Genomic DNA, 61,426 nt, shown 5'->3' on the forward strand with positions numbered 1-61,426 from the left:
TCAAATTTTGGAGTTAAGCCTCCTGCTTCTGGCTTTCAGTCCTTCTCTTACAGTAGCCTCAAGACTTCTCCCATCCATATAGCACAGATGATAAAACATCTAGGTTAATGGTGAAACAATTTCCCACAGCGAGGGACACCCAGAGAGGTTCACGGAGTTACATAGAGAAGAGAAGAGGGAGGAGGTAGATAGAGTTGACCAGGAGGAGAAGAGGGGGAGTCAAAAAGGAGAGAGCAATCTAGCCAGTAATCAATTCCCTAAGTGCTCTCCACAGCCCAGAAGACCCAGAGAGATTCAAGAGTTACACAGAGAAGAGACGAGGGAGAAAGGAGATAGATGTGACCTGGGGGAAAGATCAGTTGAGTCGCTCAGTCGTGTCCTGACTCTTTGCAACCCCATGGACTGCAGCACAGCAGGCCTCCCTGTTGGTCCAACACCAACTCCTGGAGTTTACTCAAACTCATGTCCACTGAGTTGGTGACGCCATCCAATGATCTCATCTTCTATCATCCCCTTCTCCTCCCACTTTCAATCTTTCCCAGCAACAAGGTCTTTTCAAATGAGTCAGTTCTTCACATCAGGTAGCCAAAGTATTGGAGTTTCAGCTTCAGCATCAGTCCTTCCAATGAATATTCAGGACTGATTCCCTTTAGAATTGACTGGTTGGATCTCCTTGCAGTCCAAGGGACTCTCAAGAGTCTTCTCCAAAACCACAGTTCAAAAGTATCAGTTCTTTGGCACTCAGCTTTCTTTATAGTCCAACTCACACATCCATATATGACTACTGGAAAAACCATAGCTTTGATTAGACGGACCTTTGTTGGCAAAGTAATGTCTCTGCTTTTGAGTATGCTATCTAGGTTGGTCATAACTTTCCTTCCAAGCAGTAGGCATCTTTTAATTTCATGGCTGCAGTCACCAGCTGCAGTGATTTTGGAGCCCTTAATAATAAATTCTGTCACTGTTTCCATTGTTTCCCCATCTATTTGCCATGAAGTGATGGGACCAGATGCCATGATCTTTGTTTTCTGAATGTTGAACTTTAAGCCAACATTTTCACTCTCCTCCTTCACTTTCATCAAGAGGCTTTTTAGTTCCTCTTCACTTTCTGCCATAAGGGTGGTGTCATCTGCATATCTGAGGTTATTGATATTTCTCCTGGGAATCTTGATTCCAGCTTGTGCTTCTTCCAGCCCAGCTTTTCTCATGATGTATTCTGCATATAAGTTAAATAAGCAGGGTGACAATATACAGCCTTGACATACTCCTCTCCCAGTCTGTTGTTCCTTGTCCAGTTCTAACTGTTGCTTCCTAATCTGCATATAGATTTCTCAAGAGGCAGGTCAGGTGACCTGGTATTCCCATCTCTTTAAGAATTTTCCACAGTTTGTTGTGATCCACACAACCAAGGGCTTTGACTAGTCAATAAAGCAGAAGTAGAAGGTTTTTTTTGGAACTCTCTTGTTTTTTTGATGATCCAACTGATGTTGGGGGAGAAAAGAGAGAATGAAAAGGGGAGACAGCAATCAAGCCAGTAATCAAATCCCTAAGTGAAAAATGGATACTTGAAGATTAGATTCTTAAAAATTCAAAATTGATAACAAATATCAAAAAGCAAAGATTAAAAATCTAGAATAGAGTTCAGACTCTCAAAAATACAATATGAAAAAACAAAATAAAGTCAGTCACAAAATTAATATATATATTTATAAAATTTGCTTTAAAAATAGAGTCTTTTTTGGCAAGGTAATAGTAGGGTATAAAAATGAAAATTGAAGGAGTAATAAAGAACTTAAATTAAAAAAAATTTTTTTAAGTGACAATAGTAAAAACATATCTAGGAATTTCTCTGGAGCTGTTGTGGGCAGTGTGGGGTCAGTTCAGTTTCAGATAGTTCCTTGTTCCAGCTTGTACTTGTTCTCAAGGTCTATAGGCCCCTCCAATGCTCAGTCAATATCAACTGATATTGATATTGTGCTTCCAGAGTAGTTCCCTCTTCTTTGTTTATTTTGGCTTCCTCTGTCTGCCAGTCTCTTCAGTGTCAAATTTCTGCCCTGACACAAGGAGGCTAGGTGGTCACTTATTTAGGTTCAGTTGTGTTGTGGGGAGGGAGGGACACTGCAAACAAATGTTGCTGGCATGTGTGGGGAGTGCTTGCAGTGTAGGGACCACACTGGGTTTGTTTGCCACATGCCAAGGTGGCGTGTGCTTCCCATGTCTCCACTGCTTAGGCTTCAGGGTGCTCTGCAAGGGCACTGTCCCAAGTGGGCCCCACATTTTGTGCCCTCCCCAGGTCAAAGCCGCTCAGGTCCTTGGGTACTCTGCAAGGGCTCAGACCCTGTTGGGGTGTGCATTTTGTGCCCTTCCCAGGTCTGAGCAGCTCAGGTGACTGGATGCTTGGCAAGCGCCCTGTCCCAGGTAGGCCACGTGTCTCAATCACCTCCCTGGTCCAGCCGCGTGGTTTCCCGAGTGCCCCATGAGAGCACTGTCTCAGGTGTGCCATGTGTCTCCTCTGGGGAGCTGGTCTCAGGCTGTGACACTCCTGGCACATGTCAACCGTCCAGGATCCCAGGAAGACATCGTTAGCAACTGGGAGCCTGCTCACAGTTTGGTGGAAGATGCTGTCTCTGGGGCCGAGATTGCAGCAGCCCTCATCTTCTGGCTCTGGCTTTCACAAGCCTCCCTCTCTGCCTCCAGCTGGGGAGGGGCCTATATGCAGCCAGCTAGCTCTCTTTTGGTATTCGCTCAATCCTTTGTTCTGTGAGCATGCCAGGGTGTGCGTTAGAGCATTTGTGGCAAAGTTTTTTTTTTTTTTTTTCTTCTCTCTGGCGATCCCATGATTTGGGTTGCTATCTCACGTTAGCGCCCTTGGATCATCCTTGGGGAATTCAGGCCCAGTTCTTACCCTAAGGTCCAATGATGCAACTCCTGCCTCCCTGGTGGGGGACTTGAGCCTCTGGGCTACTTCTCCGCTGGCAGTTGCGGTTAGGCATGTATTCTGTGGGGTTTTTTTTTTTTTTTTTTCCCTCCTGGTTATGTTGCCCTCTGAGATTCCAAAACTCCCCACAGACCCATCGAAGGGTTTCCTATTGTGGAAACTTCTCCTCCTTCACAACTTCCTCCCCAGGTTGCTGACTTTTGTTTCTTTTTTTTTTTTTTTTTTTTCTATTTTGTCCTACCTCCTTTTGAAGAGAATGGGTTGCCTTTCTGGGTGCCTGGTGTCCTCTGCCAGCATTGTTTTGTGGAAGTTGTTCAACATCCAAATGAGCTTTTGATGAATTTGTGGGAGAGAAAGTGGTCTCCTGTCCTATTCCTTCGCCATCTTGGGACCGCCCCGCGGTATTTTTCATGGGCCAACAGATTTGTGTGTGTGTTGTAAAATACAACAAGAAAACAGAAAATTGAAAACACTAAAGTTTAAGTTACATGGCTACAGAATATGTAATGTTAACCTCATTATTTTAAAATTTTTCTCAAGCTTGATCAGAATCATCTGGGGTTGTTAAAGCAGATTGCTTTCTATGTCAGCATATCTGACTTAGTTTGTCTTGGTTGGGTCCTAAAGTTTGCATTTCTAACAAGTTCCAGGTTATGCTAATTAACCTTATTGGGCCAGAGATTGCACTTTGAGAACCAACAATCTGAGAATGTTAATTCACGTTTATTGGCTTGAGCACCTGTAAGTGAATTAGGAAATCATTAAGTGAATTAGGAAACTCAGCAAAAAGGGCAATTTGAAGTGACTGGTAGAAAGATGATGAATTTGGCTTTTTCAAGTAAACAGAAGAAAACACCATCAAAATCAGATAGTCATTAATATATTTCAGTAATATGCAAATGAAGCTAATTCTTAACGGGACAGGTGAGAACTGGTGAAAGGTAAATTACGACATGCTGTTCTTTCACTATAGTAAGTGGTAAACAATACATTGGTGATGTGAGTCATCTAATCTTACATCAATTTCTAGTACAGAACATCCCCTGCAGGAGCAAACTGGCAACCCACTCCAGTATTCTTGCCTGGAAATAATCCCATGGACAGAGGAGTTTGGCAGGCTACAGTTAATGGGGTTACAACAAGTTGGACACGACTGAGTGACTAATCATCATCACAAGCCTGAGTACAGAACATGCAGGGAACACACTAATGTGAATAAGAGTGTCTGCCTAGGCTTACTTGTATCAGTTTCAATTTAGAAGTTAAAAATGAATGAGATTTTCCTATTTCTAGTGACATTTCCAAGCTTCCTGGTTCAGCCCTGTTCTTATGCACTGAAGTGTCCTTGGAAAAATGACCTCTGTGACACTACACATCACTTTATGAAATTCTCATTTAGGAAACATGGCAAATGACAGATGGTGGCAAATAAAGTGTAAATGACACCTCTGGTGTACATTTATTACTCAGAACATGCTAAGGAAAAAAAAAACTGGAGAAAGGGATGTGATTTTTTTTTTTTTAAATACCTTTAACACCACCCTTATTGGCAGAAAGTGGAGAGGAACTAAAAAGCCTCTTGATGAAAGCGAAAAGTGGAGAGTGAAAAAGTTGGTTTAAAGCTCAACATTCAGAAAACAAAGATCATGGCATCTGGTCCCATCACTTCATGGCAAATAGATGGGGAAACAGTGGAAACAGTGTCAGACTTTATTTTTGGGGGCTCCAAAATCACTGCAGATGGTGACTGCAGCCATGAAATTAAAAGACACTTACTCCTTGGAAGGAAAGTTATGACCAACCTAGATAGCATATTCAAAAGCAGAGACATTACTTTGCCAATAAAGGTCCGTCTAACCAAGGCTATGGTTTTTCCAGTGGTCATGTATGGATGTGAGAGCTGGACTGTGAAGAAAGCTGAGCACCGAAGAATTGATGCTTTTGAACTGAGGTTTTGGAGAAGACTCTTGAGAGTCCCTTGGACTGCATGGAGATCCAACCAGTCCATTCTGAAGGAGATCAGCCCTGGGATTTCTTTGGAGGGAATGATGCTGAAGCTGAAACTCCAGTACTTTGGCCACCTTATGCAACGAGTTGACTCATTGGAAAAGACTCTGATGCTGGGAGGGATTGGGGGCAGGAGGAGAAGGGGATGACAGGATGAGATGGCTGGATGGCATCACTGACTTGATGGACGTTGAGTCTGAGTGAACTCCGGGAGTTGGTGATGGACAGGGAGGCCTGGTGTGCTGCAATTCATGGGGTCGCAAAGAGTCGGACACGACTGAGCAACTGAACTGAACTGAACAATTAGTTGACTAGTCGTGGCTCCTTATAAACTCTAAACAATGGCAAGGGTCTAATTTTCCTCATACAAATCTTGATTCCAGATGATTCAAATTAATTATTTAGTATAGATTATCTTCCACATGATTCTCATATTACCAGAAGCTTAGGACTCTGAATTGAAAGATTCCAAACCCTTGGCAACTTTTCTATTAGAACTGTAAACACATATTTGTTCCAAGTTCATTCCTTTCCCTTGCTACAATCTGTATCACAGACAATTGATCTCTTCAAGGCTGTACCCTTTGCTCTGACATGGTTTGGAATTGTGTCACATCAGTAATCAGACTCCAATCATCCCAGCTCTTCGATGCTCTTGCTATTAGTGCATGTGCTCTTTGATCAAAACATTAATCAGTTCTCTCAATTCATCAGCCAACTCCTGACCTTCCTTCCTTCTTCTCTAGAGTCAGGATTCTGTGATGCATTATCTAGTCCCGTGGTACTCAAATGCTCTGTGGCCAGCAGCATGGGCATTGTCTGGGAGCTTGTTAGACATGCAGACTCTGAGGGCTCACCAGACTGGCATTTTAGAATCATCTTAACAAGATTCCTAATGATTCGTATGCAGATAAGGTGGGATTCCCTGGTGATTTAGACGGTAAAGAATCTGCCTGCAATGTAGGAGACCCAGGTTGGATCCCTGGATCTGGAAGGTCCCCTGGAGAAGAAAATGGCTACCTACTCCAGTATGCTTCCCTGGAGAATCCCATAGAGGAGCCTGGCAGGCTGCAGTCCATGGGGTCACAAAGATTTAGTGACTAAAAATAACAACTCTCTGAATTCAGTATTCCTAGTACTGAACTCAGTTATCTACAAATACAGATAGAAACCATAGGTCATAGGAGAAACTTGGACACGCTTGAAATTTGTGGAATAAGGGAAAGACTAGTTGGAAGGTGAACAGGAATATTTAAAAATATTTCCTTGTAATCAGTTGTCTCTTCCCCCATCTTCTTCACCAGACTGAGTTGTCAGGGTGGGGACGTGTCTCATGCACACAGAATCCTCCGCCAGACATCTTGCTTATAACATATATGCTTAATGAACTTGGGGAATAGAATGGTTTTAAAGCATTTCTCAGGTATGATTAAATAAAACGGCAGTCTGAAGCATATGAATTTTGCCAGCAGTTCAGATTATACCAGCAAGGGGGTGATGTTAATACCTGAATGCCAGATACTCAATCAAAATTAACCATCAACTTTCACTGTGAGCCGTTATCAGTCTTTCTCTGGTTACAGATACCTTTCTTAATACCCCAGCTCCATTAGAGAAGAGAAATTATGCAACTACTTTATAAACTATTTATCAAGAGTCCCGCTTTTCTCTGCATAATGACTAAGTGCCTTACAAATACTTTCTCTGCCGCTTACTTGTAGAGTGATAGAACATTTGCTGCAGATTTAATGTCACCATGGTTGTGATTTGCATGTGGATGAAAAGTTAACATAATGTAGAAATGTGAAATTAAACTGGTCGACTATGAGCAGCAGTCCTGTTAAGATCCATTCATCTATCCTCATTATTTCACCTCGTGGCTTACTGTGTTTGCTGCTTTCTTCCATTACTCACAAAATTGTCAAATAAGTCCCAGAAGATTCACTGGCACATGGCTTCTTCTGGAAAACAGTGTTTGCAAAGCTTACATAATGGGACCAATGAAGCCAACATGTGAAAAAGCCCAGTGTTCTCTTGCCTTGTTAACTGACCCTCGGCTTCAGAAGGAAGAGGGTGAATCTGGATAGGAAACAGAATGAGAAAGCAAATTATCAGGGGACTGACTTGTACTTTTTCTTACTTTAAATGATGCCTGTAAGAGTCGAAAATACATGAGACTTTATGACACAGTCCACAGTGGGAACTATCTTGGGGAAAAAGAAATGACACAAAACTGGTTATTCTATTCAGAGAGTATGGGAAGCAGGGGGTCAAAGGCTTTTTCGAATGCAAAGTGTAGGAAAAAATAAACCACTGTGGCTAAGTTGCAGGAGATGAATTACTTCTTCAAGTTTTGTTTGCTCATGAGATTACAACTGTGGTGCAACTGAAAGTGCTTATCATTGTTTTTCTTCTGGTAGGAAGATGAGCCAGGAAATGGTAAACCAGAGAACAAAGCTAGCTGCCTTACCAATTGAAATGTAATCTTGTGAAAAGGCAGGCGGAATGCTCCACACATAACTCTGGAGTCTCTGGGTGGCCTCTGCAAAGCACCATCCTCTCCACAGCCCTGTACCCACATCTCAAGATGGGGTGCCCTCATCTCTACCTTCATTTGATCAAAGGAGCAAAATAAAAATAACTAAATTTAGCCTTAGTAATATAAGTCATTCAAATGATAGACAAGGGGAATGAAGGGCATTTTAATCAGAGGTACAGGGAACAAAATGTAACTTGGGGTTGGAAAAAAGTATTTTATAATTTGGCAAATTCTGGTGTGCTAAGTGACACTAAATGGCTGAGTCATGAAAGGAAGTAGTACAGTCATGCCAGGTGACTGACCAGAACTCCTTTCCTACCTCTGTACACACATTTTATAATTATGCCTCATTTAATCTCCCCCTCCATTCAAAGTGCCCTTCAGAACTGGTCAGCAGGGAAATCAATTTCTAGAATGAGACTTTTATTAACCACAGGGTGGATTCTCATACGTATGGGATCGTTAATATACTGCCCTGCTTGAAGCCTAGTAGATTCTTCTTAATTCTATTAATGATCAGATTTTAAAATGTTTTCCTCTTTATATTCATAAAGTACTTCAAATCTTGTTTGACTCAACAATGAAGAAAAAGTCAGCAGCAAGTCCTAGGGAATGAGTATAAAGAAAAAGCCATCATTTACCACTGAAAGAAAATATTTCTTAAGTTTAAACCAAAGTAAACAAGAAGCAGATGACAATGTATGGTCGTAATAAAATTTTATTGAGAAGCAGTACGATAAATCCTTTATAGAACATAGAAATACATACAATTCCAGCCCTTTCCAATAAATGGCAATGTAACATTGGCGTAGGATTCCTGAATATCCCAAATGCTTTGTTTTGTACCTGTTGGAGAGAAGCAGTTCTTCTACAGCTTAACAACACAGAAGTGGGGTGCTCTGACCTATTTAGGGTGGGCAGCACTGGAGACAGAACTCGGCATGAATAAAGGAGGACTACAGATGAGTTCAAGTGGCTGAAAGAGTAGATGAATAAATGTTCACTCTTCTCATCGTGTATTTCAAACTCAGTCAAGAGAAGGCAAGGCATTATAAAATCAGACACAAATTAACTTGAGGACATAAGAGCAAAGCATATCTCTCAATTAAGTTATACAGGGACGCTGTAATAAAAGAGAGAAAATAGCCACTTTTACCAAAATCTCTGCCTACCATGAAGGCTTTTGATGCCAAGTAATTGGAACTGACATCAAAGATGAAAAGGGAGTCAAATGACTCTAAGGATTAAAGACTGACTTCTTGATGGGACCACAGATCAATAGGATTGATGTAAATAATTGATGTGACACTCACAGAAACACACGAGAGGATAAATGAGAGGATAAATGAATACTGCCTGACACAGTTTTAAGGTTTTACTACCTAGTTTTTACATAGAGATAAAAGATACTACTGAGTTTTCTGGAAAGCAATTTTGAGAAGTTTTTCATTTTGTTTTGCTTTTTTAACAAAGAGAAAAATATCTGAGGGAAAAATGATATAACAGAAACAGAACTGAAATGATGCCTCTTCCTTTCAAAACTAAGAAAACTAGTATAAAATTTCAGTTTCTTCCATGCTGTTAGGTTATTAGTCTGAGTTTTATACCCTTTGCCTGAGTTTAAAATCCTATCAAACTTTCTGCCTCATAAACATAAATAAAACAAACAATGGCACAAGTATAAAATCTTGCCTGTTTAATAACTGAAACTTAATGTCAATATTGATAAATTTGCTAATGGATGACAGTAGCTAAACTGCAATCGAAATACACATAAGAATCTTACTCAAAACGTTCTACTCCCTGCCTTGATGTCTTCCTGGAGTTAAACTAATTAAGATGTTTGGTGAAGCACTGTGATCACTGTCCTCTGGTTAGTAGAGAGTGTTTTTTGTTCTTTCTCCCTTGGTTAGTAAATACAGAAGCTGAAAGTGCAGGTACGTATAGTAAGACATGTAACTAAACCACACGGGCTCTGTTCTTTCAAGTTGGACACCCAGCCAAAGGCAAATTAGCTTTACGGTGAATGCTGACCCCTTTGATCTGAAATGCTCACGCTCAAGAGAAAGGCAAAGCTGGCACATAGCTTACCAGCAGCACTTCAAAATCTGAGAAGCACAAGGTTGTCCTGACTAACACAAGTCACAGAGTAAGCTAATCCTGGGAACTGAGCCAGTGGACTGTGTCTTAGATCCCACTGTCATTAGCCTTTAAAGGGTCAGGCAGTTTCCAACAATATTAGCTATTTTGGTGCTACATGGAAAATAATAGGGGATTTCTACTCACAGGAATCAACATACACTCAGTGGGAATTTGGTTCAAAGTTCCAGTTAAAAATAGCATATTTTTGTGACCCAGAGAGCTGTGAAATAGGCACATTTAAAATTCTTAGACCCTGTTTTTTAAAGTGGCGAAATGTTTCAAAATCAGTGGATATACACAGAAAAGACGAAACAAGCCTGGGAAAATCAGCAATGGAAGGAGGAGGAATGGGAGCTGATAAGTCAAAACATTGGTATGGAATTTAAAGCACCAGGAATTCTTCACCTACCATATAAATAACCGATCCTGAGGGCTCAGAAACTGATGAGTGTTAAAGCCTAGAGTATGCAGAGACAAAAGCTATTTGTTCTAAGAACGATCACTGGGTAATACTGTCTCAATAAACAGCATTTCTATCAAAAGCTTAGCGATTCTGCCATATAGCATCCTGTCCTCCCTCTTTAAACAAGTAGAATGCTCTACTATCTAGTGAAAAGACCAACATCTAGATAGATAGGAAGGAAAATATCTGATGGCTTGTACCAAGCAGGCAACACTTTACAAAGCACAGTCTTTGCAAGATAAGTAGAACACAAGTTAAAGTTTAGAAGGTCAGTCAGAAAGGGTGGACTCAAATCCTGGGTCATAATATATTCACACATAGAAATCTCATTTCCTGATCTTACTAATTCCAAAGAAGGAACACATTTATATTAAGTAATTCCAAAACGTATTAGCTTATCTGGAAAAAACAAACTTTTTGTTAGTTTATCTTGAAATAACCATCAAATCATAATTTTCATATAACGACCATCCCATTTTAGAAGTTTTTGATAAAGGCGTTGGATTATAGAGCCTGAATGCTCCCTAAAAGGGGCAAATTTGAAAGTATGTTTAGGTAAAGATTGTGAATTTGAAAAATGGTGCTTAGGTCCCTAGCCCAGTTGACAACTTTTCCAAATTTTGTCCCCTTTCATAATCAACCACTTAGAGAAAAGCAAAGTCATAAAACTGTTATTAAAATACTAAAGAGAAGAGGTGGAGGGCACTATCAAACAAGAAGCATGTCTTTATCTACATTTAGTTTCTTTTAAATATTTTTAGAACAGTAACAGATGATTATATTCATAAGCTTAAGTAAGAATACAATTGCCCCTAAGTTCTGAAATATATGCAAATATGCCCTCAAAATACTATACATATCACCTACCTTCCCTTTAGAAGAAACTGAAGTTACTTAAGATTTCCTTGGATACTTTAAAATAAAAGTCAATAACAAAAAGGAACTGAACTAAAGACATATTCTGAAAAAACAGTCAACTAAATTACATACAGAGCCTGACTCTATTGTTGCTTTAGCCAAGGTTTGATAAGAGAGGTTCATGCAGTGAGGCGCAGAGGGGGAGCTTTCCTTTTACAGTTCAAATGCGGGGAACCTGGCTTTTGTGGGCACTAGGAGGTCAGCCAAGAAATATATTGTTCCAGCCATTCCTGAAGGAAAAGAAAGAGTCAGAAGTTATTACACCAAAAGATGGTATTTTTTATAGAGTGGCTTCATTTTGCATCATAAACAACATGACAATGTAATTTATACGATTTGAATGAAGTAGGTGTCTGTTTTTATATGTTGCAGCTCATTAGAGGGGAACACTAGTAAGGTGCCCAGCCTCTTTATGCAGGTAGGAGACAGGAGGGGGAGTGGGGCCAGACTGGTTTAAGGCACGGCCCTACCATCTACCATATGTGAGCTCCTTCTTCATGGCCTGACTTCCCTGTTTGAGCCTCAGAGATCTCATCTATGACATGAGGATAATAATACATATTTCTGATGAGATGATTTATGATGACATCTACAAAATGCCTAGCATGTGCCTGGCTCCATAAACAGCAGTCATCATAATTACTACTATTGGATCCACAGTGGTCTGGGTGCTAATGGATTTTTAATACTGAACTATCATATTAGGAAATAAAGAAGTAGTTTAAGAAATAACTATAAAATTAACTTGATAAAATGCAACATATTACTAAGGAGAGAAGTGGATGCTGATATTATAAGTCAAATAAGTAATGTGTGGAAAATACCTTCAAAGAGGGAGAAGGGGGTGTCTGGTGTCCGGCATCCGTGTTCTCCATAATCTAAGCACCATTCAGCAAACTAAAAACGAGACCAAGTTAAATTATTGAAATGACTTCTTCTAGAGACTCCTAAAAGTTGACAGAGGTTGTCTCTAAGATTTACTCTGAAAAGTCAAAAACTATTCTCAAGGCAGGGAGAGGGTTTAATCCAGAGAAATGGATGGTCTAAAAAGAAACTACAAAGCATGGGAGGAATTTAATGAGCTTCTGAGTCACGTCTCCAGGGCTATCAAAGAAGAAAGGAACAAAACCACCTTACAGCTTCCAGCAAAACAACATCCCCCACCAATGCTGTTGAGTAGAATTATATCCTTTAAAAAAAACAAAAACAAACACCTAATTCAATTGAATGGTTTTTCTTAAACTGTGTCTGTTCTATAGACTTATGGTTTAAAAAAATAAATGAATTAAATCAGATTAACCAGAGCCATTTCTGCAAAGGTGTGCTGTGTTTGGCGGTCCTGAATCCTACCTTACAGGCCCTGTACAGGTACTTCGCATCCTGCGTGAGGCTGTACAGCGACAGGAAGGCGTAGGCATTCCCTGCAGTGCCGTGGCACAGCCCATACCCCTTCTTCAGCAAGCCGTACTGCCAGATCACGTCCGCACACTGATAGGCATCATTGAGATACCGTTCTTCTTTGAACACCTGCAGAGTCAAGGGACAGAGTTTAGTATAAGGGATATAAAAGACACTTCTATTGACCTTCCTTCCTGATAGGAGACAAAAGGAAATGGGAAAAGGGAGGAAGAGAAAGGGAGGTGGCTTAGTAAGAAAGGGTAAAGAATTCAGAGACACAGAGATATGTTATATTGGTGGGGAAAAATTACAATAATTTATTAGCAATTTTTGTTTTTAAATACATAACTGGACATGATCTCGTCTATATGATCTAAGTTTTATATGCATGTGTGTTTGTGTTGTTGCTGTTTTTTAGTTGCTAAGTCTTTTCAGACTCTCTGTGACCCCATGGACTGCAGCCCACCAGGATCCTCTGTCCATGGGATTTCCCACATAAGAATGCTGGAGTGGGTTGCCATTTCCTTTTGCAGGGGATCTTCCCAACCCAGGGATCAAACCCATGTCTCCTGCATTGGCAGGTGGATTCTTTATCATGGAGCCATGGTGTTTGTATAACTGAATGTTACTGGCGAAGTAGCCTTATTTACTTGCAACTTGCTATTATCCTTAGTCACTTTGCAAAGGATAAACACTATTTTCTCTGTAACAATGATGCTCTTCACTATTAGAAAGTTTCTTTATACCCTGAAGAAGAAACTGTTTATAAAATTGATTATAAACACTATACTTTGTCAGAAAAATAGAGATACATCTTTACAATCTTTGTGACCTCCTAACTCTTGATTAAAGATGTGAAAAATACATGTGTGTGTGTTTGTGTGTGTATTTTTTTCCCATGCCATATGTAGCTTGTGGGATCTTAGTTTCCCAACCAGGGACTGAACCCATATCCTCTGCAACAGGACACAGTCCCAACCACTGGACTGCCAGGGAATTCCTGAGAAATATTTTCTGAGTAGATATTTTTAATATCTCATTACAGTATAAAAGTAGAGCTAGACAGTTTAAAAAAATTTTTGTATTATATTTGACTTTCTGAAGGCAAAATCTGAGGGCTTATTCAGACCGTAAGATGCCAGAGACTATTTAGAGTCTATAAAACTGTCATTTGTAGAACACGTACCAATGAACATCAATATCTTGGTGTACTTCCATTTTTCCCCCCTCAAATAAAAACCTTTGCTTCTTTGATTATGGCTCTGTCATAAAATACTTTTTCAGAAGTGATACTTGCATTTTAAAAATTATGGTGAAATATATGTATGAAAGTTACCATTTTATAAAGTGGACAGTTCAATGGCATTAATTACATCCCCTGTGTTGTTTCAAGATGGTTTAAGAATAGGACGGGCAGACCACTTTCTCCCCCACAAATTCATCAAAAGATTGTGTGAATGCTGAGCAACTTCCACAAAACAACTTCTGAACACTGGCGGAGGACAACAGGCAGAAAGGCAGCCCATTCTCTTGGAAAGGAGGTAGGACAAAATATAAAAGACAAAAGGAGAGACAAAAGAGCTAGGGATGGAGACCTGTCCTGGGGAGGGAGTCGTGAGGGAGAAGTTTCCATACAGTAGGAAATGCTCTCACAGGTGGGTCCATGGGGAGTTTTGGAATCTCAGAAAGCAACATAACCGGGAGAAAAGAAAAAAACAAACAAATCACAGAAAACATGCCTAACTGCAACTGCGGAAAAGAACTAGCCCATGAAAGGCTCCAAGTGGAAGTGAAAGCGAAGTCGCTCAGCTGTGTCGGACTGTTTGCGACCTCGTGGACTGCAGCCCACCAGGATCCTTGTGGACTGTAGCCCACCAGGCTCCTCCGTCCATGGGATTCTCCAGGCCAGAATACTGGAGTGGGTTGCCATTTCCTTCTCCAGGGGATCTTCCCGACCCAGGGTTGAACCCAGGTCTCTCACATTGCAGGCAGACGCTTTAACATCTGAGCCACCAGGGAAGCCCAACCTAACCCCTAATGCACAGTCTGGCCTGCTCACAGAACAAAGGATTGAGGGAATACCAAAGTACAGCTAGCCCCCTGCACACTGGTCCCTCCCCGCCCAGAGGCAGAGAGGCAGGCTTGAGCCAGAGGCAAGGGCCTGCTGCAACCTCAGCCACAGAGATGGCATCTTCCACCAAACTGTGAGCAGGCTCCCAGCTGCTAACCAAATCTTCCTGAGATTCTGGATGGCTGACACCTGCCAGGAGGGTCACAGCCTGAGATCAGGTCTACAGAGGAGACATACAGCACATCTGAGATGGAGTTCTTGTGGCACACCTGGGAAACCAAGAGGCCGGGACCGGGGAGGTGATTAAGACGCATGGCCCACCTTGGACAGTGCACTCACCAAGAACCTGGTCATCTGAGCTGCCCAGATCTGGGAAAGGGCACAAAACGCAGGCCCAACCCACAGAGACTGAGCCAGAACTGTGTCTGAGTGTCTCCTGAGGAGGTATGTGGCCTGCTGCAGGGACAGGGGCTCTGGGTGCAGCAGACCTGGATATGGCAGAACTCTAGGAGGAGGTTGCCAGTAACCCCACCAAAGAACTACCAGAACTTACACAGGATTGCGGAAAGAGATTCTTGGACGGCACAAATAAAATCTTGTGCACACCAGGACCCAGGAGAAAGGAGCAGTGACCCCATAAGAAACTGACCCAGATATGCCCATGAGTGTCCAGGAGTCTCTGGCAGAGGTGTGGGTCGGTGGTGGCCTGTGGCAAGGTTGGGGGCACTGAGTGCAGCAGTGACTGCATCGGACCTTTTGAAGGAGGTCACCATTATCTTCAAAACCTCCACCATAGTTTGGCTTCAGGTCAAGCAACAGAGAGGGAACACAGCCCAGCCCACCAACAAAAGCCGGATTAAAGATTTACTGAACATGGCCCCACACATCAGGACAAGACCCAGTTTCCCCCACAGCCAGTCTCTCCCATCAGGAAGCTTCCATAAGCCTCTTATCCTTATCCATCAGAGGACAGACAGAATGAAAAGCACAATCACAGTAAACTAACCAATCTGATCACATGGACCACAGCCTGGTCTAGCTCAATGAAACTATGAGCCAGCCTGTAGGGCCACCCAAGATGGACGGGTCATGGTGGAGAGTTCTGACAAAGTGTGGTCCACTGAAGAAGGGAATGCAAACCACTTCAGTATTCTTGCCCTGAGAACCCCATGAATAGTATGAAAAGGCAAAAAGACAGGACAGTGATAGATGAACTCCCCAGGGCGGTAGATGCCCTATATGCTACTAGAGAAGAATGGAGAAATAACTCCAAAAACAATGAAGAAATGGAGCCAAAACAAACACAACACCCAGTTATGGATGTGAAGGGTGATGGAAGCAAGGTCCGAAGCTGTAAAGAGCAATGTTGCATAGGAACCTTGAATGTTACGTCTATGAATCAAGGCAAATTGGAAGTGGTCAAACAGGAGATGGCAAGAGTGAACATTGACATTTTAGGAATCAATGAACTAAAATGAACTGGAATGGGTGATTTAACTCAGATGACCATTATATCTACTACAGCGGGCAAGAATCCCTTAGAAGAAATGGAGTAGCCATCACAGTCAACAAAAAGAGTCCAGAATGCAGTACTTGTTTGTAATCTCAAAAACGAGAGAATGATCTCTGTTCATTTCCAAGGCAAACCATGCAATATAACAGTAATCCAAGTCTAGGCCCTGACCAATAATGCTGAAGAAGCTGAAGCTGAATGGTTCTATGAATACCTATTAGACCTTCTAGAACTAACACCAAAAAAAAATGTCCTCTTCGTTATAGGGTCTGGAATGCAAAAGTTGGAAGTCAAGAACTACCTGGAATAACAGGCAAATTTGGCTGTGGAATACAAATAAACAGGTCAAAGGCTAACAGAGTTTTGGCAAGGGAACACACTGGTCATAGCAAACACCCTCTTCCAACAATACAAGAGAAGACTCTACACATGGACATCACCAGATGGTCCACACTGAAATCAGATTGATTATATTCTTTGTAGCCAAAGATGGAGAAGCTCTATACAGTCAGCAAAAACAAGACTGGGAGCTGACTGTGGCTCAGATCATGAACACCTATTTGCCAAATTCAGACTGAAATTGAACAAAGTAGGGAAAACCACTAGACCATTCAGGTATGACCTAAATCAAATCCCTTACGATTATACAGTGAAAGTGACAAATAGATTCAAGGGATTAGAACTGATAGACAGAGTGCCTGAAGAACTATGGACAGAGGTTTGTGACATTGTACCAGAGGCAGTGATCAAGACCATCCCTAAGAAAAACAAATGCAAAAAGGCAAAATGGCTGTCTGAGGAGGCATTACAAATAGCTGAGAAAAGAAGAGAAGCTAAAGGCAAAGGAGAAAAGGAAAGATATACCCATTTGAATGCAGAGTTCTAAAGAATAGCAAGGAGAGATAAGAAAGCCTTCCTCGGTGATCAATGCAAAGAAACAGAGGAAAACAATAGCATGGGAAAGACTAGAGATCTCTTCAAGAAAATTAGAGATACCAAGGGAACATTTCATGCAAAGTTGAGCACAATAAAGGACAGAAATGGTACGGACCTAACAGAAGCAGAAGATATTAAGAAGAGGTGGCAAGAATACACAGAAGAACTATACAAAAAAGATCTTCATGACCCAGATAATCACGATGGTGTGATCACTCACCTAGAGCCAGACATCCTGGAATGCGAAGTCAAGTGGGCCTTAGGAAGCATCACTATGAACAAAGCTAGTGGAAATGACAGCATTCCAGCTGAGCGATTTCAAATCCTAAAAGATGATGCTGTGAAAGTGCTGTACTCAGTATGCCAGCAAACTTTGCATATTGAGTCTTCCAATCCCAAAGAAAGGCAATGCCAAAGAATGTTCAAACTACTGCACAAATGCACTCATCTCACATGCTAGCAAAGAAATGCTCAAAATTCTCCCAGCCAGGCTATAACAGTATGTGAACAGTGAACTTCCAGATGTTCATGCTGGTATTAGAAAAGGCACAGGAACCAGAGATTAAATTGCCAACATCTGTTGGATCACTGAAAAAGCAAGAGAGTTCCAGAAAAACATCTACTTTTGTTTTACTGACTATGCCAAAGTCTTTGACTGTGTGGATCACAACAAGCTGGAAAATTCTTAAAGAGATGGGAATACTAGACTACCAGACCTGCTTCCTGAGAAATCTGTATGCAAGTCAAGAAGCAACAGTTAGAACTGGACATGGAGCAACAGACTGGGAACAACAGACTGGTTCCAAATCGGGAAAGGAGTATGTCAAGGCTGTATACTGTTACTCTGCTTATTTAACTTCTATGCAGAGTACATCATGTGAAATGCTGGGCTGGATGAAGCCCAAGCTGGAATCAAGATTGCTGGGAGAAATATCAATAACTTCAGATATGCAGATGACACCACCCTTATGGCAGAAAGTGAAGAACTAAAGAGTGTCTTGATTAAAGTTAAAGAGGAGAGTGAAAAAGTTGGTTTAAAACTCAACATTCAGAAAACTAAGATCATGGCATCTTAGTTCACGAAGTGATGGTCCCATCACTTCATGGCAAATAGATGGGGAAGCAGTGGAAACACCAAGAGACTTTATTTTGGGGGGCTCCAAAATCACTGCAGGTGATGACTGCAGCCATGAAATTAAAAGATGCCTGCTCCTTGGAAGAAAAGTTATGACCAACCTAGACAGCATATTAGAAAGCAGAGACATTACTTTACCAACAAAGGTCCGTCTAGTCAAAGCTACGGTTTTTCCATTAGTCATGCATGGATGTGAGAGTTGGACTATAAAGAAAGCTGAGCGCGGAAGAATTGATGCTTTTGAAGTGTGGTGTTGGAGAAGACTCTTGAGAGTCTCTTGGACTGCAAGAAATCCAACCAGTCCATCCTAAAGGAAATCAGTCCTGAATATTCATTGGAAGGACTGATGCTGAAGCAGAAACTCCAATACTTTGGCCCCATGATGTCAAGAACCAACTCACTGGAAAAGACCCTGATGCTGGGAAAGATTGAAGGCAGGAGGAGAAGGGGATGACAGAGGATGAGATGGTTGGATGGCATCACTGACACGATGGACATGAGTTTGAGTAGGCTCCAGGAGTTGGTTATGGGCGTGCTGCAATCCATGGGTTTGCAGTTGGACATGACTAACCGACTGAACTGAACTGATGTTGTATTAATACAACCATCACCATTATCTATTTCTAAAACCTTTTCAACATCCCAAACAGAAACTCTGTACCCATGAAGTAATCATTCTCAGCCTCCTAGCCTTTGGTAACTTTTACGCTACTCTCTCACTATGAATATGTCTATTTTATATATCTCACATTACCCATCACAGCAAGTAAGTGGAGTTATACTGGATCTGCCCTTTTGTTTCTGGCGTGTTTCACTTGGCACCATGTTTTCAACGTTCATGCATGTTGTAGTATGGATCAGAAGTTAATTCTTTTTTAGGGATAAATCATATTCTGTTGCATGTAGACACCGTATTTTGCCCAACCATTTATCTGCTGATGGACACTTGGATTGTTTCCACTTTTTTGGCTACTGTGAACAATGCTGCTAGGGCACGCTGGTGTACATATACCTGTTTGAAACCTCATTTTCACTTCTTTTAGGTATATACCAAGGAGTGGAATTGCTTGAGCATATGTTTAATCCTGTGTTTAATTTTTTGATGAACTGTCAAACTGCTTTTTATTGTAGCTGTACCATTTTATATTGCCACCATCAATGTCCAGGGAGAATCCTTTCTATTTTTAATTGAGCTCCTGGGATATTTATCTTGTCTTTGCCACTAACACTATAGATCTTGGCTACTCTACCCGTCAAGTGAAGTGGTTCCCTGTTCTGTGAAATAATGTGTGCTATGGTATAAAAGGATACTGTGAGAATGAATTATAACTCACATAGCCAAATGAGGTTAGGTCCAACAAATGGTTTGTCTATGTATCCTTGAAGAATTATACAGGAAACTAATTAAGGTGATAGAATTTTATACTCTGTTTGCTAACTTCTCTCTAAACATGAGAAAGCTCGTATTACCTTGTAGGCCTGAGTGAGCATGTAGATTACCCCGGGAGCACCGTGGCACCAGTGGATCAGCAGATCACGACTGTCGTCCACGCAAGGAGGGTAATTGCCTGAAGGGAATTTCAGTTGGCAGACGTAGTCTACACTGGGCTTGACCAAATTATGTAGCTTCGCATGGCTCACTTGAAGGCTGGGCTAGAAACAAAAATGAGAATTATTAGTTTTGCTGAAACAAACAGTCCTTTTTAACGCTCCAAGTCAAAGAGTTAGTCACTCAGTCCTGTCAGGGATGGGTTTAAAAAGAGAGGAAAAGATGACCAAAATGAATTGGAAGTCATTAAATGGTTTTGGATTCCAGCCAATTTTTTCACCTACTGGCACAAACCAAAATTAGGCTATCAGTTTACATCTGGAACCTTATATACATATTATTTTCAATATTTATTTTTATCTAGATACATATAAAAATGTCCAAAGCCAATGCTTAAGAATGTGAGCTAAGAGAAGTTTCCTAAGGTCTTAGTACCTTAAGCACACTTTAAGGACCACAAAGAGATGCATTAGATAAATCAGGTACAACTTTCATCTAAAGTAGTAGCAGTGTTTAGTTGCTAAATCATGTCCAACTCTTCGAGACCCCATGGACTGTAGCCCATCAGGCCCCTCTGTCCATGGGATTTCCCAGGCAAGAATACTGGAGTGGGTTGTCATTTCTTTCTGCAGGGAATATTCCCGACCCAGGTACTGAACCTGGGTCTCCTGCATTACAGGCAGATTCTTCACTGACTGAGCCACCAGTGAAGCCCATTTAGAGTAATGGTGGGTGATATTTCAAACAGAAGATGCTAACAAGTTGGGAGACCTAGGATCTAAATCCCCAATTGGTGTGACTCTAGATTAAGTCTTTCTGCAAAAGATTTGGAACTGATACTTATGAAGGCTTATTTAGATACAATAATGAACAGAATTACAGGATTTGGTGTCATATGGCATATGAGCCTATACTTTTGATATAATTTTTAGTTTTGGTCCTGGTCCTAATTCAGTGTACCTCATACTTCTTCTTTTAAACAACAAATGCAGTGCTGTCTTTGCCAGGCAGGGGCCGGGCATTTGGGGTGGGAGGGAGGCAGTGCTGTGAAGTCAGGCAGGAGGCAGTGGTGGCAGGGCATGAGACGATACCGACCATAGGCTTTCATGGACACTGAACATGCACTAAGTTCTGCAGACACACTCAGATTCCACTTTATGCAAAGAACATTGTTCAAGCGCAGTTTAAAGTGTGAGAGCTGAATGGCTGGATTCTCCTCAAACTTGCAAAAGTTCTCAAAATGGCCTAAAAACTACATTTCATGTTGATACTTATGCACCTATCAGAATGGACTTTGAGGATTAAAAATTAAATCATTTCAAATAGATAATAATGTACAAATGGAAAATGCAATACTTGGGTTTCCAGATTTCTTATTATAACCAAATGCATGGAAGCCGAGGGTAAGACACCTCCTGATGATCTGCTTCGAAGAAAGGTCATGAAGCCATCGTCACTGACACGTATGACTCTAACTCACCTTGGCACATCGAAGTTGTTCTTCTTTCCTGAAAACTTTGAAGAATCTGTATTTACTTCCGGAAATAGAGAGTCAGTGAGGGAAGTGTGCCAGAAAAAAGAATTTAAGCTTAAAATGTCAAAACCCCTAATTATATAACTCTGATTTGAGAAGTGCAGAATAAACGTCACTGCTGGTCTCTTACTGTCAGTAACACTCCAAGTATGGTTATGCATTCAAAAGCAATAATAAGGTTTTATTTTTCAGCTCTGCTGTTCTTGTTTAGTTACAGGGAAATGACAGGTGTGAGGTTGATTTGGCATTATTACAGCTGCTCAACCAGCTATGGGCATTTATATCCAAGCTCTCTTGTTGAATGTATTAACGAAACATTTTTTGTTATGTTACACTGTAGTTTGGGAAATTGAGGTGGGGGGCACCTTTACCATCATTAAAAATCAGTATTCTTTTGCCATGAATTCTTATTCTTAAGCACAAGTGCCGATATCTCCTTCAGCAGAGCTAGACAAGCCCCTGGAAATGATGCTCTCATGAGGAGCCCTCTTCTGACCTCCCCTTCCAGGTTATGCTTGCTGTAATACTCTATTTGCCCTCGGTCTATCTGGCTTTGGCTGATGTCTCCCAACAGTATTAGCACCAAAGAACTGTTGAACATGGCATGTGCTGTGCTTAGTCGCTCAGTCATGTACAATTCTTTACAACCCCTTGGACTACAGCTTGCCAGGCTCCTCTGCCCATGGGGATTCTCCAGGCAAGAATACTGGAGTGGGTTGCCAAGCCCTCCTCCAGCGGATCTTCCCAAACCAGGGATCCAACCCAGGTCTCCCACATTGCAGGCAGATTCTTTACCATCTGAGCCATCAGGGAAGCCCCAAAATACTAGAGCGGGTAGCCTATCCCTTCTCCAGGGGATCTTCCCGATCCAGGAATTGAACTGGGATCTCCTGCATTGCAGGAAGATTCTTTAGCAGTTGAGCTACCAGGGAAATCCCGGAACATGGCATATTCAGCTATTTTTCAGGTAAATTACACAAAATCCACTGAAAAGGCTCCTCAGTTTTGCTCTCTAACTGCGCTTTAGGCAGCAGATCCTTCCTTGTTTTCTACTGATTTTGTTCTTACTCCTGCAACTTGATCTTTCAATGGGTTGTACGTTATAATGAGGAGCAGTATTAATTCAAGGCATCTGCTGAAAGAGCAGAGCAGAGCAGAGGGCACTTCATATAGAAGAATAGGTCAAAACACTTACTCTGCACAAGTGGCATGAGGTGGGCAAGTATGGTCACCTACAAATCAAACATCATCTCAAAGCACAGCGCCTTTTACGCTAATACACTTCAAATACACTTTGGCAAGTGCTGTTGTTATTAAGTCATTGCATTGTGTCTGACTCTTTGCAACCCCATGGACTGTAGCCTGCCAGACTCCTCTGTCCATGGGATTTCCCAGGCAAGAAACTACAGTGGGTTGTGATTTCCTTCTCCAGGGGATCTTCCTGACCCAGGGATCGAACCTGTATCTCCTGCATTGGCAGGCAGGTTCTTTACCATTGAGTCACCAGGGAAGCCCTTGGCAGGCACTACTCTTGTTTATCTAGGCCAGGTAATTACCAGAAGAGTGATGAAGCAGTTGACAGAATGAAAAAACTGAGCTGGAGCACCTGTCTTCTCACCCTAGATAGTACCATAGGAACCACATTCTAGTTTCATTGTTACCACCTCTTACCTGCATCAGGTAGTAATAAATTCCTGCCAGGCCATGAGCAGCCCCCACGTAATATTCTTGGTACCATTCATACATCAGTGGAGTCTTTCCTGTGAACCTTCTCTTTCTAGCTAGATCTTCTCCAGAAGTTAAGACTGTTTCACAAATCTACAGAGAGAAACCCAACCAGAATAAGGAAAGAATTAGAATGGAGACAAGGGATTTTTGCTAACAGGTACTGGGGAACATGACAAGTTAGACATCACCTTATGGCCATGAATGGGCACAGTTTGACTCTGTACTCAGAGAAGCACATGGGATTATTCTGGCCCTTATCTTCCTCTGAATGGCCCCTGAACTCTCAAATGGAGTAGCTGGACTTCTTACTCTGAGTCACTCCCTTCAGTGTCCCACAGCACCCCATGTGAAGCTGGTGGTGCTGGGATCATGCCTGACCTTCAGAGGTCAAGATACACCTTCCTGGCCAGCTACCTGGGATGTGCCAACAGGGAAACCAACAGTTTAGGCAGATAGGAAGTGGGGTCGTAAAGAGACGCCAGAAAGCACAAAACGTGGTACCTGCTGAATATGGCTCTGAGGAATCTTTTCCTCTCCAAAGTTCTTATTAACAAACAGGAGAGCACTGATATAGCCCATTCGTCCATAGAGCATCTCACTTGGAGCATGGGGATCAATCTTATTTAAGTGAATTAGCCTGGGAATAAAAATACATGCCTAAGACAATGTGAAAGGGATTGAATAGAGATAGTTACTTAAAAATAGTACAATTAAAACACACACATACAAATATATACAGAGAGTTATATATATACACACATATGTGGGATTATTATAATATATAAAATATAATATTTAAATATATTTATATAAAATATAATACTTAAATATATTTACATATAACTTACAATAGTATACTCTAAATATTAAGTAAGCTGGGCCAGACCATAAAGGGGTAATCAGGGGTCAGTGATTAACCATCAACTACATTTCTTTTCTTCAGTTCACTGACAAACAAGAAATTCAAAGAATGAAGGACACATGATTATGGCTGGGACCACCTACAGTTTCCCTAGCCCCTCATGGCAGTATACCTGGAGACCAGCAATTGATATCCGAGAAGCCAAGAACTACTGGCTATTATAACATTCAGTCTGAAGAAATGACAAAAGTCAACACTCAAAGGGCCATCGTTTCCATAAAATGCAATGCCTGCTGCACTTTCCTGGTTTACTTCTGAAATGTGTCATGTGGCCTGGCTGAAGTGTTTGTACAGCAGCCTGACCCACCACTACCAGTTACACATACAAACAGCACAAGGGGATCAGTCAGGCTCCCTGCTTCCTCGGTCTCCCAGCATCTGGTCCTTCCTTTCAGAAATAACCCTGGTTACCAATTTCTTGTATATTCCAAGAATTATTTTATGCACAGATAAGAATACATAAACTTATTTATAAACATATTTCCCCAAATGTTTCATGACTCTACTTAACAATTCATCTTGACAATCATTCCTGATCAGCACACACAGAGTAATCTTCTTTATCATAGGTGCATAGTATTCCATTGAATGATTATAACTTATTAGTTCCCTATTGATAGACTCAGTTCAGCTTCCCCCCCAAAAAAGTTATTTTTGGTTCTGGTCCTAGGCGAGATGGACTAAGCCTATACCATCCTGCCTCTCACAGCACATGTAGGTCCAGAACCTACAGAGAATGAGTGAAGCTCTTTGAAAACCCTGAAAAATAAAGAGTAGCCGGCAGAATGCGGATGACCAGAGCTTGAAGTACTGCCAAACCAGTGGTGAGTTTACCACATTTTCCCCTCTGATATTTCCCTGGCCTGAACTCAGTGCTGCTTGAAGCCTGGAAGTGTGCATCAGTGGGCTGAAAGAGTCCTGGAAGAAGCCCTTCAGTTCTGTCTCAGAAAAGAAGAGGAAAGGGAACTCTTAATAGCAGAGAGTGGTAAAACACTTCATTTTTCTGTTCACTCCCCAGGCCACAAGCAATCTCATGCTGGCAGCAGAAGTGAAGGCAACTGGAGCCCACAGGGGCCACAACTCTGAGAGAGGGACCTGTCCACACATCCTGGAGAGGCTGTAGTCCCAGGAGTGTTGAGGGCGCAGGAGGCCCTTTGCCTCACTTCTCTTTCCAGCCTCCCATCACTTGAACCTCCAGATACAGACACAATCGTGGGAAGTGTGTGGCTGAGTAGGGTAACCAAAGCCTCATTTCTTTCTGGAGAATCAAAAAAGGAAGCTCCAGGGAACCAGAAAGCAGGTGGAGTTCACAAAGGGATAAGAGCTAAGAGAAGCAGCTATACTTGTTGTCTGAACTCTGACAATGAACTTTTTTTTTCTTTTTCTCTTTTGGTGAGGGGCAGGAAATATGACAGTGAGGGAAAATGTCCATGCTATTTTACATTTTTCATCACATGAAATTTTGACAGCACATCTCAATTATCCCTAAATTATCCTACAAGTTCAATGTGAGATCATTTTAATTATTAAAATGATTTAGGTTTTGATGAAACTTGACAAAATGATTTTAGTATACCAAAAAAGCATGGAGGGAGAGAGTCAGGGGACTTCTGGAAAAGAGGAGTAATGAAAGGACATCAGTCTTACCAAAAAAAAAATGATCTTGTCATCAGGTAGCTTATGATACTAAAGATGCTATTTAATCTCTATACTTTAAATTTCTCAACTATAAAATGAATGATGCCTTCCAATTTAAACATTTATTTTTAAAGCAGTGAAGTATAAATAATGCCTGCATATATATTATCTAACTTTAGTCTACATACTAAAAATGTTTAATAAGCATTTGAAGTAACAAAAAAATCATACCCCTAGAGTGATTGGTTATATCTCAAATATTTTATAAAGAAAGCTGAGTGCCAAAAAATTTGATGCGTTTGAACTGTGGTGTGGGAGAAAACTTGAGAGTCCCTTGGACTGCAAGGAGATCAAACCAGTCCATCCTAAAGGAAATCAGTCCTGAATATTCATTGGAAGGACTGATGCTGAAGCTGAAGCTCCAATATTTTGGCCACCTGATGCAAAGAGCTGACTCACTGGAAAAGACGCTGATGGGAGGAGACGGGGATGACAGAGCATGAGATGGTTGGATGGCATCACTGACTCAATGGACATGAGTTTGAGTAAGCTCTGGGAGTTGGTGATGGACAGGAAAGCCTGGAGTGCTGCAGTCCATGGGGTCACAAAGAGTTGGACACGAGTGAGTGAACTGAAGTATTCTAGTAAAGAATCAACATTCAGAGATACCTGGCACTTCAAATAACTTTATCAAAATTTACACCAGAGGATTTGATAACATGGGCAGAAAAGAACGTTAGGAAATATTGGTGGAGTGAGTGGTGAAGATGGGTGGGATATTTGGGAGATGGTACAGGCTCCAGCCACTGTTTGATGAGTAAGATCCAAGAAGGATCAGAGGAGGATGTGGCTTTATCTGAGCCACAGAACAGGGCAGAGGACTAACTGTGTGTGAGTCTTCTTCCTAATAAATGTTTGTACATTTGGTAGAGTTTGCTTAACTGCTTGTGCCTTCACTTACTCAGTGGTAAAATGAAGGTCATAGCTGAGAGGGTGCACAGCCCCCTACCTCTGATTTCTGGAGGCCACCAGTATCTACAAACAACAAAGACAAACAGTAAAACAAGAATCTAACAATTGCTACCACCAGGCTATACATCAGTAGATAGAGTCCTAGCTCTGAAAGGAAGGTACTTGTGAAGAGAAAACAACTCTCCTCTCCTGAACCCTCCCCAACCACCTCCACAAGACCGTGGTGGGAGGGGAACTCTTAGGATTAAAAATGAAGAAGACACACTTTAATAAGCAGAATGAATTGGTTTTTTTGTTGCTGTTTACAGCAGTTTTATTCACAATTACCAAAACTCAGAATCAACCAAGCTGTCCATCAGTAGGTGAGGTGGAAAAGCGAACTGTGGCGCATCCAGAGGAATGAGATGACTTTAGTGAGTAAGAAGGGCTGACAGTTATGAAACAATAACTGAGAAAAAGTTAGGCAAGCATCCTTAAAGTGACCTACTCCCCTATAGGAAAGAGAGGTTTGCAAGAGCTTGGCTGGTTGCAGTTACTGACAAAGTTAGAGTTTCCATATTTATACCTCAACAAATGGAGTCATCTCAATCAAATTGGTTAAACATGCAAATGCTGGCTCATGCATTTCTTTTCTATTACAAACACAGGCATTAAACTCTCAGTGGAATAATGGCTATCAGTAATAGGGACACAGTGGTCAGAGGTTGCTTTCAATTTTCTCGTAATACCTTGCTTGATTTTTTCCCTCTCCAATGCCAACAGGGTTATCTGATCTATAACCACAGGGTGGTTGTTTTCTACTTTAATACTCCCCCTCATCCCCACAAATCGCTAATAATTTTAAATAATTTAAAAACATTTATTAAGAAAAATTTTATTTTTTTTCTCACTCCAGAACTGGAAGCTCAGTAATGTTGAGAACTTAATAAATAAAATCTGTTAACTAGATACAAACTCAACTGTTGCAGTAAACAGAATAAACATCCCAGAGTTTTCATAAGAATTTATTATAAAGTATTAATATAAATGCATCAAACTATATAGAATTTAGAGATAGAAAAGCACTTTTGATTTTTGTAAAGGGTATTATTGAAAGAACTATTCAAAGAGTGAAATCACTAGCAATTTTTTAAATAAACACTGCTCTATGGAAGTTACTAAAAACAATTACTACATATTGCATTAACTCCAATGATGTTCTCATCTAAATAAAATGTGTTTGAACCACTGAATTAGAAAATACCATTCTTTTACTTGCCATTGTCATGACCTGTATCACACTAGGTATGTGCTTGGTCTCTCAGTCGTGTCCGACTCTTTGTGACCCCATGGACTGTAGCCCACCAGGCTCCTCTGTCCATGGGGATTCTCCAGGCAAGAATACTGGAGTGGCTTGCCATGCCCTTCTCCAGGGGACCTTCGCAACCCAGGGATCCAACCCAAATCTCCCACATTGCCAGCAGATTCTTTATTGTTTGAGCCACCAGGAAAGCCCGGTAGCTTCCACAAGGAACCACTAGGTGGCGATATATAATTAGCACACCAATTATTTTGCAACCAAACATTTGGTTGTTCAAAGGAGACGGCAAGTACTTATTTTCAAATACTTGATAATCAAAGTACTGTTCAGTGCATCTCATTATAATGAGTACTTAAGAAGGAAGTACTTAAGAAGGAAGTACCTCATTTTTTTATGGATTTGAATTCATTAAAACTCACTGCTGCTGCTGCTGCTGCTGCTGAGTCACTTCAGTCGTGTCTGACTCTGTGCGACCCCATAGACGGCAGCCCACTAGGCTCCCCCGTCCCTGGATTCTCTAGGCAGGAACACTGGAGTGGGTTGCCATTTCCTTCTCCATAAAACTCACTAGTTGCATTTATTTAACTGTGAAGAAAGCTGAGCGCCGAAGAATTGATGCTTTTGAACTGTGGTGTTGGAGAAGACTCTTGAGAGTCCCTTGAACTGCAAGGAGATCCAACCAGTCCATTCTAAAGGAGATCAGTCCTGGGTGTTCTTTGGAAGGAATGATGCTAAAGCTGAAACTCCAGTACTTTGGCCACCTCATGCGAAGAGTTGACTCAATGGAAAAGACTCTGATGCTGGGAGGGGTTGGAGGCAGGAGGAGAAGGGGACGACAGAGGATGAGATGGCTGGATGGCATCACCGACTCAATGGACCTGAGTCTGAGTGAATTCCGGGAGTTGGTGATGGACAGGGAGGCCTGGTGTGCTGTGATTCATGGGGTCGCAAAGAGTTGGACACGACTGAGCGACTGAACTGAGCTGAACTGAACACAGTGTTCATAGAGCACTATTTACAATAACCAAGACATGGAAGCCACCTCAGAGTCCAGGCATAGATGAATGGATAAAGAAGATGTAGTACATATATACAATGGAATATCACTCAGTCATAAAAAGGATGAAATGATGCCATCTGCAGCAACATGGGCGGACCTAGAGATTACCATACTAAATGAAGTTGGGCAGAGAAAGACAAACATTATATGGTATCCCTTATGTGTGGAATCTAAAAAATGATATCAACGAATTTATTTACAAAACAGAAACAGTCTCACAAACACAGTTAACAAACATATGGTTACCAAAGGGGAAAGGGTCAGGGAGGAATTAATTAGGAGTTTGGGGTTAAAATATAAACACTACTATAGATAAAATAGACAATCAACAAGGATATACTATGTAGCACAGGGAACTCATATACATACATACATATATATATGTATGTATGTGTGTGTGTGTGTGTGTGTGTATATATATATATATATATATTTAATCATTAAGTCGTGTCTGACTCTTTTGTAACCCCACAGACTGAAGCCCACCAGGTTCCTCTGTCCATGGGATTTCCCAGGTAAGAATACTGGAGTGGGTTGCCATTTCCTTCTCTAGGGGATCTTTCTCATCCAGAGACTGAACCTGTGTCTCCTGCTTAGCAGGCAGATTCTTTACCAATGAGCCACCTGGGAAGCCCATGTGTATATAAAATCAAGTATACGTCAATAAGTGCTTCCCTGGAGGCTCAGACAGTAAGAATCTGCCTGCAATGCTGGAGACCCAGGACTGATCCCTGGGTCAGGAAGATCCTCTGGAGAAGGGAATGGCTACCCACGCCAATATCCTCGTCTGGAAAATTCCATGGACAGAGGAGCCTGGTGGGCTGCAGTCCATGGGGTCGCAAAGAGTCGGACACAATTGAGTGACTAACACACGCTATACTTCAATAACAATTAAAAACAAAGTCAGAAAGAGATTAAAACAATTACTAAAATTAGGACTTTTAACATCATGCTTTAGATGCTATATTATTAAGACAAAATGAAGAAATGATAGCATTTATCGATCGTAATGGTTATTTTATGTGTTTTCAGAAACTCTCAAACCCAGAAGCACATCATTGCAGCTCCCTGTATTTGTTTTGCTATGTGGATATTAATAGCAACTGATCTTTAGAAGAGACAAATCATTGAAATGTCACTGAAGCAAGAATAAAGACATAAAAACAGGATAATTCTGTTCCACTACTAGCAGTATTTCCCCAGAGTGTTACTGGGAAGAGTTTTTGCCTTTTATCATCAAAAGGTTTGTAACTTTTAAAAAAGAAGTCCTTTTCTTATTCATCACTACAAAAGAGAAAGGGTATACATCTTCTGACCAGAAATCCAAAGTTCTTTGTCACTCTAAGTACTAGCTTGAAAGCATGCTGTGTGTGAGGGTAAGTCACTTAACTGGGCACAAAACAGGCAACGCTCTTTATTCGTGTAGTAGCACCAACTATCTCTGTGTAGAAGGGAGGGAGAAGACAGTATAAATCAAGCAGTGGAAGAACCAGCACTATTTGCTATCTTCCTCTCCACCTGCCTCAGCCAACTGCCGGGCAGTTTTGAACAAGCACACACACGTGTACACACATTCCTTTTGGGGAGTCACAGACCCCTCCAAGAAAAGTACAGTATATAATTTAGGAGTTTTCTATATATCCCCGGAAGCCCTAAGTTTCTCAAGATCCCAAAGCTAAGAAGCTCTACCTTAAGGAAACACTGATTTCTTTAGATTTCAATTCGTCTAAGGATTAATCCCAAAGTCCCTTTGGTTTCTAAAACTCAAACCATGGTTCTGGAAGACTGCTATATTAAGAAAATATAGGAATGGTAAGCTGAAATACATGCTGGCAGTGGAGTACATGGATGGCACATGGAGAATATGAATGTCTCTGGACACAAAAGGACTGTGTGATGAGAGGAAGAAGGTTAGGCACAAAGTAAAACAAGTAAGTGGTGGTGGTTTAGTCACCAGGTTGTGTCCAACTCTTGAGACCCCATGGACTGGAGCCCACCAGGCTCCTCTGTCCATAGGATTTACCAGGCAAGAATGCTGGAGTGGGTGCCATTTCCACCTCCAGGGGATCTTCCTGATCAGGAGTCGAACGCAGGTGTCCTGCACTGCAGGCAGATTCTTTACCGACTGAGCTACCAAGGAAGCCTCCAAGTTTAATAAACAAGTGAGCAGGTTTATTATATAACTGATGTCATGTCATCAAGTAATTTTGGATTTCCTGAAGTTAAACTGAAAAGACTTTGAAACTTTTCTCTTAAAAGGGAGGAGATGTGAAAGTAATTTATAAATAATTCTGTTTCTTTTTGGTCTGCGATGAACTTCAGGAATCTAAAAATAATCAAACCTGAGGCCCAAAAGAGGTAATTTCCTATCATACGCCTGCATTCTATATTTTTAACCTTAAGTCTATAAATAAAATATTGCTGAAATGTCATAAAACAAAAAATGATATAAATAACACTTTTAATACCAAAGTATCAAGAAAAAAGAAATTTTATTCTAAGTGTTTTATAATAAGCCAATATTAATAAATGGTATTATTCCCCAAAGAGTGTTTCTTAGAACAATAGACCCTAAGATGTCCTAAGGTGGCCTAAGAGACAACTGTGGCAAATTCTGCTCCCTACAGTCACCTGAGTTTCCCCTGTGTTTAAAAGCTACTAAAGACTCTCAGTAGCCAGTAAATGCATGTAACTTTAATTAGTATTTCCACACTGCATCTGAATACACAAATCTTGTTTTCATTTAATGCCTCATAACATTCGTCACTTATGAAACTATTACTGTTTGGCTGTACATATTTTGAGATAGGTTGACATTATATGTAGAATTTCAGTTCAGTTGCTTAGTCGTTTCCGACTCTTTGTGACCCCATGGACTGCAGCATACCAGGCCTCCCTGTCCATCACCAACTCCTGGAGGTTACTCAAACTCATGTCCATTGAGTCGGTGATGCCATCCAACCATCTCAACCTCTGTTGTCCCTTTTTCCTCCTGCCTTCAATCTTTGCCAGCATCAGGGTCTTTTCTAATGAGTTAGTTCTTCGCATCAGGTGGCCGAAGTATTGGGGCTTCAGCTTCAGCATCAGTCCTTCCAATGAGTATTCAGGACTGACTTCCTTTAGGATGGACTGGTTAGATCTCCTTGCAGTCCAACGGACTCTCAAGAGTCTTTTCCAACACCACAGTTCAAAAGCATTAATTCTTCAGTGCTCAGCTTTCTTTATAGTCCAACTCTCACATCCATACATGACCACAGGAAAAACCATAGCTTTGACTAGATGTACCTTTGTTGGCAAAGTAATGTCTCTGCTTTTGAATATGCTCTCTAGGTTGGTCATAACTTTTCTTCCAAGGAGCAGGCGTCTTTTAATTTCATGGCTGCAGTCACTGTTTTCAGTGATTTTGGAGCCCCCCAAAATAAAGTCTGTCACTGTTTCCATTGTTTCCCCATCTACTTCCCATGAAGTGATGGGACCAGATGCCATGATCTTAGTTTTCTGAATGTTGAGCTTTAAGCCAACTTTTTCACTCTCCTCTTTCACTTTCATCAAGAGGCTCTTTAGCTCTTCTTTGCTGTCTGCCATAAGGGTGGTGTCATCTGCATATCTGAGGTTATTGATATTTCTCCTGGCAATCTGATTCCAGCTTGTGCTTCATCTAGCCCAGCATTTCTCATGATGTACTCTGCATATAAGTTATATAAGCAGGCTGACAATATACAGCCTTGACGTACTCCTTTCCTGATTTGGAACCAGTCTGTTGTTCTATGTCCAGTTCTAACTGCTGCTTCTTGACCTGCGTACAGATTTCTCAGGAGGCAGGTCGGGTGCTCTGGTATTTCCATGTGTTTAAGAATTTTCCACAGTTTGTTGTGATCCACACAGTCAAAGGCTTTGGCATAGTCAATAAAGCAGAAGTAGATGTTCTTCCGCAACTCTCTTGCTTTTTCGATGATCCAACAGACATTGGCAAATTTGATCTCTCGTTCCTCTGCCTTTTCTAAATCCAGCTTGAACATCTGGAAGTTCATGGTTCACATAGTGTTGAAGCCTGGGTTGGAGAATTTTGAGCATTACTTTGCTAGCATGTGAGATGAGTGCAATCGTGTGGTAGTTTGAGCATTATTTGGCATTGCTTTTTTTTGGGATTGGAATGAAAACTGACCTTTTCCAGTCCTATAGCCACTGCTGAGTTTTCAAGGCTACTACAATTTATTTTTATGAAACTTAAGAATGATTTATTGAATGAGACTTTCTTGCAAACCTCTAAAGCAGAGGGATCCTCAGCAAATAAAACCAGAAATACTAATGCTATTCTAACAATAATTTATAGGAATGAAGAGTGGGAATCAAAACCCATGGTCAATTTGGAGATGATCACTCATTAAAATCTTGGATCCACTTGAAAAATGGGCTAAACCTTTACCAAAGAAGATATACAAATGGTGCACTGGGATGACCCTGAGGGATGAGATGGGGAGGGACGTGGGAAGGGGCTTCAGGATGGGGGACACATATATACCCATGGCTGATTCATGTCAGTGTTTGGCAAAAACCACTTCAATACTGTAAAGTAATTAGCCTCCAATTTAAAATTATTAAAAAAAATGGCATGTAAGTATATGAAAAGATGCCCCTCAACATATGTCATCACAGAAATGCAAATTAAGACAATGAGATACCAATACACATCTATTTAAATGGCCAAAATTTGGAACACTGACAACACCAAATGCTGACAAAGATGGTGGGAATGCAAAATGGTACAGCCCTCTGGAAGACAGTTTTTTCCAAAACGAAACATAGTCTTATCATCAGTTCAGTTCAGTCACTCCGACTCTTTGCGACCCCATGAATTGCAGCACGCCAGGCCTCCCTGTCCATCACCAACTCCCAGAGTTCACCCAGACTCATGTCCATCGAGTCAGTGATGCCATCCAGCCATCTCATCCTATGTCGTCCCCTTCTCCTCCTGCCCCCAATCCCTCCCAGCATCAGAGTCTTTTCCAATGAGTCAACTCTTCGCATGAGGTGGCCAAAGTACTGGAGTTTCAGCATTAGCATCATGCCTTCCAAAGAAATCCCAGGGTTGATCTCCTTCAGAATGCGCTGGTTGGATCTCCTTGCAGTCCAAGGGACTCTCAAGAGTCTTCTCCAACACCACAGTTCAAAACCATCAATTCTTCGGTGCTCAGCCTTCTTCACAGTCCAACTCTCACATCCATACATGACCACTGGAAGAACCATAGCCTTGACTAGATGGACCTTTGCTGCACAATCCAGCAATTATGATCCTTGGTATTTCACCGCAAAGAGCTGGAAATATACGTCCACACAAAAACTTGAATATGGATGTTTTTCACAGCTTTGTTTATAGCTGGTAAAACTTGAAAGAAACCAAAGTGTTCTTCAACAGGTGAATGAATACATAAACTATGGTACCTTTAGACAGTGGAATATTATTCAGTGCTACAAATAAGAGCTATCAAGCCATGAACAGACATGGAGAAGTCTAAATGCATACTAATGAAAGGAGCCAATCTGAAAACGCTATATACTATACGATTCCAACTCTAACACTCTGGAAAAGGCAAAACCATGGAGATGGTAAAAAGAACAATAGGAAGAAGGGAGGAGAGGTTAATAGGCACAGCACAGAGGATTTCAAGGGCAGTGAAACTACTCTGTATGATACTGTACGATGTATACATGTCATTATACACTTACCCAATCCCATAAAACGTACAAAGCCAAGAGTAAACTACACTTTGGGTGATATGGTGTGTCAACACAGGTTCATCACCTGTGGCTAGTGTGCTCTGCGGAGGATGTCAATAATGGTGGGGGGTGCGGTGGTGCTATGCATGTACAGAGCAGAGGATGTATGGGAAGTTTCTGTACCTTCCTCTCAGTTTTGCTGTGAACAGAAAACTGCTCTGAAAAGTCAGGTCTGTTAAACAACAAAACAAAACAAAAACCTTTGCTGGAATTGCAACTCTCTCTGTGTTAGAATATTTAGGGGGAGCCTTGGGCTTCCCTGGTAGCTCAGCTGGTAAAGAATCCGCCTGCAACGCAGGAGATCCTGGTTCGATTCCTGGGTTGGGAAGACCCCTGGAGAAGGGATAGGCTACCCACGCCAGTATTCTTGGGCTTCCCTGGTGGCTCAGCTGGTAAAGAATCCGCCTGCAATGTGAGAGACCTGGGTTCGATCCCTGGGTTGGGAAGATCCCCTGGAGAAGGGAGAGGCTACCCACTCCAGTACTCTGGCCTGGAGAATTCCATGGACTACAGTCCATGGGGTCTCAAAGAGTCACACATGACTGAGCGACTTTCACTTTAACGGTATGGCATGCAGAGTTGCACGGCAGACAGACTTCTTAGTAGAATTCTGAAAGTGTTCAATAAACTTTACTAAAGCAAAAACTGTAGTTTGTTGGTATAAAAGTTTCATAATTTTTCATTATTCACAAGCTTCTCCGGGCTGCCCTGATTTATACTAAAATGAAACTGGATTTGCAAGTTGTTATTTCTGTAAGAAGAGCCATTTTGGCTGTGATCCGTTGGGAGGCCTCTCCCAGCCCACTACAGCACATGCACCACATTTCTTCCAATTACTGATCCTGGATAGGACCCTGGACTAGTAATCACATGACTAGGCTTTTGATCTCATTTATGTTAAGGAACTGATGTTTGATCTGGAACATGTCGGTGTCGTTACATTTGGCTTATTACAAAGATTGTTTCTTAACTACAATTCAGGAATAATGTGGGAATTGATCAAATGACAGCAGTTAAGATTTACTGCTGAGAGAAAAGTACATTCAATAAAATGTTTTTCTGCTCACACACACAGAGTTACGGCAAAATGTCTAGACAGTAGTTCTCAAAAAGAAACCTGATTACCGGGTGATGCACTCTTCCGCCTGCTTCTCATTGTTCATCTTGTGATGCACCACAGCAGCCACTGCCAGGGGGCCCCCGTCCCCGCAGAGGAAGGTTATGGAATGCTTGCTCAAAGAGTTCAGACTTTGCTTTACGTAGCCATGTGCCATCTGTAGGTAGTTAGGGTCCCCGAACACGTCGTAGAGGTGTAAGTAAAGCACAGCAATACCTGAAAAGCAAAAAGAAGATCATGTACAGATAAGGAAAGAGCAGCTGACTGTATTATTCTGGGGTACCGTCTACTCAGCAGTGTTGATTTTTGATAAGCTAACAGCAAATATATATTATCTGGAAATTCAGATGACCTTAGTTCTAGACTCAACTTTATTACTCAGCAGCTCTAAGAACAGTAGGAAAATACTCACTTTTTCTGTTTCCTCATCAATTCAAAATTAAAATAGGAACTCTAAACCCAAGTTTACTATGAATCCTGGTTACACTCCAGCTATTGTGTTCGTTTTCTGAGAGTCCTCCTATTCTATTTATTTATTTTTGGCCGTCGTGGGTCTTCACTGCCGCAGGGGCTTTTCTGTAGTCGCGTTGAGCGGGGGCTGCTCTCTGGTTGCAGTGCTCTGGCTTCTCACGGTGGTGGCTCTTGTGCTGTGGAGCATGGACTTCAGGGCACTTGAGTTCCAGTAGTTGCGGCACATGGGCTCAGTAGCTGTGGCTCCGGGGCTATGGAGCGCAGGCTCAAGAGTTGTGGTGCATGGGCTTAGTTGCCCCATGGCACGTGGGATCTTCCCAGATCAGGGTTGAAACCTGCGTCTCCTGCAATGGCAGGTGGATTCTTTAACACTGAGTCACCAGGGAAGCCCCTGATGTATTGTTTTTGATAGCAAAATTATACGTCACCAATTTTTGGTATAATAAATCATCACCTATCTATTTTACAAATAATAATTTCCTTAATAATAAACAAGAAACGTTTGTTCTTATGAGCTGAAAAAATTCAAAGACTGGGGAATGAAAAACTCAATTTTTCTTTGTATAGAAGATCATTTTTTGCATGAGAAGGTAGGTAGAGTAATAACCAAATCCTCCAACCCAGTACCGTTCCAGGCAGGGATTATATGAAAACTATTAAGTTATTTGAGATCTAAGAAAATAAATTCAGTTTCTCAATTTTTTTTTTAACCCTGTTGAAGACCCAGACACTTTAGGAACTATACTAGAAAAGCTGCCAATAACTTTTGCTTTGGGCTTTGATTTGCTTCTTATCCTGCTCTTGAAGGCTGTTATATGTAACTGAGGCCTTGTGTGCATGTCCTCATTCCAAATGCCTGTCACAGTAGATAGAGCCTTTTCTCGGAAGCCGACTGGTTTCAGGGCAGACTCAGAGAGGTGGGGTAGAGAGCCTGCCTGCCTGCAGCATTTCCAGAAACTCATTTCTTCCCTTAAAGTACATTTTCCATCTCATTTACCATTTTTAGACGATACAGAGCCTCTGTTTAAATCTAAATTAATAGAGCCAATCTCTTCATGGATTTTGGGGCTGTAAAAATGCAGTCTGCAAAATTACTTTTCACTGTACTGAGGATAATTTTAAATTTAGATAGTTTTCTCATTTTGCATGGGTAACCTCCAAAGCTTTGTGCTACAGACAATTCAATTTCGCATGTATATTAAGGCCAAATTTTCATTTCCTGCCAAAGTTAATAACCTTGTCTGCTCTTTCAAAGTGGCCTGGTGTTAGTAATTCCACAAGCTGCTGATCAGACATACCAATACTTAAGGTTTGTAGACGTAAGTGTACAAAACCATGCATGTGGGTTAGAAAACAAAAATTCTCCTTTTCACAAATGATCAACGTCAAGAGCTTCTTCTAGAATTAGGTTCTTAATAGGCTTCATCTCCATCCATACCAGGCGTCTGCAGACAATCTGTTTAAACTGTTACTCTTTGATTTTGCCCTCCTGTTCCCATCACTGCCTGAACTCCCTTAATTAAGTTATGCAGGCACCAAAGCCAGATAATGACATGACTGAGATCTGAGAAAATAAAAAGTGATTAAATACAAGCCCAATGATTGTTTTCCTTTTCAGACCTTTGTCTCTCATCAACAATTCCTTTTGGACTGAACATTTAACAAACAAAACTCATTAAAGGTATGTTCAATTTTAAAATCTAATGCATTTCTCGTGAAAAAACGTAATCATTTACAAGTCTCATGATACTTCACTTAGATGGAAATTTTTTTTATTTCTTTTTGATCAGCAGAAAATTACCTTTCCACAGCTTCAGCTTCTGTTTCTGTGTTTTCATTCTGGGTCTCTGTGTCCACATATTTTGATTAACCAATCTTCTGCAGGTTTATCGTTTACACTAACTACCTTCTTCCCTGCTATGAGACACTCAAGGTGAAAAGGGTTTCGAGTAAGGAGTGCTACTGCCAATTAGAAAAATCTACCTGGCCAAGCTTATTATAAATCAGTCTGTGTGTGTGTGGTAGTCATCAGTCGTGTCAGACTCTTTGAGACCCCGTGGACTGTAGCTCACCAGGCTCCTCTGTCCATGGGGACTCTCCAGGAAAGAATACTGGAGTGGACTGCTATTTCCTTCTTCAGGGGATCTTCCCTGACCCAGGGATTGAACCCAGGTCTCCTACATTGCAGGCAGATTTCTTTACCATCTGCGTTACCAGGGAAGCATAAATCAGTCTAGGTCAGGAAAATAAGGCAAGATGCATTAAATCAAAGACATTTAATGTCCCATCAATATTTTACACCCCAGGGAGCCTAATAATAGAAAAAATGAGGGAACTGTCTGTGACCAAACATCTTGAACTTGATTATGATCTTGTAAACCTTTGACAACAGTCATGTATACATCATCATCTTTGCATAATACTGAAAGCTGACTGATAACTGACAAGGTGGGAAATAAAAGATATAACCTCAATGCTCTCAGAGTAAACTCGAGTACTTACATTTCCTCACAACCCTGGCCTCAATCCAGGCTTCTAAACTCTCTTTTCAAATGGAATTCTTAAATCAAAATGTGTTCTTCATGGAAAAAGTAAAACAGTACTGCAACGCTTAATATACATTTGCAGTCTCTTGCCCTACTTCTATTCCTGCCTCCCAGAAGCAACCACTTTCAATAATTTTAGTTATTTCCTGTAGTATCTGCCTCCAAATTTCCGATAATATGCTATGTGCTTTCTCTTGATTTTTCTTCATCAAATACTTCTGATTCACATTTCACTCCAGAAAATAAGGATTTAACTCTTGCAATAGAGACAGCTAAGTGGAACCCCGAAATTTATCTCCCTTTTCTGTAAACAATAATGCCTTGGATTTTAGCTAGGCACACGGTTACCAGGAACAATCTGGGTAAGAACGTGTGCATGGGTAAGTTCTGACCAATGAGACAGAGTGCAAATAATAGGGGTAACTTCAGAAAATGTTCTTGAAGGGAGCAGACCGGCTGTTTCTTTTTTCCTGGTTGGAATGTAGAGGTGATGGTGTACCTAGAGTAGCCATTTCAGACCATGAAGTGGTAGTTCTGTGATGAGGATGGTAAAACATCAAGATCAAAGAAGTTTAGAACCCAGAGGGCTGTGAAGGTGCCACACCATGACTATCTTACACAAGACAGAAATTCTGTTGTGTTAAAGCCACTGTTATTTTAGGTGTATTCCCTTTACGCGAGCAAGCCTAATCCTAAAGAACATAGCTCTCTTCAAAGCTCAGGAAGTAGGCAGAAGGTAGACCACACAGGGTCTTGTAAACCAGTTAAGGATTTGGGGTTTTATTTGAAAAGCAACATTTAAGAGCACAACTAAATTTGCGTTTTTTATATTTCACTGCAGAGGGAGGTGGGAAGGATGTTCAAGTGGGAGGGACATGGGTAAACCTATGGCTGATGCATGTTGATGTTTGGTAGAAACCAATGTAATACTATAAAGCAATTATCCTTCAGTTAAAAATAAATAAATATTTTATACAAAAAAAAATTCACTGCAATTGCACTGTAAGATTTGGAAAAGAATATATGGAACAGTGGATGCAGGAGGAGCAGTTAGGAGGATCGCTGAGGAGTACAAGTGAGAGGCAGAGTGGCTGTAGTGGAGATGAAGTAAGACTGAATGGGAAAGATACCTGTCCGGAAGGTACAAGTCAACAGAACCTGTTGGGGAATGACTGAGAGGGAAATATCAAGATGACTCCCAGATGCCTAACTTCAGTGGCTGGATGGGCGATGGTGCAAGGGGAGGGCCACTTAGGAGGGAAGACTACAGCTATATCCATTCATAAACTCACCCCCAAATATAATTCCAATTCCTATCGGACATTTAATGTAATGAGAAAAAATGTTTTTTAGTGGTTTCTAGAATAACACCCATCAGAACTGGTCATGAGGCTCAATGCAGGATGATATATGGAGTTTAAACTTTTTAATGTTTTCATCAATCACAGAATATGTTACATAATCAAGACTATCCTTGGGTTCAAATTTAAGCAGCAGATAAAATGTCCTTCTCTACTGTTTGGTAAGCAAATGGTAGAATAATCAAGATTTCCTTCCTTTTTCTACCCTTTCACCGAAAAGGTAGAATTTTCTAGAAGAAAATTCTGGACCAGAAAAGACTGAAATGAGATTTAAAATCTGTTTGCAGTTAATTGTAAAAATATGCTCCAGATTGCTTTAGACTTTAGAATTATGTTTTTAAGAAAAAGGAAAGACTGCCCCACCTTTTATGAATCTGGATGAAGTTTTCATTGATATAAAATTTAAGTTAAAATATTCTTCTATTATTTTAGTTGGTCCACTCCATGATAACCACTGTCACTAAACTATGAAAACTAATGCTTTTTGGTCTTAATTTGACTATCTGGTTAGGAAACATACTGACCTATTTTAAAAGAGAAAATAATCCACATGAAACTATACACTGAGATTATTAGTAAAGCAAAATCGAATCCATTATTTTCCCATTAATCTTCAAGTCATTAAAGGTGACTTTATAAGAAGTATTGGGGATAATATTCTAATTCTGTTAAGTAATGAGTACTTTTCTTCAGGAACAAGAGACCATTCCTACTCTGGATGGTGTCTTTATTTCCCAAAGAGTACAGGAAAGTTGTTATTGGGCTGCCAACTCTAGTTTACATGTAAAATCAGACACATTTAAGTAATATCAGTAAAAATGAATCAATAAAGTGTCCTTTAGAAGCAAGCATGGTAAGTCAGTAATTGTTTTAGAAATCGCATGTTAATTCTGTAGTTATCCATAGCCTCGGATGCTGACTTGGTGGAGAAGGAACAGACAGGTGGACACAGTACCCTCTTCTACCACAGAGATAAAAAATCATCATCAGGAAGTAGGTATGGGAAGAGTGTGGACTGAAAGGGAAGCTTCATTTGTGGGAAGCCTGAAACACAGCAAATGCAGAGAGTGCTCCCAGCACGTGGAATCATCTAAGCAAATCCACGTGGACAAGAAGACTAGGGGATGACCTGGCTAGTAAGACTGGACTCCTTGGGGGTTCAAATTGTTAAAAACTAGACACAGAAATTTAGATTTAATGCTAATCTAACAGAGTCAGACACGACTGAAGTGACTTAGCAGCAATTGTCAATTTATGTGAAGAAGAAGTATTCAAAAACAGTATTTTTCAAAGATAAATTTAGCTATATGTGTTAGTCTAGGTCCTGCAAGATGGGACTGAACATGTAGGACTTCACTAGGGACATACATAACATGAAGGGGACTGCAGGGCATCATGCCAGCAACTGCATGCTGCTTCCACGTGTGGCCCCTGGACCACAAGAGGTGGCCTCACCTAACCAGAAAGAAGTTGAGAGGTCTAACCCTCCTGGAAACCAAGAAGGAGAGGGACAACCACATATGAATGAGCACTGGAAGTGTCTGACACAGGGCGTGGCAGGAAAGTGGCAGAAAGAGGAAGCCGAATCTTGGACAGGTCAGTTCTGAGATGCTCATTAGACATCTCAGTGGAGATATCAAGTAGGCAGCAGGATGCATGGGTCTGAGTTTAGGGAAGAGAGGTTGGACAAATGTCCTCCAGAAAATAAAAAAAAGAACCTACATATCTCCTGTGATCTCAGAGGCCAGTAGAAACCCAGATACCTATTACTTTGATCTAATAACTTGTGGAATCTGTCTGGTTGCTCAAAACTACAGTGTTCACTATGACAGACTGCAACCATAAGTATCTACAGAAACCTAAGGTAGTTAAAATTAACAAATTTAAAATTCAGTTTCCCAGTCACACTGGCCACATTTCCAACACTTGGAAATGTAATTAACATATGGCTAGTGTAATTAACACATGGCTAGTGGCTGCTGAATGGACAGCAAAGAAAGAGATTCATCACTGCAGAAAGGTTCAAGGACATTACTGCATTAGGGACAGATGTCCTTCTTTATATAAAAAGTTCAGATATCTGGCACTGCTCACAGATCATCCCAGGAATCTCTTGGCTTTAAACTGTTGAAAACTAATTTACTTGAAAGACAAAAAACAAATAAAACTTTGTTGTAACAGAATCCATCCTGGCTTTCAGTATAGATGCTCTGAACCAGATTTTTTTCTATTCTGTTTCCTTCTGTAGCTACAACTCTGGCAAGGGAGGGTGAATTGTTTAGGGACACTTCTAAATCTGCAATTTCCTTACTCAGCTACTTATCCCCAGCAGCACTATAAATATAGCCAGCTGTTGAGAGGTAATTAATAGGAAGCCTTTGAATTTCTGAGGGATCATTAGTCCTATTCATCTTGACCAATCAAGACCTTGATGCATCTCAAATGTCTATGGAGATGATAAAAATCTCCACAGATGTATGAAGCTCTCAAAGCACTTCTCTGTAATTCTGCATTTGAGATTATTCCCTAACATTATTTATTTATTTTACAACCAGCCTACACTGATATAAAAACCTCTGCCATGGTACTTCAGTTCTGCAAGTTATTTCCTCATAGGTTAGGTGCTTTTGAAGACTCTTCTTCATGTATGCTCTGGTGGGAAAAATCACGTTCAGATTATGGATACTGCTGCAACCACTGGAGATGTTCTGTCAACGGCCAAGAACGGGTCTTAATAGTTTCGAGTGATACAGAGACAAGGACTTCCTAAAGGAGGGGGGATGGGTTGCTTTACCCTAAGTTTCAAACAAACTGTTCCCTAGGTGAAATTTTTAAAGCTCATCAATTTTTTTTCATTCAGATTAATAGAAATATGAGAAATGCAAGTTTTCTCTAAATAACCCCATATAGTATGTTCACCTGCTTTCTAAGCAGGCTGGTATTTTCTAATGCAGTATTTTTAATAATTATCTTAACCTTGTGTGTGTTTTGCGTGTGTGTGTTTCCATTTCCTCAACAAAATGACAATGTCTTTAGTTCAGGGTTCCCAGTCCCTGAAGTTATTCTCCACAAAGCCTGGATGTGAACACTGCACTGACTAGTACATCCAGCCTGTCTTCAGATTAAAGCTGGGCATAGTGCTGGCTTTCCAAATACTCCAGTACTTTTAATACAGGTAATCTGAGGAGGAAACTAGCTGTGACTTTAAATCCTTAATTTAAAAATATTGACCCAAATGAAGAGGTGGAATTGTAAATTAAAAAAGGCAAATGAGCTGAAGAGGTGTCTTCTTTTCTCCATTATCTATTTCCAGAGCTAAACAGGAAAAGGGATTAAAATTTTTAAAAAGGGGGATATTATACTTTCCTCCTTCCTTCCCTTAGTGCCTTGCAGTGTACTGCTTCCTAACTGTCAAATTAGGAAGTGCTCCTATTCTGTTATTCAGACTACCATGAAAAGTGAAAGTGTTAGTCACTCAGTTGTATCCGACTCTTTGTGACCCCATGCACTGCAGCCTGCTAGGCTCCTCTATCCACGGGATTCTCCAGGCAAGAATACTGGGGTGGGTTGCCATTCCCTTCTCCAGGGGGTCTTCCTGACCCAGGGATAGAATGGGGTCTCCCACATTGCAGGAAGATTCTTTACCGTTTGAGCCACCCAGTAGGCCTTAGACTACCGTGTGTGTGTGTGTTAGTTGCTCAGTCGTGTCCGACTCCTTGCAACCCCATAGACGGCAGCCCACCAGGCCCCTCTGCCCATGGGATTCTCCAGGTAAGAACACTGGAGTGGGCTGCCGTTTCCTTCTCCAAAAGGAACTATAGAAAGAAAGAAAGTGAAGTCACTCAGTTGTGTCCGACTCTTTGCAACCCCATGGACTGTATGTAGCCTACCAGGCTCCTCCATCTATGGAATTTTCCAGGCAATAGGTAATAAATCCTTTAACACAATAGTTATTAAGAGTAACTTAATTCAGGTTCATGAATCACTGCTTGAGATCGAAGCCTATCTATGCTACTTCCTAGCTGTGTGATCTTACCCCACTTACTAAACCTCTCTGTGCCTGAGCATCTTTATGTATTAAATAACAGTAGCTACTCCATATATGTGTGTGTGCGTGCTAAGTCGCTTCAGTCATGTCCGACTCTTTGTGACTCCATGGACTATAGCCTGCTAGGCTCCTCTGTCCATGGGATTCTCCATGCAAGAATACTAGAGTGGGTTGCTATGCCTCCTCCAGGGGATCTTCCAGACCCAGGGATTGAACCTGTGTCTCTTACATCTCCTGCACTGGCAGGCAGGTTCTTTAACACTAGCATTATCTGGGAAGCCCAGCTACTCCATAGTTACTGTAAATCATTCTGATAAGTACAATAGTCTCCAGCACCCAGTAACTACTCAATAAATGCCCAACCCCCCAATAGTCTGTGATTCTGAGTGCTGAATGAGTTGCTTTGTCTCATCACTGATGCCTGATCTAAAGGGACATAAATACAGACGGAACCATATTCTTCTTCCTCCTCCTATCTCCTGCCTCTCTCCTCTCTCACTGGCTCCTCTGAGGAGGGTTAGCAAAGTGTTCCCTGCACATGTTCTGAAAATCTTCCCCGCATCAGGCCATCTCTCTTCTCCTCAATCCTGTTTTCATGTTGTCATCCACTCTTTGGCTGTCCAGAGGCTCTTTAAGTCTAGGGAGTTCTCAGCTGGCATGGTGGTAAAGAATCCACCTGACAATGCAGGAGATGCAGGTGACTTGGGTTTTGATCCCTGGGTCAGGAAGATCCTCTGGAGCAGGAAATGGCAACACACTCCAGTATTCTTGCCTGGAGAACCCCTTGGTCAGAGGAGCTAGGTGGGCTATAGTCCACTGGGTCGCAAGACCTGGACACAACTGAGCACGCATGCACACGAGAGCAGGTAAGTGTAAACTGGGGGCGAGAAGGAGGAAGCCCGCCTCATGGCCAGGTCTAAGCGATATGCTCTGTATCCAACTCTGACACGTATAGAGTGAGTATTATGTATGAGCCCTGTCTCATTGCTGAGTTCACTTCTCAACTGCATCAGAGGTTGAAGGGAATGGGATGTGATTAACTCTTCACATCCTTGAGACATGAAATGAGTTGGATTCTCACACTTTCCCCATTCTGCCTAGTTCTGTTATTGTTTTTAGTTTACACAGATGGTAGCTAGAGTAGTAAAAGAGGTTATTTCCCTTTCATTCATCCATTCATTCATTCAACAAATATTTATTAAGCACCAACTATGGACCTGGCATTGTGTTAACTGCTAAAGTTAATGGAATGAAATTGACAAGACATGCCACCTGGTATTGTGGGTAAAAATCAAATGCTTAGATATATGTCTTCTTTCTTTACCTGCTGTCAGTTCTTCTGACCTACCTACAAACACTTACATCCTGCTCTGTGCTTCACCCAAGCACACTGGTGATATCTAAACCCTACAGCTGTTTCAAGCCTGTGTGTCAGCCATTTATTAATAAGATCACTGACAGCACAATGACATCAGCACCTTATAAATTGTAGGCAAAAAGAAAGCAGGCAACATTCATGGTGCATTCATCTATCTAGTGATCATTGTGAAGGGCCCTCACAGACCCAGTGGAGATCCACGCCACTGATTCCTTCCATTTGTCCTCACAGTGCTGGGTGGGAGGCACAGATGCCTCTCATGATGGCGAAGGACACTTGGTCAAGGCTCAAATTAGACACTGAAATGCTGGCTCTGATGAAGAGCTAGTTAGAAGAATATCAAATTGCAAAGAAAAGACACCTGGCCAGAGCAATTCCTTTCAAATATCTGGCATCAGCAGAAACTAAGACCCACATGCTAAAACTGTAGCTCAGAGGCTATACATTTGGCAGCTCAGAGGAACAGCATCTTGAAACACTTTAATAACTTGCATTTAGAGCGTGAGTTAATATTACTTTAGGGATTATGCTGCACATCCTCTTATTTAAAATGTTATCTAACACTTGAAAAGAGGAAATATATGCCAATCTTAGCCTCATTAACTTTGCGAGTTGGTACAGAAGATTGGGTCATGTCTTTTAGAACTAAAGCTGCTAGAGTCCTGTGTGTATTTTTTAAGTGTGAGTCGATCATTATTTTCCTTGGGAATTATCATAGTTGAGAGTGGGAAAAAATGAAACTAAATGAGGGCTAGCACTTCTCCTCATTCCCTCTTAAGACACTAGAGATCAGCTGTCCCCTGGGCTTACTTTTCTTACTTTGTTATCTGCAAGGGAAGCAATCTTTCCTACTAAACGCTAATTTCTAACGTGAGAGAACTTTATCTGCTCACTTAATCCTTTGTAATAACAGTACCTCAGCAGTGCTTCATGTTTTCCACTTTATAAAGCACTTTACAATCTTCTCCCTCCTAGAACAAATCTACTTGGAGCAAAACCCAGATGGCAGGGGGAGTCATGTCCTCTGGTGAGTCCCCATAGATTCCTGGACATCACCCATGTGCGTACTTGCTCAGTCCTGTATGACTCTTTGGGACCCTAGACTGTAGCCCACCAGGTTCCCCTGTCCATGGGATTTCCCAGGCAAGAATACTGGAGTGGGTTGCCATTTCCTTCTTCCTGACCCAGGGACTGAACCCGTGTCTCCTGCACCTCTTGCAGTGGCAGGCAGATTCTTCCCTACTGAGACACATGGGAAGCCCACTGTCAAGGAAGTCCCTATTCATTTTAAAAATGCGAGCAAGTTATTAGATGAATTTTTTTTAAGTTAACTCATTTACCCATAATTTACTTAAAAGTTATTGATACCTTGTCTTCTGTTAGTGCTTCAGGATAGTTCAAAAAACAAGCTACTGGACAGAAATAGATTAACCCTTGCTGGGTCTTTGATCTGGAGTTATCTCTGAAAAATAACCTTTGAAAACAATCACAATTTGTGATTAAGTATATTTACTAGTATAGGAATTTCCTGGCGGTCCAGTGGTTAGGATCCCATGATTCCACTGCAGGGGGCATGGGTTCAGTCCCTGGCAGGGGCATCACCTACCATCACTTAATAGCTGGACTTCAGATTTGATCTTAAGGGGTTTCCATGCCTGCTATTTTTCTACACTATCTGCTGTGTGCATGGGCACATTGAAAGGTTCTTGACAGGGCACCTAAAGATCTAAATGGCTTCCCTTGCCTCCCAAGCTGGGAGTGTATAGCAAAGAACTCTTAAAACTCTATTGGGTAAGGAATAAAGCTAAAAATGAACAACTCAGTGCTTACTGCTGGTGTTTGTCATACATCAATATCATGATGCAGTATACTTCAGTGTATTCGATTTTACAGAGGAGGATTTCAGTGAAAAGAACTGAGGCTGTTCATTTCAAATATCGCTTATTAACAGTTCCAAGAGCTACTGATTGCTTTCAGACTATGGGTAATGTTTTACACAAGAGGATCCTCAACAAGCCTTTTCAAATACAAGCAATTATAAGGAAAAGCTTCTGTTTTGGCCCAGTTAATTTTCTATCCTGAAGCCATGCTCTGAATATATTAATTTAGGATTAGAAAGGGGAAGAACGCTCTAAGGAACAAAGCCGAAGATTACACTTTTCTAGCTGCAAATGCCCATAAATCTTTCTAGGGTTTTTACTCTATGTCCAGTCTCAAATAACTTTTTCCTATAGACATTTTAATAGTAGTTATTCTTGCCTTTCTAACAAGCCATGATTCCCTCAATCTTTCCAAATTCCTGTCATGTTTTTGCAGGGCTTATTCTGATTTTTTCTAAAACACTTATAACTGACTAGTCATTAGACATTTCTAAAAAGTTGGTATGGTTCACATTACTTCATTTCCTAGCTTACGTGTTGGTCTTCTTCACTTTTTTACCTATCAAATGTATGGAGTAAACCCAAATGTAGGAGTGGAGAGTAAACTCCAACCTTCGCCCTGCCTCCCACCACCACACACACACACACACATACACACACACACACACTCTCAGGGACTAAAGAGCAGGGCTCTATCTTTGTCACTAACTAGCTGTGTAACCTTGAACAAGGTACTCAGCCTCCCTTTGATTCAGTTTTCTCATCTGCAAAATCAGGGTATGAATAGTATGCATGCCATGGAGTTGTTTTGAGATGTAGACGCGTTATTTAATGCAAAGCACTAGTGTGGAGACTGGCATATAACATCAGTGACTGGCATACGTGCACACACACACCAGCTCCTGTCATTCAAATGTAAATCCTATTAGCATTTTATTAACAAGAATCAAATTTTAATTTTTCCTCTTATCTTTCCACAGTCAAATAATCATGAAATTACATACTGATGATCCTCATTCCTTTAGAAGCCAAAATTCATTCAATCAATGTATTTTATTATTAAAGTATTGAATTGTTTTTTGAACATTAATGTATAGTAATAATGTGTTAACTCTCAATTACTGACTGAAAAAATTGATTATTCATAACACTTCATTCCTGAATAAACAAAAAAGAGACCAGAGGGATTTGTGGTAAAAATTGCTTCATTTGCCAATAAGAGATAGTTATGGGATTTTAAAATTATTCTTTCTTTTCTACTTAAGGATCAAAGCATATTATCTCTCTGCGGTGTATAAAAAAAGATAAACGCCAAAGAATACAGCTTGTAAAACTGCACTATGACAACCCACAGGGATAAATAAAAGCTTCAGAGATGATATCTGAATCCTATTAAAAGTTTATGTTAATCACTCGCATCACCATATTATATCCTCTGCTTTTATTTAAAAATAAAAGCCAAGGTAATTTTAGCTGTAAAAGAGTTTGTAAAGTGTATGTTAAGTACTTTCTAAAGCAATGATCTGCTTCTTTTGAGTGTCAATTTAAACTTGTATTTTCCCCCTTACCAGTAAAGCAGTATCGTGTTTTCTAAAGCACATACAACACACAGAGGTACTCTAGCAGAAAAGTAATCGATCACTATTAGTCTCAATTTTTGTTGGAAAATTAAAAAATGATGCGAATCCCGTTTTTCAGTTTTAAGTTCATATGTAACATTAAAAACATATGGGTGCTTTTTCTCTTCAGTGAAACTCTTTCAAGATCAAGCTGAACAACTGAGACAAATCTAGGCACAGCATGAATCAAGTACCGTGAAGTTGGGCAGCCTAGCCCTGTGGTTTTCTTTGGAGTCAAGAACCAGAAACACAGATACATGACTACAGGGTGTACTGTGGATTGATAAATGTTACAAACAAATTAAGGACTTCATAACCCTGTGACAAGCCAGTGAGACTTTGAGAGGAAGTGGAAAGGAGAGGCAGAGAGCTATTTACTCAGGCTGAGAAACCACTAATGTTTCACAGTGTTTAGAGCCTGCTGGAGCCCCATTTCTAAGCTTAAGCTACACTTGGCTCTAGAAAAATAATTTATGATTTGGCATTGCTAGAATACTTCCTTTCTATTGCAGGCTTTATGAAAAGACTATTACTTACAGAAATTAAGGAACTTAATTTGTGAGTAAGTGAGTAAGAAATTTGTAAGAAATTTTCAATCAAAATCCAAATATTAATCTCCCTAGAAATACAGAGTAGGCAAAATATTGCTTAGTATATTTCAAACATTTATCAGTTCAGTTCAGAAGTTCAGTCTGAGAAACAGTCGGACTCTTCGTGACTCCATGGACTGCAGCATGCCAGGCTTCCCCGTCCATTGTCAACCCTCGGAGCTTACTCAAACTCATGTTAATGATAAATTTATCCTTATAAAAATTCTCCCAAATTAGACAGCCAGGTTAGAGAGCCTTTTGCAGATAGAAAAATTGTGGCTTACTGTCTACATGCCTTGTGCAAACATAGGAACAAAAAAGGATCCTTTTTCATGTTGTACAGAACTTATAGGAGAGAGTGCTAGGTCTTACCCCAAATCCACGCTCCTCTTTCCTTCAGTAACAGACCCCAGCTTAAACTACATTCACCATCCTTCCTTGTTAAGGGTATGACCATGTGACTAAGTTCTACCCAATGGAAAGAACGTAGAATTGAAATGCTGAGTAGGACTTCCTGGAAGTCTTATTTTAAAGGAAAGAAATGCATTTTTTCTTTGCCTTTTTCCTCCCTGCAGCCTTGAAAAGCCGATATAATGGCTGGATATTCAGTTGCTATTTGGTCAAAGGAGAGAAGCTAGTGCTGAGGGATGTTGTAGCTATTGCTGAGTCGCTAAGTGGTGTCTGACTCTCTGAAATCCAAAAAAGGGCCATGCCAGAGGATTGGCTGAGGGATGATGGAGAGAAAGAAATGAGCCTGGGTTCCTTCTGACATCCTGAGGCCAGCACCATAGCTCTGGACCACCTCCCTCTGGCTTTCTTTTACATCTTTTTTGTTTTGTTCAGTTGCTAAGTCATGTCTGACTCTTTGCTACACCATAGACTGTAGCATGCCAGGCTTCCCTGTCCTTCACTATTTTCCTGAGTTTGCTCAAACTCATGTCCATTGAGTTGGTGATGCTATCTAACCATCTCAACCTTTACTTCCCTCTTCTCCTCTTGCCCTCCATCTTTCCCAGAATCAGGGTCTTTTCCAATGAGCTGGCTCTTCGCATCAGGTGGCCGAAGTATTAGAGCTTCAGCATCAGTCCTTTCAATGAATATTCAGGGTTGATTTCCTTTAGGATTGATTGGTTTGATCTACTTGCTGTCCAAGGGACTCTCAAGAGTCTTCTCCAGCACTACAGCTCAAAAGCATCAATTCTTTGGCACTCAGCTTTCTTTATGATGCAACTCTCACATCTGCACTTGACTACTGGAAAAGCCATAGCTTTGACTACACAGACCTTTCTCAGCAAAGCGATGACTCTTCTTTTACATCAGAGGAAAAAAAATGTTATGATGCTTGAGCCACTGTAATTTTGATTATTTTGGGTATATGAAACTGAACCCAATCCTATTCCAAAAACAATCCTATCCAAATCAGCACAGAAAGCAGACCGTATTTCTACTGGGGAATGAAACTTAACAAAATAAGATAGAAATTTAAGGTTCTAATTGTAACAATCATAGTTTCTCAAATAAACTACATATTATATGAAAAGAGTTTCACTGTATGTGATAATAAATATTTAATAGATGTGAATGCTGAAGAAGGAAATAAAGTTTTAAAAAATTTCTATAATTAGTGTTTCCCAAAGGAATGTTATTTTGGAAAAATTAACAAGAGCAAATAATAATGTTTATAGAAATATGACCCTAAATTTGGTGAACAAGGTTAAAAATACATAATCCTCTTTTCCTCAAAAGAGTTACTTTTTGAAAGATAATGAGGCACAAAAGTAGCATACAAAGCCACCCATTATTATGTAAACACTGCTTTGAGACAGAACACAAAGTGTTTTTATTGTGTTAAGATGGTCATGAATGTATTTTTGCTAATAAAATTGCAACTATGAATAGATGATACTTGATAAGATATAATATGATATGATATTCTGTGGTTGAATCAGCTTTAGTTTCTCTCCCAACAAATTTTATGTTATTCAGATGGAACATTTGCATAGGAAAACATTTTACTTAGGAAAACACTGGAGGAGACAATGCATTCTATGTGGGAACAATGGCTTTAAAACAGTGCTTTATCAGGAGGCATTAGGAACCTTGCCTTGAAAGCCATTATCAAATTTATCTAGAAAACCCTATGCTGTATCATAAAATAACCAGCGACTGAAGCAATCCTTACCTGCTTACTATGCCGATTTACCCCTGCTTTCAGGAGACAGCAATGAATATCAGATACTGAAGGATAAGAGAGTTGAAAGACACAGGCAATTCAAAGAAAATGATGCCAAAAACTCCATATTGCCAGAAAAATTTTAAACAAACCTGCATTCTACTTTGGAGTAACTTTTTCTTTTTTCTATTTTCAAGGAAATTTTAATTTCCTTTGATTCTCAACCAGCTCTGCCAATAGTGAAGATTTTCCTTATGTTGTCAAACGATCAATTCAAACTTGAAATCAATCACCACTTCTTTTGCTCCTAAAGCAAGGTACCTTATGATATATAATAATATAAGCTCACCTGAAGGAGGTGAGTTACAGATTTATGTCATTCTTTTAACGATCAGTTATGGAATGAAATCCAACCATCTGTCTCAGTTGTCCTGTTCTGTTCAAATCTTCATAATTTTAAATAAAGAAGAGTAATACTAATCAATAAGATTCATTTACCAATGACTATACTCCTGGAACACAGTATAGCTACTCGATAAATGGCAGCTGTTGCTATAATGTCTCTCTTGAAACAAAATACTTTCATTTTATTCTCATCTTAACATTTGTGTTAAGCTCCTAAATCCACAAAAATTATAACACTATACTATAAAAGGGAGGGTCCAAAATGTAGCTCAGATAGTAAAGAATTTGCCTGCAATGCAGGAGACCCAGGTTCGACCTCTGGTTTGGGAAGATCCTCTGGAGAAGGGAATGGCAATCCCTCCAGTATTCTTGCCTGGAAAATCCTATGGACAGAGGAGCCTGGCAGGCCATAGTCTATGGGGTCTCAAAGAGTCAGACATAACTGAGCAACTAATAATAACACTATCTAGACCACTCCTTTTATTTTATAAAATACTGACTTTAAATGTCCCCGAGATATTAAAATTTTACTGATTTTCTCTGCCTTCCCATACTCAGGAGAAGGAACAGAATCACTTGCCATAACAGAGGATTACTAAGAGACTGCTATTATTAACAGTAAATTCCTCTCCTAGAAAAGCTCTCAAAGTATGCTCTGAGAAAGACCATCACCATCTGCATCAGGACCATGGAGGCTTGTAAACTGCAGATTCCTGGGTCCTGCTCAAGACTACTGAAGCAGAATCTTGCCGTGAGGCCTAAGAACCTGCATTTTTATGATAAGCACCATTGCCTTAAAATCAAATCCAAACTCCTTAAGCTAAAAACCTATTCCTCCTTATCTGCTTTTCAGAATAACTGGGAAACACTAAGTCTCCAAGCTGTGTTTCCTTTAAGATTAGAAAGCTGTCTTCCTGCTCTCAGCATTTGTAAGCTAGCTGCAGTTCAACTTTCCTTCTTTGGTTTCCCTCTTTCTCACTTTTTTGACATCTATGTACAGTTTCCTCCCAAACTTTCTCAACCTCTCAATGACCAGCAAAACAGTGAATGTACATCAATGAGCAATGACTATATTGGAGGATTAGTTCATGGAATCTATACTCTATCCTGAGTTCCTGTATGGACACCTATTCCATGGTAACTTAAAAAAAAAAACGACAATTTTGGACATGTTTTAGTTTCCATGGGTAAATTCTCCTGTTTCATGCACTGCATTTTGGGAATCTTCCCAACTCTTCTAACTGAAATTCTGTTTCTGAATTAACTATGTAACACTGAACATCAATTTTTCACCCAAGTACGAAAGCCATCCAAATTTGTGTCAGGCATGAATTCTACAAATATGCTTACTCTGCTCTAAATTCTGGACACCGTTAAAGATCCAGAAGATACCAGGTTAGGCTGAGAGCATAGCATTCTCGCCAGAAGCAATTACGCCTATGCAGATGCAGGAAGCACTTAAGGGTGTACCATTCAGCCAGGCAGCTCTCCTCTCCTATGCTTGTGCCAGCGCCCAGTCAGCACTTCATACCTGCCCAGCCAGTGTAAACAGTGCTATCCCGAGGGTCTGCTGACTTCAGGCCTCTCTCCATTTGCTGAAGAAGCTCTCGAATCTTATTGTTCAAGCGTTGTGAAAACTCAGGAGTCAGCTGTAGATAGTAAAGGGAAAACAAGTATCAAACAATATATGCCACTTGGTGTCCTAGACTATAGGCTGTTAGAAATAGGAGGGTGCTTCATTTCCTTTCAAGCTGCAGTTTTTTTGCCTGAGAGAATGGGACAATTACTTTATTTTTAAACAACAAGGATGAATTAACAAAATGTAAAAGTACTACTGTATTTTCTTACTCAAGTGAGGAAATATTTTTGATGTAACTTAAATGTTTTACATAAAAATTTTAATCAAATATTAGACTGCCAGTGATAAACAGGATCACAGTAATTTCCATTTACTAGGAATCATCTATTATCTAAATCAATATTTCTTTTTATAATAAAAACGATTTTATTAAACTAAGCATAAAACAGAAGATATTTGCTGTTTTCAAGCAACTGGATTTTCAGTATTCAGATGCAATGTTAATTCCCTAAAGAAATACTAATTGCTTCTGTTGTTTAAAAAATGATGATAATTATTTATAAAAAAATCCATTTAGAAAAAAATGTATAAACATTTAAAAAAAAACTGTAGAAGTAGCATAAAAAAAGCTAAATAAATTCACAGATATTAGGAGCCTTCAGCAGAGTGGAAAGAACATTGGATCAAGACACAAAAACCCATGCCCAGCACAGTGCCTGGCAGGCTACGGGCCTCACAAATATCGCTCAGTGAATGAGCCAGGCCACATCCTTGTCTGCTATTAGCTGAGTGCCCGTGCTCAACCTGTAACTTCTTTATGCTTCAGCTGCCTTGTAAAGTCAGGATAATAACACCTGACTACCAATGTCAAAGGTGCACTGAGGACCAAATGAGACCGTGGGTCTCATACCCTTTGCCTTCAGGGATTCAAATGCTGACATTTTTACCATTTTAAGCAATCCAATGGTCTATAAAAATATTTTGGCTATAGACTGAAAACACACTAAGACTGGGATGTGGAGTTGGTGATATCCATATAAAGGACCATAGGTGAAGGGCAAATGGTGAGGGTTACCAAAAAGTTATGTTATTTGTTCTAGTAACTGGAAAACATTTAGAAAGTTCTGGATACATTGAATCATGAAGTGTCTTAAAAGGTCAGTTTAATATATACCTCTATTTGTAGTAATCTGCTCTGATTCTCAGATTTGGATTTCAGCAAGTAGTAAAATAGTGAAATAATGTTGGGGAACATTACAAAGGTACAAACATTTCATCACATAAGGACGGTAAAAACATATGTAACAATGACCTGCAGGCATCATAACCTCATTTTTTTTAAAAAGGGCATTTTTAAAAAATGTAGGAAGGCAGTAGGAAAAAAATGTAGGAAAGGCAGTATCAGAATTATTACTGGTAATAAAAGACATTAAATTTTACTGATAACTTAAGGCAAATCATCTAATAAGGCAAATCAGATGATCAACCATATCTGGGTTATTTACTATAAAGCATCACTATGATCCCTTATTTCACACTCTGAAGAAGAAACCACATTGTTCGACGGATACACTCCCATCATTTAACAATGTCTGCCAAGACGTTAAGATTTCAACAAGCCTTAAAAATACATTTAGTAAGATAAAATATACTTCAGTATTAATATAAAAGGCCTATAAATCTTGACTAGATAGAAGAGTGCATCTACATAAGAACATGTCATATTCTGTTCGTAGATCATGGATAATTTATCATCTCGCCTGACCTTACTGTAAGCGACAAAGAATAATGAGAATGCCTCAGCCTCAAGAAGGGACATTACCTTCTATTTGGCACATAATTGCATTTAATAAAAGCGACCTGCCTAAGAATATTGATTGCTTGTGGCAGACCAAAAAATTATTCAAATCTAGCAATAATATGAAGAGTTTCTAAAAGCCCATTTTCAATAGATGCCAGAAAACAGAGCAGTTTCTTATTGAAATATTCGCATTAACAAGTTAAGGAGGACAGATCTCCAGGGTCTGTTCCTTAGTGTTCAACATTAAACAATTTTAGAAGTGGGAGGAGGATTGTCCAAAAACCATGTGACAGGCAATAAATTACACTATTATTTTGGGGCCAGAGTTCAAATTTATGAGTATTGTTTTTTTTCTCCCTTAGATACAGACTTAAATTTGTAATTAGCATTTACTTTATAAACATCCTAAACAGCGAGCTACGTTCCATTGAAGGGTTCTGTCATTAGGATCTATATTCAACTGTTCTCTTTGCCAAGAAACATGAAGCTTCAGATCTTCCTCCAAAAAGACAAGACAAGACAAGACAAATGGTTCAGCTTCAAGATCTGCAGAGCTAGTCAGAACACAGGTCCAAAAAGCCAAACGGAAGCCATCTGGCTTCAAGGTAATGATTAGAAGCTTTGTTTCAGCAGTTAATTCTGGTCTTAAAAGAATATTGATTCCAGCTCCATATACACTTAGGCAGCCCTCTATCTTACAACTCTCTGCCATCTCTTTCATTCCTCCTACTTGCACTATTCAAGTTAAACTACAATGCTAAGTTTTTTAAGGAAAGAATCAACAGAATTACTGAAAGTTCACTTGGCAGATATGGAATCTCTAAGGCCCTTCAATCACAAGCAAAATGCTTTTTGTATGGCTGATGAGCCTAGAAGAAATTAGCTGGTAAAATCTGAAAATGTGTGCACATTTAAAGAGATCACTCTTCCCACTTAACACTTAAGATTTCTCGAGTAGGTGTATATTCTCTTAACAATTATGTTCACAGGCATGAGAAAACACAGGCCTCTGGAATCTCAAACCCAGGTTCTCTTTGTAACCTTACAGTGACTTGTGAGGTGCCCATCAGTTTAGCTGACCACTTTCATGTATTCATTTATTTATTTATTTTCCAGTTGTGGGGTTGAGTGGAAATGGGACAAAGATTTCAGGCCTCTGTCCCAAACCTCTCTTAGCAGCTGCAGTTTAAAGATGTCTTCATTGCATTCTGGTTTACTCTCGTCCTCATCCTGCCAGTACTCCAGTTCAATCATAAAACAGTAACACTGCGCATGTGAAAAGCCAGCAGGATTTCTCACCTCTCTTAAAAAACAAACCAAAATGATAAAAAAAAAAAAGGCAAGATCACACAGTAAATTGCAGAGCTGCCAATTTTTATAATTTAAATATCAATGACTGAAGTTATTTCAATGATCAATTTCTATTACAAATATTATCAACAACTTCTTATATAAGTTCAACATGTTAGAGCTCAAACTATTTTCATAAGTACTTTATATATTTAAAGTATTTTATATGTTTATACTGAAATTATGTATTTTTAAAAAAGGGATGGTCATCCCTTTCTTTCAGGCAAAATCGAACTTCTTTCCAAACACTGGGGTTTGGAGGTAGGGATGGAGGCAGATATTTCCCAAACTCACCCTCCCAGCAGAATCAAAGTAGCCTTCGGCCAGGGATTTGTTATAATCAGCATAAGGATTCGGGAAGGCCCTTTGCGCCATGATGCCAGAAACGAGCCTGCAGAACAGGGGAAAAAGAGAATCTACGTTGAGATACGGGTCAAGGCCGCGTTGCGAAGGCGGAGGCCAGCGCCCGGGGAACACCTTCCTTCCAGTCCCTCGGCCACTGCGCGGTCCTGGCGGTTCGAGTGGACCCCTGGCCCCCGGCGGCCCAGCCGTCAGGGTGTGGCACCTCCGCAAAAGGGCTGCCAGGGCTCCCAACCCACCGCGACGAAGGGGCTCCGTTTTGCACCCCACGTTCGCACTCTTGGGATTTCAAGCAACTGCTCGTGCAAGGTCCCAAAGCCCTGTACGGCCTCTGGCCACTCACCCCGCCGCCTCCGGACAAAAACTGAAGCAACGCTTTCACTGCCCACTTCCTGCCAGCTGGACCAATCAGAGCCTTCGCCAATCCGGAGGCCCGCCCCTGTCTCATTTTCAGTGTGTTAAAGAGACAGAAGTGTTGTTTCTAAAGGGTGGGGCAGGTGATTTAATTCCCGGAGAGCTGGAGAGGGAACATATCTTAGAGTAATGTGCAACTGTGGGCAATGTTTCCTACCCTTATTCTCCTTTAAATTAAAAAAAAATCAAGTAAGCTAATTCAAGTCCAGATGATTCGTAAGAATTCTTTTTTTTTTTTTTTTAATTTAGAGAAGAAAATTGAGTTCTGAACACATTCATAGTCCTACTGCTAGGACTGAAGGACTGAATAAAATTGAGGAGGATTATGTCTCTCCAGAGATTTGCCAAGCTTTTTTTTTTTTCTTAAACAAACAAAAAATGTAATAAAACACCATCATCACTCTTAGTGACAAAGATCTTTGGAGATAATTTATGATAATTTAACCTCAAAGGCACTCAGTCAATGTGAGTGGCCAATGGCCAGGGATCACATGGCAGCTGCTGAAACTTCAAGGAAAATAACATGAAAGCACAAATCACAACTCTTAAGAACTTTAATCTGCTCCTTTAGTTTAAATTAGACCATAATACTGTATATCCAAGCGCTTTAAAAAGATAACAGTGTCCGATAGAGCAAGACATAACATTCAATTCATAACATTCAATTTCAATGTTTAACAGTCTCTAGTATTTGAAAAATTTTGCTTTCATTTAAATCACACCTGGTACACATTAGGTCCATTCTGTTGCTCAGAGAATTTTGAATTTCAGTTCAATGATCAAAAATAGTCATTTTCTCTTCTCTTTCCTTCCTTATGTTTCAGTGAAGGTCCCTAGCCCCAAACCTCTTGTGGAAGCTCAATCCCCAGCCCACCCCCACCTTGGCCTAAGCTTGTTCCTCTGTGGCTGTCATCCCAAAGTCTCCTTCTGCCCTTGCTCTGGCTCAGTTTGTTCTTTTGAACCACTGCCCTACTAGGATACTTGTTAGCTCCTTCATCAAATTCATGAAAATTTAGTAGAAGCCCTCAGTGAATCTTAAATTGGAACTCCTCTTATTATAATAGATGAGTATGTGGAGGAGCAACTTGTAAGAGGAAAGAAATGGAATGAGAGCCATTTTCAGTTGTTTTTCTTTAATTATTTAAGGCTCACTACCAGTTTATCCTATTCACAGTCTTTGAGAGATTAAAATCAGAGTGATATTTATGTATACTCATGACTACTAGAGGAGTCGGGCTTCCCAGGTAGCTCAGCGGTAAAGAATCCACCTGCCAATGCAGGAGACTAGGAATCTATCTCTGGGTCGGGAAGAGTCCCCTGGAGAAGGAAATGGCAACCCACCAGTATTCTTGCCTGGGAAATCCCATGGACAGAGGAGCCTCGTGAGCCCCAGTGCATGGGGTTGCAAAAGAGTCAGACACAACTTAGCTGCTGAGAAGAAGGAAGGCATCAAAGAACAGTAGATTGTGCTTGAGCAGAAATGAAAGAAGAGTGGAAGGAGGATGCAGGGAGAGAAAGTAGAAGAGGAAGGTGGGAAAGAAGAAAGAAACATTTTAGTCAGCTTGAAAGGTAGCCTCTCAACCAAAGAAAGGAGTAGATAATGTGAGACAGTGTAGGGGCCCTCATGCTCACATTATTGACATTTTGGAAGGGATGACTCTTTGTTGTGGAAGCTATCCTGTTCACTGTAGTGTACTTAGCAGCATCCCTGTCCCCTGCCCATTAGACGACAGTAGTACCTTGTCACTGAGTAGTGATACTAACAATGTTTTCAGACTTTGCCAAATGCCAAGTATCCCTGGGGAAAGAGAAGTACAAAATTGACCCTGGTTGTAAACCACTGAAACTCATGAAAGATGATATTCTATTTCAATTTTTCCCTTAATTCCCTTTTCTCACTCATTTTTCTCCTTCAGGAGGCAATCACAACATTATATTTACTTTAGATAATATTTGGAAAATATGTCAGGGGTTGTGTACGTATGCATTTTTAATAAGTGGGGTAGTGCTATAAATAACAACTTGTGTTTTATATCTATTCATGTTGCTCTATGTATACTTGGTTGTTTTAGATACCTGTATCAGTTCAGTTCAGTCATTTAGTCCTGTCCGACTCTTTGCGACCCCATGAACTGCAGCACGCCAGGCCTCCCTGTCCATCACCAACTCCTGGAGTTCACTCAGACTCACGTCCATTGAGTCGGTGAGGCCATCCAGCCATCTCATCCTCTGTCGTCCCCTTCTCCTCCTGCCCCCAATCCCTCCCAGCATCAGAGTCTTTACCAATGACTCAACTCTTCGCATGAAGTGGCCAAAGTATTGGAGTTTCAGCTTTAGCATCAGTCCTTTCAAAGAATACCCAGGACTGATCTCCTTCAGAATGGACTGGTTGGATCTCCTTGCAGTCCAAGGGACTCTCAAGAGTCTTCTCCAACACCACAGTTCAAAAGCATCAATTCTTCGGCGCTCAGCTTTCTTCACAGTCCAACTCGCACATCCATACGTGACCAGTGGAAAAACCATAGCCTTGACTAGATGGACCTTTGTTGGCAAAGTAATGTCTCTGCTTCTGAATATGCTGTCTAGGTTGGTCATAACTTTCCTTCCAAGGAGTAAGCATCTATTAATTTCATGACTGCAATCGCCATCTGCAGTGATTTTGGAGCCCCCCAAAATAAAGTCAACCACTGTTTCCACTGTTTCCCCATCTATTTGCCATGAAGTGATGAGACCGGATGCCATGATCTTTGTTTTCTGAATGTTGAGCTTTAAAGCCAACTTTTTCACTCTCCTCTTTCACTTTCATCAAGAGGCTTTTTAGTTCCTCTTCACTTTCTGCCATAAGGGTGGTGTCATCTGCATATCTGAGGTTATTGATATTTCTCCTGGGAATCTTGATTCCAGCTTGTGTTTCTTCCAGCCCAGCGTTTCTCATGATGTGCTCTGCATATAAGTTAAACAAGCAGGGTGACAATATACAGCCTTGACATACTCCTTTCCCTATTTGAAACCAGTCTGTTGTTCCATGCCCAGTTCTAACTGTTGCTTCCTGACCTGCATACAGGTTTTTTATGACATGTCTCCAACTCATCTTACTTATCCTTTCCCTCAAGGATAAGCATTGATTCTAACTTCCGTATCGCAAATAATACAGCCAGGAATATCCAAGCACTTGTGCTTAAAAGGATCTGGTTGTGATTTTTTTCTGAGATATGTACCGTAAATGGATTTCTAGATCATAGGATGTCTTCATACTTAATTTTCCCAGTACTGTTAGATTGCTCTCCAGAACTAATGGACAAGTTTATATTCCCTCCAACAGTATCTAATAGCTTCTGACATTCCCATGTCCTCTCCAAGACTTGATATTATCTAGTATTCTGTTTTTAGCAATTCCAATGGGCAATGTGGAATCTCCTTGATTGTTAAACTTTCAGGATTTTTATTGCTAATAGTGTTGAGTTCTTTGTATACTTGTTAGACAATCTGACCTTTCCCTAAGATTTACCTACCTACATATTTTACCCATTTTTCTTTGGGCATTGTATTATTTTCTTGTTGATTTACAGCAGCTGTTTTTTGTTTTTGTTTTGTTTTTTTTTTTTTTGGATGGAGGGAGAGTTTATTCCAGTTATTAATCTCCTTTGGCTTTAGATGTTACAGATATCTTCTCATCTGTTAACTTTTTCTAAGATTTTCTCCATTGAATCAAAATTCTTCATTTGAATGAAGGCAAACCAATTCAACTTTAACACTGTAATTTCAGGATTAACTTCATGCTCAAAAAGTCTTT

The 61,426-nt window shown here is 40.5% G+C and overlaps 1 protein-coding gene across 3 annotated transcripts; it reads right to left on the reverse strand.

Annotated features, from left to right (window-relative positions):
• Window positions 1-8,184: 8,184 nt before the first annotated feature.
• LANCL1 (LanC like glutathione S-transferase 1) lies at window positions 8,185-57,602 on the reverse strand. Of its 3 annotated transcripts, none has more exons than XM_010802267.4 (10): window positions 57,563-57,602; window positions 57,154-57,250; window positions 53,661-53,778; window positions 35,667-35,874; window positions 23,373-23,508; window positions 22,815-22,961; window positions 19,531-19,713; window positions 12,358-12,534; window positions 11,832-11,904; window positions 8,185-11,237 (listed from the first exon to the last, which is right to left on the reverse strand). In XM_010802267.4, exons 2-10 carry the CDS (start codon window positions 57,232-57,234, stop codon window positions 11,161-11,163), a joined length of 1,200 nt encoding a protein of 399 aa, XP_010800569.1. In that variant the 5' UTR covers window positions 57,235-57,250; window positions 57,563-57,602; the 3' UTR covers window positions 8,185-11,160.
• Window positions 57,603-61,426: the final 3,824 nt, after the last annotated feature.

Source organism: Bos taurus, chromosome 2 (genome assembly GCF_002263795.3).
Source record: "Bos taurus isolate L1 Dominette 01449 registration number 42190680 breed Hereford chromosome 2, ARS-UCD2.0, whole genome shotgun sequence".
Classification (NCBI taxonomy): domain Eukaryota; kingdom Metazoa; phylum Chordata; class Mammalia; order Artiodactyla; family Bovidae; genus Bos; species Bos taurus.

Coding starts and splice junctions, on each gene's coding strand:
- LANCL1 (XM_010802267.4), bottom strand. CDS start 57,234: ATGGCGCAAAGGGCCTTCCCGAATCCTTATGCTGATTATAACAAATCC. Junction 23,509..35,666: donor GCGGAAGAGTGCATCACCCG/GTAATCAGGTTT, acceptor TTTTATTCCCAG/GCTAATTCACTTAAATAAGA. Junction 12,535..19,530: donor TGCTCACTCAGGCCTACAAG/GTAATACGAGCT, acceptor TTGACTCTGCAG/GTGTTCAAAGAAGAACGGTA.